This window comes from Schistosoma mansoni, chromosome 4 (genome assembly GCF_000237925.1).
Source record: "Schistosoma mansoni strain Puerto Rico chromosome 4, complete genome".
Lineage (NCBI taxonomy): Eukaryota > Metazoa > Platyhelminthes > Trematoda > Strigeidida > Schistosomatidae > Schistosoma > Schistosoma mansoni.
Window position 1 is genome coordinate 13,487,717 of NC_031498.1, and position 67,410 is coordinate 13,555,126.

Below are 67,410 nucleotides of genomic sequence, written 5' to 3' on the forward strand. Positions count from 1 at the left end.
CCTAACTTTTACCATATTCGTTTCTTCAACTGACAAATCATCTGCTCTAAATTGATAAGTTCATACAGGACAATTGTGGATAACTTCTACTGCATGAAATGAAATCTTTGATGGAACTTACACTCTCATATGCAGCACTCACGATTAACTTCATTATATAAAGTTTTGTTGACGGTTATAAATTTGATTCTAAAGGTATTTTCATTATTCTTAATTGCATGATGAGACCACTTAGGCTTGATACCACAGAATAAATAACATATAAAACTTGAAATATTACATTCCGATAAAGTGAATAAATACATATGTAGTCATATTACTGTGGAAATGTCTCCGATTTGCTCACTTGTAAAATTGGTAGTCTTCACTATTCGGTAGATCTAATGTGACAATGAAGAAGACTGATCAGTTATCTTTTTTCATCAATAGTTTCCTATCTGATGCCAATCCGTGGTGAGAACTATCATGAAACCGAACAATAGTCCTTGAATTCAATATACTACTATGTATAAGACTGAGGAAAATTTACGTTCTTTGAATGATGGGTCGCACTGATCCTTATTTATATGTACATTCCCAAATGTACTCTAAACATAATAGGACAATCTCGTGTAATTTTTATTTATTTGTTATCCTTATATAATAACATCGTAGAACCATCCGGTTTTGTATTAGCCTTGCTATAACTATAGATAAGAATATTACTAGTTGTTTGCATTTGAGCCCTTAAAAAATTCTAAAATAATTCCTAGAAACAACAGACAAGTAATGTTTTCGTACAGAAAACATACATGACTAATTTACTCACTTAAAATGGATAAAGTTCACCTTTACTAATATTAACTGTGGTGATAAAAATTTAGGGCAAATGTAAGTCGGATGGTATTACTTTATTTTTCGTTTCAACTTTATTAATTCTGCTTGATGGTTTTTTTAATTCAAAATAAAATTGGATTCCATTAAATACTAAATTATGTTTTGAAAGATATCGTTGCACTCTAAGTTCGACATAATAAGATCATCAAAAAGAAATGTTAACCACACTTTTGAAGTATGTATACGTTTTCAGAAATAAGTTGGTTGGAATGTACGTTGTTAGAAAACTGGTATCACCTCGTTTGTTTGTTTGCAAATTTTATTGTCGTATATGAAAACTTGACAGAAAACATAACTATGTATCAGAAGTGATACTGTATTTTAAGAAACGGCTTCATTTCAACTGTTTTTCGGGATCATAGTGTTTGCTGTAATACAGTAGAGACTGAACAATCCAAATCTCATCAGTAACACTACTGTTCTTACATATCTTTCGTAAAAGTTTGTTTAAGTTTGGAAGAAACTGGTAACCTTGATTCTGTTCGAATTCTCGTGAAATATTGCATAATTATTACAAGTAAGAGGTAAAAAATGCTTTGGACCCACCATGTATGACATTTAGACTGAAAACTTTAGTGAATTTCAATATAGTTGCCCGTCAACTGAGATGCTTATGGTATCTTTCATTGATGGGGCTCCTTCATGTTTTGATTAAAGACGTTGCAAGTGAAATAAGAGAGTTCAAACATAAATATGATACCCAGTTGCAACTGTATCGTTTGTTGCTCCTAATTGTTTAAGGCTATGAATATTTCCTAGTTTGAGTCAATTTGAGTAATCTATTTCAACGAACATGAATGCGCATCCACGATCCCGTCTCGCGAGATTCGAACATAGGACCTAGCAGTCTCGCGCGTGAGCACTCAGCCAGCATCCAACGGTGTTAATGTCTTACTTCAACCAGTCCACAAAATTGAGCATCGATTCTTCTTCCCAACAGACCTGGTTGAACTCCACTGGTTACTGCTTCTCACTAGAACTCCAGGAAATACCTCATGGAGCCAGTCACTAGTGAGCATATGATCATTATCAGAAGGGGGTTTTGTGAAGATTTTAGCGGTTTTATTTAGTTGAGATCATGCACTACAATCAAGTTAAAGGTATATTATTCAAAAACCTTTCATTCCTTGATTTGTGAAACACTGATATCAGAAGTAAAATGCCATTCGATAACGAAAAAAATAACTCCTCTGTATTTAATAAATATCAGAAAGTTTAGATTATCAGATGGATATTTTGTTAAGATTTCTAACTAAAACGAAACAATAGGACGAAACGGCCGTCCAGTGCTTCCAGGTTTTCCATGGTGATCTAGCTTCAATTGAATCATGATCTCAACTATATAAAATTACTAAAATCTCCACAAAACCCCCTTCTTATTATGGCAGCGGTTAATACACTCTTACTCAATCAAGTAAATGCTCATAATAAACAAATGTAATTATTTAATATTATAGGATAAAAATGGATTTTTTAAGGTCAGTGTTATGTGTTGTTTAATACCAACCTTTAAATTATTAATCTTATAAACCACGATCAAGTAAATGTAATCTCATAGATTCTAATCACTTATTAGAAATTTCTTTGCTTCCAAAACATTACGGTTGTTTAATTGATTTGGTTTCATTAGCGTATTTTCACAACAAGAAAGGATATGTATATGTTGAAAGGGTAGCTTGTAAAAACTTTAAACCGTCATATAAAAAAGCATTAATCTATTTATCCTTAAAACCCACATAACTATTTATAAGAAAGTAAACCTTGAGAGAATATAATTAAAAATAATGTCTGCTTATACAACTCCCTATAATAAATGTTCATGTCATGTTTAACAAGTAAACTGAACATATGATTACAATATGATAAGTAGTACATTATTTTTATGACTAGGTCTTGTCACTAATAATCATGTGTTGAATTTAATGTCTATTTATTGGGTCAACAATTATTCTGGTTCTAGATTGTGTTTTATGTTCTGAAGATTTTTATAAAATGCAATATACCGCTCACTTTCTTAGAATGCTCTAAAATACAATCCCTTGGTCAATATCGGTTTCTTTATTAAGAATATTACAGCTTTGATGAAGTGACCATTCAATATGCTAAAACATGTGTAATATGTTTTAGAAACCTATCTCCTTGTAACTTGGGCCTTCTCAGTTGACTACATTTCCCACTACTACTCGAAATTATTCCGAAATCTTCGAGTAAGGAGTCTGTTACTGCAAAGTCATCTAGTTAAGATCCAATATTTTGTATCTTTTGCTAAATACAACCAGTTTTTAGTTTACTACGACATTATTTTTGTATTTCAAATGAAACTAAATAGCTTAAAAATCCTAAACAGAACACCAAAACAATACGAATTGCTTCTTCAAAACAGATTATTAATGTAGGATGGATTCTTATTTTTCCATTTTGTACTCGGCGTATTTTTATAAGAAAGGATGTAATAAACATCAAAATAACATCCAAGTACTTCAGTCCATAGATATTACTTTTGAATTCCAACAGTAAAATAAATGTCTGTAGAAATAATAAACACTCAGTAATTCGCTGTTAAATAAGAAGTAAAGAATTTATATTGACCGTGACATTAATATTGTCAGTCTTTTCTAAATTTCGATTTCATAAAAAAATGAATCTATAAATGTAAATGTTAAATAATAGAATTGTTATATCCCCCGGTGAATTACGAATGGTAACTTTTAGGTCTATTTATGGATCAATGTAATATGCCTATTTCTTATTGTACAATTATTACGTAACTGAACTATTCATATTCGTATTTCTCTTATCATTAGCTTTATTTTGACCTTGACTTATTATCATACGATTCTTGAGTTATAATCAGTTTATTGATTACTTTGGTTTGTATAAAAACCCAGTGTGTTTGTAAATAATGATTCATATTGCCGAGGCTGTTATTTGTGTTCTGGACTCAACTGGCTGGGCTAGGCAGATAGGAAGGACCGAATAGCACTCAAGACTGCTCGTACGTATTTTATGTATCATTGGACGTTTATGTATTAAGAGGGCATACGTTATAACAAGAATGTCATTCGCACTTAACTGATTCCCTAAACAGTTTTTCTGCGACGTCCTAATCTTCCTTTATTTTACAAATTCTGATCAAATAATAGAATAAATGAAAAATCGGTTGTTATGGGAAAGAACCTTGTGCAAAATGAACATTGGAATAAATTTATTGAAAAATATAGAAAAGAACATCTTGAAAATCATAAATAACCTTATGTTTTCAGGATACCTGTCCTCATCCTTCTTTTGTTAAAGGTGGATGGCATTTCAAGAAGAACCTATGGAAGGATCATGGTAGCATTCAGTAGATTTACTGTGGCTCGAATAGTTTCATTATATAACACTAATTGTTCGTTATACCACTGAAGGTAGGTCAATACCTTTTCGAAATCATCTCCAACTGCACCTATGAATTTACATGTACCTGAGGTAGAAAATATATAGGAAGGATAAGGAGAACGGTTTCTAAGCACGTTCCTAAGAACCTATATACGAAAGTCTGTAAAGTCTTCTCAGGCATTTTTTGGCATGGTGGACACAAAGTAGATATAAGTGATGCACTTAAAATAACTAGAAAACAGCCAATAAAAGTTTTACTCCGTTTAGAAAAGGCAATCGATAACTAACATTCCTAATCTGGCCTATGTATACGGAAGGAAAACGTGATTAGCTTTTTTCTGACATAGTGGCTGAGAGCTAATCAAATAATCTTCTGATTTTTTAAAAAACTTTTATTCGTCTTCCAATTTTTATCTCTTACACAATCACATCCGTATTCGCAAGTTAATCATCTACTAATTTCATTACGCTTACATAATCCTTTTGTGTTTTCCTTCTGATTATTCGTAACTATAACATATATTCTACTCTAAATTACTACTTTTCAACATATAAATACGCGTCAACCTCAACCATATTCAGTCATGTATCCTATGTAGTATTCTTATTATAACTTTTTGTTTTCATTTCGGACAGTTATGTAAACTTTACTAAAGTATGTTAAACCTTTGCGCATGATCAGATAAATGATTGTAACTTTAGGCTATTCGCAGCTAACGCGAAGCTGTGAAATACAATAAATTAATTTTGTTCTGCCAACCTTATTCTTGTTCGATATACAATAAGAACAAATTGCTCTAATGGCAACAAATAAAATTTTACGTACAAAGAACTTCGTACTGATGAAAGAACAACAGAGATATTGTTTATTTAGCAATTATCTCTCGAATTCCGGTACTTTTCTGAAGAATACATGGTTGTTTTCATTAGACTAACTTTTTTGATTACACTTCAAGTACATCTAATAGCCATTGTCATCTTGAGCACAATTTAGACACTAATATCTATTCGATACATCAAGAATTTATAGTTTTAATCAAAATGACATTTAGCTGATTCCAAAAACATCCCTAAATCACTTAATGATAAATAACTACTTGTTTCTCATCTTTAGGGTATGTTAGCATGATTAATATTAGTCATTAGAAAGACAAAGATTACAAATTGAACACCAAGGTATTTCAATAATACATTGATAATCATGCACTCGTACAATACAAATTCTCATAAAATATTAATCCCTGTGCAATTCTTTTCATAAATTAAAATAGAAGTACATACTAGGATTAGGATTTAGGTGTAAATTTCCATGAACATGCACCAGTCACCAATACCAAGTCTAATCCAATGAGATGCATAGTCGAATTCTTGCGTTGATAAAGCACTAGCTATATCTAGCTAGAAGTGTGATAAGAGTCTATACAATTGTAGTCCTCACCATAGCCCTAATTTTTCATATTTCTTTACTGTTTATCTACTCATTATCTTTCTTACTTTGACTTATTTGCCTTTGTATAGACAAGCAACCACAACATAACTTAACCTTCCTATCTATAGAAAGTGCAACCTTGACACAAATTAAGAACTATAATCGACTTTCAGTAACAACAGAGCAGAATCCCGTTTATCAGAAATGAGACTACTGATGAACTGAAAATATCTCAACTCGTGTGAAGAACATATATTTAGAATAACTGACACGAATAAGTTACACTTGATTTAGATAACTTAAGAGATACTATGCACGACTTAAATATATACCCATCTTGTGATGAGTATTCAAGGAATTATATTCTGCTATGCGACTGATGGGTTGCTGTATAATGTAGTAAACATATGATAAGCTTTTAACCTCGACAGTTGGGAATATTGATCATATTTATCAAAAATACAAAGTAAGTATCGTTATGGTCAAGCGTGACTGTAAACAAGTAGATATATTCAGCGAGTTTCTTAAACGGAACTAAATGTAACCATTAGAAATAATGTTATAGTTGATATCGAGATTTTATGTTGATTGCATGAAGACGTTGAGTTAACTGACTTGCAGTCGAGTTCTGTGTGAATTAAAATGTATGAAAGAATAAGGAGTCCAGGTGTTGGAACTGATACAAAAATTGTTTAGTGAATTTTTTATGCTACCCCAACCAAAGCCTATATATAATCACGTTGTCATGAACGAGTAACAAACATCAAATGCATTAATGATTAGAACATTTTTATTTAGCACGAGATTAACAAAAAAAGATGAAAGGGACTTGATTGCACAGTAAAATGGAACTTTCCAAAAACATCCCTAAACCATCTGGTAACAAATAACTACCTGTTACTCATCTTTGGGGTATGTTAGAGTGATTACTATTAGTTACTAGGAAGCATTAGATAAGCATAATCATACATCAATTAGTTCATCAAATAATAAGGAACCTGAGTCACACTTCAAGACGTTATTCTGTCAGGCAATTTATACAAGTCAAACCAGTATTTATAAGACAATACATATCGACAAAAGAAGCACATTAGTTTCGTACATATCACACATACATCACGATAAGTATTTATTACTGTTCATTATAAAAACAACAACGACAGTGAATATCAAGCGATTTGAGAATACATTATCAATTGGATTGTTCACAGCTGCATGTCGGCGCAATTTTAAACAAAGGACGATCAGTACGGTGAATGTTTGTTTCATAAACAATGAAAGAAATAACTATATATAGATATTTAATTGTACAAGTTCCAGTTGTCGCTGGTATTTTGTGATATACCAGCTTAGGTGAACAGTTCCCATCAAGATAGTGACAATACTCAGTAAAAATCATACACATACCAGTCCACTAATCAAACATAATCATCATTATGAAAAGAGGAAGCATTGTTATGTAATCTCTCCTAAAAGTCAATAAAGTAGGAATATAATGAGTAAACCACCAGTATGAAGAAACTTTAAAAACAAAGACAAAAAGGAGCAGTAAAAAATCCGTTTCTGCAATAAAAAAAAGAGATAATCATCATAGAAACAATATAATGACGAAGAGGTAATTTAATTAATCTCTAGAATAGTTAAACAAATAAGCAAATGATCCCATTATTAATGATCTCTTTTAAAAGAATATTCATAAATAATAGTGAAGATGATAAAATATGACCAAAAAGAATGTCTGCATATATTAGAAAAACAAATTAACAATAATGATAATAACAATAGTGCGCAAAAATATTCAAATTTCTCTGACATAAATAGAAAAAAAACGTTCATTTTTAAGTCAATGAAAAATATAAAATATTGATAATGACCACAGAAAAAAGAGAATGTGAAAGTAGTTAAGTCCGTGGATACATTGAATACACCCAACTTTTAATAGATTATTGATAATTAGAAGGTATATTTAGTATGCAAAATAAAAGAACCACAAATGTGTATACAAATGTATATGTGCGATTTAGTTTGGAGTTAATAATGAGGAAATGATATTTATAATATGGTTAAAGGCCAAAGACACCAATAATAATAATCACAATGTTAAACATATATGGCAAAAAAGAAATGGTAATTAAGAGGAGGATAAAAAGAAACCAGCAGAAAACCTATTTCACCTTTAATATGCATGTGAATGTATAAACTGATGAATGAATTTTATAGTAAAAAATATTTTTTTTGATTGATCAAATCGAGTGATTTAATCCAAAGGTATGTTCAACACTTTTGTGAACCTTGCACGTTTTCGGATGAATAAAAGCATGCTGTGAATAAAAAAATAAACATAACATTGATAAATCTTGATTATTATCTGAGAATAAATAGTTTGAGGTAGAAATTTTGGAGAATCATGTTGTATACAAACAAAAAGAAACAGATAAACGTTTCTCGAAAGAACTTTTTATTTTAAACATTCGTGAGCTCTATTTACTGCCCAATAGTTGTTTACAAATACAGACAGAAATCTAAAAACACTAACCCGTTATTCTAAACACAGGAAAACGACGATATACTGAATTAAACCTAAAGATTACAGTGAGAAAAAAGGAGGAACATTTTCGACGAACAAATTTCCGATATGAGAAAATGTCCTAGTTTGTAGGTTACTAGTCCTACTGCCATCTCGTTGGGGGGGGTGTTGTTTACGAAATTGTTGAGAGGACGAAAAGCGAATGTCCCATGCTTTAAGTGGGTTGGTGGGTACAAAGGATCCGCCTGGGGGGAGGAGAAGTGGAAAAAACCCAGTGATGATTACTAATCATGGTGCACATGGGCTTCAGTATCCTGAACGAACAAATGGCGTATGAACCAATCACTGGTCACCGGCTACTATGGGACTGCATCTCCTTACGATGCTCCACTGCCTTGTGGATCAGATCTTACGGTCAAAGGCTCCGAGTGTGGCCTCCTAAGAAAACCACCTGTTTCGGTTTGGGCACCCGGGCAGTATCACAGCCCTCACACAAATCGAATGAGATTTGTGTGGCGCATATATATTTGGTGCTTCCTTGTACCAATATTTATATGTTTAGATAAATAAAATAAATAAGTTTCGACACAAGATAAAAGATAAGTATGATGTTTAGGTTTAGTATAACTTTATGGATGATAAATTAATTACTATATAACTGGAACTATCAATTTTGTTATTTTTAGATAGTTCTTACAGATAAAGGTTAAAATATCCCAAGATAGTACTACAATTTGTGAATCTAACTGATAGCAAAGCTGTGGATCTGAACAGAACTTGTATCTTTGTATCATAAAGCGGGTTTCTCGCTTACGATGAATGGAAATTAGTTCAGATCCACAAGTATAATACACGACGAACCAAATATATACATTTAGAAAATGATCTAAAACTCTACCAAACTTACGTAATTGCTCCCAACAGGAATGTAGTCGCATGGCTTAATATATTTGGAATATGATCAAGCAACCAACCAATGAAACGCGATTTCATAAAAGCCGAGTTGCGCAGACGCCACGAGCCCTTAATTGGAGACGAGCAATTAAGATGACCGGATAAGCTTTCTTTAGAATCATTTGTCTGACATACCAGTGCAGTATACCTTGAAAGTTCGAAAAATACCAATCATTGATGATCAATTCACAATTATTAGCATGTAACTCAATAACAACGAAGGATTTGGATGTTAAGCGTACTTAATGTGTAGTGGTTAAGGATAAGGATTAGATTTTAAAACTAATCATTAAGTAAGATTCGAATTTCTGTTTTCTCAATCCGGAATCCAGTGCTAAGAACAATGAGTTAGTTCAGTAACTTGAAAGAACTTGTGATTATTAATTAGAAAACAAAAGGACATTGAAAACTAAGTTAATGAGAAGACCAACTTTGAAAAGAGTATCTTACATTTTAATGACATTTTTTTCTATCGAGATTAAGCAACACGTTTCAATAATACACTTTTTGATATCAAAATGGTCACCGTAAATAATGCATAAATCGAAAGCGTGATTGTGACGGAAGTTTGGGTGTTCTCATCTATTTTTTTAATGAATAACAACGATCTAAAAAGTATAACCAGCAAATCCAATCACACGTAAACCTAGGCCTATGTATTTACGAGCAACAGGATGAAACAATAACATATATTTGTGTGCATTTCTTATGTATGTATATGAATCGATTACTTATGCATATCTTCGCAAGAAGTATTATTGATATATCACTCCAAAGTAAAACAACAGTTCGTCGACCATAGAAAGTGTTATGGTTAAAGACTAATTGGATTCGCATATAAGCTTTAATCAGTAGTAGTTACTAGTACATATATGGATACCACAATGCAATGACTATAAGTCAACATCATAAATTGACAACTTGCATATTTTATTTATCATGTCTATAATATGTATTAACTATAGTATCCAGAGCTGTGAAATGGTTGTAGTGATGGAAATATAGTCTTTACTTGATTCCAGTACAACGTTAGATCGTAAACTTTAATTACATTTAAAATTGGATGACTAGAATGTGACCGACACAAAGATAAACGGTGAAAAGTATTCTAAAATGTCGTAGGGCATATATCACATTAATTGGTACTAAATGCGTCAATGGACTGAAAACACGACCGTTTACCAAGAAGCACTTGACAGCAATGACAATGTAGACTAAAACAATTAGTTTTGGTTCGCTTAACACAATGTCCTTGGCTACGCCAAATCCCACTTACAAAAATACGAATTGGTTAATTACTTTATAAATGACAAGTATCGCGTAGACAGTATGTAATAAGTTGATTCTTTTGGAGCTTTACAAGGTGGGGTAAAACGTTAAAACCACGGAATATATTGACTTACGCTCCAACTTCAGGTCGACTAGCCCATTCTCCCGAGCTTGTAACTGGAAAATCAGTTGGAAAACTCGCAGTGGAGGACTTGGTCATACTTATATTTTGATAAGTAGAGTGAGACTGTTCGGATGTATCACCACTGTGAAGTTCGTCGTGTGATAATGGGCTAGGCAGAGAACCATCGCTTGTTTTATCTGAATGTTCTTGAGCTTCTGAGAGGAAGAGAGTCAGTAATCTTTCTTCAACTATGGTATGGAGACCGCCAGGTTCCTGGAAACCTAGTGTCCGTGATTTAATACTGAGAACATGAATACCTGAATAGCTAGAACCATTTTGGTTGTAACCCAGACTTTGTGGAGTGACTTCTATCCAGGAATCTATCCAAAACACAGAGATAAGTACGTAGTTAACATTGCTTATTATTAGTAGTACTTGGTAAACCTTATGAAAAATACTGAATTTCCTTGGTACTTCCAATGTGTCAGTAAACAGAATTAATTAGGGTGAAAAATCTATAAAGAAACACACCAATCTTGTTAGTATTAACACATCAATAAGCAGTAACGACTTTTGCGGAAGCAAACTGAAATGTTATCACTGACCATCTACTTACTAACTATATCTCAGTAAAACTAGAGTACTATGATAAAGTTTGGATTGTCTACTCCGTTGATGCAAGTGAATTTGGCAAGAAAATAATGTGTAAAAATAGACATCCAAAGGTAGGATAGGCTTTTATTAACTTGTGTTTTACCATACTTTCCACTCTAAATTAAAATGATACCTTGAATTGTTTCGTGACCGGAAACAGGAAAAGAATTTGATTATTTACTATTGACATATTGTACTAAAAATCAGTAAGACATCAGGTACTTGGGTATAAGCTACAATCCTAGTGGGAGAGTTAATGATACTACCCGGTTTCCTAAACCGAAGTAGGTGGAACAGGGTTTAAACTTCGGACATAGTAGCTGAAGTCCAAAGGCTTTAACCACTAAGCAGCCGCTTAATAAGCATATATATTATGAAAGAGCATGTTTTGAGTTTCATTCCACTTTACAATGAGATACAGTGGGGTTGAGGAAAGATTATAAACCTTTTTCAAATTCGTTTGTTTACATGATACATCATATATTTCGGTGAGGAACAACGGATGCAGCTACAATATTATTACAATCTTGCATCTGTGAAACAAATATGGATTAGTTCAGGTTACTGCTATTAAATAAACTGGTACAAAAAAGTGATGGGAATTCATTTGTTTCGAAAGTCCATTTTAACAGTTGAGTGCCTATAACCCTTTCCGAAGAACTTATTCACTGGTTTGATGTGGCGATAGTTTTCATAAAAAACGAACCTAGAAGGGTTACTTAGTTGACAGATTGATTATAAATAACTCATGCACACAACCAACTAGAAACCTAAATGGTTTCATTCCTATTTGTTTGTAGTACATATAAGTTCTGCTACAATAAGTTATCATCAACTAAGTAATGACTTTGTGAAGGGTCGTAGAGTCAATGAGCGAACAATAATAATATTACGAGATTCTTCTCAGTCAAAAAACAGCCGGGACTAATCACTTAACTTGATCGCACTTTTAGGAAGAACTTCATTTGAGAAACTCTTCGGAAACAATGATGCAAAAACCGAGTTGCGGAATATCCTTAATCAATAACCCATAGAAAAAAACTGACTACTACGATGGGTCGTATATCCGATTAGCACCATGAAGGCGCCTGAAATGGTCCGAATTGTCATTAACCACTTTGGCTTTTTCTGTAAGTAGATTGATTTTATCTCCAACGCAATCACAGGCACTTAAACTACCCGAATATAACTTCAGTTATTTATGAATATAGCGGCTCCCTAAAATCAAAAAGTTCAGACAGGCTCTTGAAATCTTGAGGAAGTACCTTATGGTCACCAAATACTGGCTGAATATATCGAGTTCGGACAGTCTACATATCACCCCACAGTAGGACAAAGTTACCCACTTATTTGAGATAGAAAATTCTTTCTCCAGGTAACATCTTCACCACATACTTTCGGTGATGCCTCCAGAATGTCATGAACAACAGCTGGAGTGCGATAAGAATAAAAAGAACCTGGCTACAAAGATTAGTGGTTAGTTGCCAGGATGATCTAATGAGGCTATTTATTATGAACGAACATATTTCTCACCCCTTATAGTTGTTTACTACCTTTCTTTTCATGATTTTCCTTATTACTCAGTGATTTTTGTTTTCTGGTCGCTCTATTTAGTGTACACAGCTTACAGCTGCTGAATGTCTCCTTAATATACACAAGATAAATAAGCTACTCAATCAGTCATTAAAGCAAATTTCGGGACAAATATGTTCTGATACAGGTTGTTTTACTCTACCATACACAAAACCAACAAAGCAGAATGGGGGGAGGGTTTACATAATGCTTTTCAAGGCTATGGTAAACAGGTACACAGAACAGAATGTAGCGGTTTAATATAATCAGTCAGTTGACTGATCACTACATTCGCCTTCTAGTTAAAAGACAGCTATCTCACCTGCCCCAAAATGGATGCAGGTTCGACTAGGCCAACCATGACTTCAAACTTTCGATCCTAACCTTGACTCCTCACACTAAGCTGCAACCCTCTTTTGACCATAGTAGGGTGAATTTTTTTAGGATCAACGTAGCGTCGCTTTAAGGTCGTTCATGAGTTATATGCTTACTAAATTTATCAGTCAGCAACTCACTAGGTTGATGGAAGTGATTGGTGGGTTTAACTGCTACACTATCACAGAAATGCGTTTCCTGCTAAAAGGTTTGTGAAATAATGTTGGCGAGCGTAAGTTATTACGCTTATCAAGCAGCTGGTCACAACATAAACTGGATGGATATGAAGAAAGGTAATTCAGACACAACTAACACTGCGAACTATGTCATTTATTGTCTCTAATAACCCTCAGAAATAAAGCCTTACAACACCAAAATGATTAACAAAGAAAGAGATCTAGACCATAAAAACATACCCCCAAGATCAAGGGAGTCCGAAGGAACCATTAGAACCCAGATTCCAAATACCGCCGAAAATGGTGATACACAATTCAAGGTCTTTTGTATACGTTTCAAAATTCAAAAGTTGTCAGCCGAAATAATCAACTTCTTTTCTGTTACCTGCGTCTTGGTGTTAAAGGAGCTTTCTTGATTACGCAAATGTTGTGGTGTCCTTAAATACTTATAGTATTGTGAATACAATAAAATGTCTGATCATCCCTCTGATTATGAGATATTTTTGTAAATATTTCTTCCTTCCATGAATAGTATTCAAATGCATCAGTAGTGAATACATTCCGCTTGTCACTTAATTGATACTTTCGTTGTTCATTGGTTTATAAGGTCATGTTTCTTCTGTTCTGAGCTACGGAGGTAAACACATCCCCGAAATAAACAGCACTGTAAGTGTTCTACAATAATGTTGACCTGATTAGTTTTAGTAGACACACCTTGCCTGAAGGAACTCGGTCATTCATCCACACTAGATCAAGAGTTGTTACGCTGTGCTCCGCATCTTTTGTAACTGTTAGCCAGCTGAGACCAAATGCGTCTCGACATATCGATAGCTTTCCAAACACATCTTCGAACCCCTCCATTTCTGTGCTCTGATTTGATTGAGTTGTTATTCTTTGTTGATAAGGGTATTACGTGTGAAGACGTTGTCAGAATCCAAACACTTTGGGCACATTCATGTTTAACTGGTAAGTCTTCGATAGAAGAATAATAACATTGTCTTGTACATTCTAGGCCACTGAGCCCTGCCTTTGGTTGCTGGCTGATATCTTTTTGGAATACACCGTAGGAATTACACTCAGTTTGGACGCTAAATATATAAAACGATATCCACTATTTGTGTGGACACCCTTCATATTGTATGGTTTATCAATAACTGACTTGGTCGTGTTTCAATTAATCATTGCACTTCAGTGGTAGCCACAATAGCTATGATTTTGGTATATACTGGTTAATTCACTAAACTGACTATCGCTTAAGAATGGATACAGTACTTCCCGTTTTTTATGAGGCGAATGCTGTTGAAAAGTCTGACCACTGATCTTTTTGGGTGAATTGGGGAGTGACCTTCTGTAGGATTCTTGGGTTTTCGTACAGTTGTTATATTGTAGTTCACTGCACACATTTAGAGCAAATTGGACTTATTTAATATATATTTTTGGGCTCCTATCGACTGTATACACCTAGTTTGAAGCTATCTAAGTGTTGTGTATTCGCACCTTCATTTTCATAAGGATCACTTGATTACCGAGTTGTTGAGTTTCAGATTTTTCAGGTCAGTGTGTGCTTAGCCGTTGATCCAGTGTCTACGCAGAAGCTTGATACAAAGCTATAAAGGTTCTCGGCGCTATACTTTTGTTCTTGATTATATAAATAACGTTTTGGGTGTTATTTCTGAGTTTTCATCTACATGTAATTTCATGCCTAACTATCATTATATTTTGACTAAGACTCCCGGTTAGGTCAGTATGAAACTGGTGAGCCATATAATATTCATAAAATCAAAATTCTAAGTCCACCCACAGGTAGTTTGTTACCTAGTTTTTGATAACTATTATTTTTTGTGAATTCTATTGTGGATATATCAGATTAAACGAACTAGTTCGGCGAGTTTAATGAGTTAGCAAATTTGAATTCATTGAACTCTATGACTATGCCTTTATTTAGTAAGATTAACTTTCAAGTATGGTTTGTTTAGGCTGGAGTAAAATTTCGTTGTCGAAATACTTGTATGGGGTTTTAAAGTATTTTCTGCTGTTGAAGTTATTACCTGCTGAGGTAGCCTCCAAATTGTCGGATATCAAAGGCAAAGCTAATTGTCAGAGCCCCAAAACAAATTATAACCGACGATTGTTCATTTACTACATATGGCTCTGACTACTTGTATTAAGATAGATTGATATACTTTAAGACGTTTCTACCATGCGATGGTACATTTTCGTGTGCATGAGGTGACTCGTTGATGAATGAATATGAATGAAAGATTACTACTGATCTTCTGTTCAAGCCCGTGTACTATACTTAAGCTAGCTGGGTTTAGGCAACAGTGTCAATAAAAGTCATGTGAAAATTGAATTAAAAGACCTTAACTCTGACACTCATTTGTGAAAAAAGCGATGAAATACGCAGCATGGATAAAGGCTTCTAATAAGCAGTGGTGTAGACTAAAATAAGTAAAACTGGCTTACTGAGTTTTAAATGATGATTTTGGCGTTAGCATATCCTATCTTTTTCTTCTAACTAAGACTGATCACTTAAAAATACAATCTCAGAAACTTCGAGAACTTAGATCGCTTAGATTATTCACATTCTTATGCACATAAATTTATTCCTGTTTCTATGACTATCGTGTCTTTTGACGTATCAATCTTACAAAGTAACTTATTACAGTAAATCTTGAAGGGATCGTGAACATGAAGGTATGATCATACTCCTGTTTATCATCAGGTTATACGAATGTTTTGAATGTGTCTGACCGATTAGTTTTAAATAATGCAGGAACTAGGTCAAGCAAAGTCTTGGAGAATAACAATACGACTTAAGAATGTCGTGGTGGTTGAAGAATCTCGATTGATAGACATGTCCAGAGTGTCACACAAAGTAATATGCACGCCTTTTTCGACGGCCGAAGGTATGACCTTCCAGTCTCTTAGAGATTTAAGGGACAATGCACTTATCAGCATCTTGCACTTGACGGTATCATGAAGGATCAGGTTTCTATCGATTCACTCTTTTATTTTGTTTAAACCCTGAATCATAAAGGTACCAGCGAATCGCTCGACCTCAAAGTTATCAGCACACAGAAGTCTGAGAATGAGGGGTGCTCGATAAATATATATCAGCCCGAATGACCAGGATTCAAGCAGTCCAATCAGTCTCCGGTCCCCTCCAAATTGCTAGTCGAACTAAAACTGTATTCGCACTAGAGTTATATCGAACATGTTTTGCCATTGTTATGTCTAGATTATGTCACATATTTCTACATTGGTTTGGTGAATAAATCAGCTGGTTTAGTGGTAACTAACTGATGATCTTCCAGTTTATTCGTATTAGTGGTTGACATTTGTGTACTTTATCACACATATTGAGCTAAACCACAAGACACATCCCCAACATATGATCTCTGCGATTAGCTAAAGGATGAATAAAGCCGTTCCCTGATATGTCTTGTATACTTTGAAGACAGTATAAGAAAGTATTAAGAAATATTTTCCCGTGGTGCCTACACGTTTGAAAGATCTATCTGTAGTGGTATTGGCTCCTATTCACACAATCTTAGAAGTTGAAGATATAATAACTGGGAAGACCCACATTGAACATTTAACATAGTAGAAGGTCAGAGGTGGTGAACACGAGAACAATTAGCACTGCTCATCCATTCAGGCGTAGTCACCCTATGTATCCCCATGATTTTTGTGTTGATAATATTTCTGTCTTCCCGAACTAAATGTGTTCTTCAGAAATCTTAGACGTCATGCTGCTTGTTGTCACAATAGGACGAGTCAGTGTAGATAGTGGTGTGACTTCCACTTAAGAACTTATACATTAGGTAGTCCCATCATGACGAATCTACAATTTCGATATCAGGTAAATATATACTGGTTTCAAAGTAGACCATAATTTAACGGATTTATCTAAGTAGCACTATGTACAATCTTCGCAGAAATATGTAGAATATACTTGAGCACAATGTATGGTTTCGAACGAATATTTTCCTATGTTGCTACTGTATTAAGCATGGCTCCAGAAGCATCCATAAGTCCAAGGTCGTGTATATCTTCATAAATATCCTCCCCTATTGTACACTAACCCAACTCTGGAGTTGAGACCATGTGTAACTTCGATCACCGAGCATTCATGTATCAAGCTTTCCGTCGTCCTGTACACTACACTCATCTGTGGAAGCGAATGGATTACTGAGCTTATATATGTGCTGATAAAAGTGTTCCTAGAACAATAACAACGCAGCTAGTTTCTCGACTTAGTAGCGTTTCACCACGCTCACCGAAATATTCGTTTTGATTACCCCAAACAACATACCATAGAAACATTTTAAGTGAAGGCAGCAGAGATGAGTCCATGCACCGGCAGCTTAACACAGTATAAACTCATCTTAAGGCGAATAATCTTGTGAAATTTGCTGTGACTCAACTTGTCGTTCAGTTTACGGAATTGTGCGTCCATGACACTACATTTGAGTCTCTAGACTACCAACTTCGTACAATCCGAATTCTCAATGCCATAGTTATTTCTAATGTTATCAGTGGTCATTAAATCTTCACAGTTTATACTAAGAACTGATCCTAACTGGACGGTCATTACAAACAGACGGGTACTTATCATTTGCTTTGATCTGCCGTGAAAATCCTAGGCAGTTCTTACTCATGGTACCACCAGGGGATGGACTCTGTATCTACAGGTCTCTCTGTCAGCCCGTAGCTTTAAAACATATGAGCTGACCATAATCACATGCGAAACTACTGGAGCTCACGAAACTTGATTCAGATGTCTCAACAATATTATTAAACACAATAATTAGTAAATGCCACTCGGCCTATCCTTACAACTGAAGATTCGCATTATTGCTTCAACATTTGGCAGGAATCATCATTTTGTATCAATTAGCAAGGTTTATCTAGTTTTTCTACATCTATCTCATCAACGATTGAAGAAGTACTGGGTTTTGTATTTGTGTTGATAAAGTTTTTGATTTCAAGGTTGACCCGAACGCGGTAAACTGATTGTAATATGCCGGTAAGACATTTTCTCGACTTTTTTTCGATTGGTTAGAGGCAGCGTTCATACACGTCAACCGATCAGGACAAGGCAAAGTCAGTCAATAAAGAATTTTTCAACAAGCAATACAAATCATTGAAGACGTATATTCGAAGTAGCCCTTATTGACAGCGCGATATTATATTACAGGTGCTGGCTCCAATCCTGTTCTCCACTCAGGAATATGCTCATCACAAAGTCCTGGGATACCTGGATCTCCCGCTTCATCAGCCACAAAGAAAGGTGTCTTTTATCAAGATGACAGTGGGAAAATCATCAGCTTAACTAAATCAAGGAAATCTAATCATTCCGTTAGTTTTCGATTGAAAATCATGAAAACTGTTCCAGGATGGCAGTAAGCTGATTTCTGACTCGAAAAGTAGATTGATACTGGATTTGTCTTCTTTGGGGCTTGACAGCGTTTCTCCGGACATTGGGAGTCTCAGTCATTTAATAGAGCTCTTTCTGTATGATAATAAGTTAACATGTCTTCCTTTGCAGATTGGACTTCTGAAAAACCTTCAGAGAGTATGCCGTAATCTGTTTTACCTTTTTTTCCACAGTTATGGCTACAGGAAAACTCCCTCACATTTCTACCAGATGAGCTTGGTTATTGTTCAAAACTAACTCACCTTGATATCAGGCACAACAGACTTGAAGGTTGCATACCTGTTGTTCTAACAAAGTTTGCTTTAATGAAACAACTCTACCTGACCTACAATAAATTAACGGATATTTCTGCTATTGGTAATTTACGTGTAGGTCTAGTCATGTTATTTTTACTTCTCGTGTATGATATTTTTCTTGGGTTTTCTTTGTTTGTCTTCCTCATCAACTCTTTTAAAATCTAGCGTTTATTTCAGATAACGACGTAATACATTTGGACAGACAATTGCGTTTCACTTTCAGTCCAGAAATTACAGAAAGCTGTAAGACCTGTGGTAATTACGAAGATGGAAGGTCTCTCAGTTAACACAAGTTTCTGTTCATTGTTCATGAAGGCGAAGCTATAAACATATGTTGAGTTTTGTAGTTAGCTAGTGGGTCATTTGTTTTGTGCTTTTAAACGGTCTTGGAGTTTCTTGGTAAATTCTCTGATTTAGAAGGTAAATGATGGGATATCTCATGCGAAACTAACGTTTGGTAGGTTGAGATGTCCTTTGATCATTGTGTCCCATATGTGGACGAGGTTTAGTTCAGCAAATCTGTCACCATATGCCAGCCCTAAAATTTATGAATTTAGCCTATTTGAAATTTTCTCACCTTTTCCAGTTGCTCACTACCATTTTCTGACAAATTAACCGCTTGTATGCAATACAGGAGTTCCGGTTGGAAGGACGGTGTATATGATGTAAAGGGTTACTGAAATTTCTACATGTTGACTATGAAGTTCTGAAACATTTGAGAGTAAATGAACGTATACAATGGTTTTTAATTTTTGATTGATACTAACCTCTAGATTGCTATGTGTATAGAAAACAGATGACTCAACAGTTTTCGCTATTTAATTGTGTAATAATTACCAATATGCGCCATAATCCACTTAGATCCATTCAATACTAGTTGCTGGGTACCATGACAATATTCTGACTCTTTCTGATCTTCTCAAAGCTCTATACTATCCCCTTCGTTTCATATCTTTCATCACATCCCGATACATTTATTAAGAGTCATCAGTCACAAGACTGACGATGAAGAAAAACCGGGAAGATCATTGACATAAGGGGGGATTAATGTTAGCACCCTACATTACTCCACTGAGCACCATTTTTAAGCTAGACAGTCAGTGACTTTATTCGGGTCCAATTAAAAGTTTATTTATCCACAGAAATAATCTTCTCCTGCTTTGATACTGCCCTACTTTGGTAACAGTCTGGTGTATAGAACTTTATCAAGGACTTGAAGTCAGTGGAGGGTAAACCAACAGGTAGTTCGTAATCTCACAAGGCAATAACAGGTTGATACTTTAAGGACTTTCGTACGAAATCTACTGTAGACGTCCTGAGAGACGTTTCTACTTTTACGTCGCAAGCAAATCTTCATTGCATAATGGATTTTCTTGAATGTGTTTGGCACTATAGTGAATTAAGTCCCTGCCTATTAAGTCATCTATTGCTGCACTGGGTGTACTACATAGTTTCAGCATAATAAAAATGTACTTGAAATTACCAGGTTAGCGGAAAATTGATTAAATGATTTCATACTGAAGTGCCATTATTTGATAATCATAAAACATGCCGAACTAAAGTGGCAGCTGGGATAAAAGTTGGCGTAATGTGTCTTGTGCATAGCTTCTTCGTGTTTTGGCTATTAATATTCTCTTTCTGTCGGTATCAAGAGGAGCAAATTTAAAATCATGTTACAAATATTATGGGTTTGTTATGTGTACATTTGAGTCATGTTATATTTTGATCAGGTCATATGCAATACAACCTAGCAGAGTGGCTGAAAAATGCACTGTTATATCTAATGCACTCTTCTACTTTAAGTTTCAGGCACTAATGTATCGTTATGAATTATTACACCTGTCGTTAAAACTTTAAGCGTTAGTATTAAGTGCTGTTTATTCAAAGCCTATCAATAGATTTTTCCGATTAACACTATTCACAATTGGATTTAAAATACCTTGACAAATCGTTGATCTTAATTGAAACCTATTTCCGTTTGCAAGTGTAACTGAATTGTCAGCTGTTTTTTAAATTCATGAACATGTTCTTACATTCTAGAACTATAGTTTCTGCCTTTTTTTAAAAAAAACCGACTTCGTTACTTTGAAGAATGTTTAAACATCATTGCAGCTCTTCAGATAATTAAAATAACCCATTGTTCCATTGAATATGAACGAAAAGAATTCAGCGAGGAAAATTTTCTTCTCGACTAACTCATTTACTTAAGCCGTACATTCGTGCGTTTTAGGTCTTTTTTATTTTTATTAATCTTTGTTTTTTTTAAACTAGTGTTTTATAATTTTAAAACAGTCAGTTATTATTATCCTTAAATGATTTGTCATGGTTATTATTCAGTTTCTATTATGATGACCTTTGTGTTTTTCGTTTTTCTTCATATATGTCAAGTGGACAATTATTTTTCATAATTCTGACCCGTAAATCATTTCCAGACTCTTACCCCTTGATTATTGAGTTGCCTCATTTGATAATAAGTCTTGAACCAATTTATGATGCAGTCTTTTATATTTTTCTATAAATATATACTTACCAAACATCTATAGATACGAATCTACAGTTTAAGTAAATGATTTCGTCGAAAAGAAAGTTTCCTTTGCTGGATTCTCTTTATTTTTGTTTAAATGTCCATTGCTTGTAACAGTTAAGGATCCTGAAATGATGCAAAAGACATGCAGCTCAAGTGTATGGTTTTTGTGGCGTTGTATAACCTGAGATAGATGGTTTAATGACTCAGCTTTCATTGTAATTCTGAAAATCATCAACTCCTGCTTCATGTGGCAGTATGTGCTGACTGTCTATATCTCAGTTAGGTTTAGTAGACGATTGTTGATGATCATCATTTCCATGGGGAAAGCCTATCGATTGGCTATTGTTTGTGATACGTATGTTTTTTCTACAAAGAAAGTTTTATTGCTGAACAAAAGTTCCGAAAACAGTTAATCAAATAGAAATCAAATTTTTGACGCTTGTGGCTGTAGTAATTGTCTACATTATAAAATTAACCATAACCGGTATAATTTTACCCGCAAAATACATTTTCTTATTAAGTTTCTACAGACATTAGTGGTGAAAAGTAATCAATTACAAGGACCGATTCCAGATTGTATTGGAAATCTAACGCAATTAAAAACTCTGGATCTATCAAAGAATCGTTTAACCAAAATTACTGAAAGTAGTTATTCTTTTTGCATGTATTCCATTCACTATTTAATTTGTTTACATTTTGCAAGAAATATAACTGGGAACTATCTACTGAAAATGAGATATTTGTAGAAAACTGGAGATTTCATTTGACTCAACATGAAGATAGTTAAACGTGTATAATGACAGCTCATAACTAATTAGTTTGTCTGATGAAGCTTTTGGAATTACGCAGGTAAAATGTTTGCTTCGTATCCTTTAAATAGAAGGGACGTTACAATTACATATTATTTTTTATTTCAAATCTATTTAGAATAGTACAAAGAAGAACTTTTTTATAGATAATAGTCCATGTAATTTTCTGTAGTCCCATTTTCTTTAATCGATGTTGACGTTCTGTAATGCAAGTACCCACCCATTTTACTGACAAAAAATACCCTGAAGTTTTACATTGGATGCCAGTTTAGTGGTATGCAGGTTAAGCGTTTGCATGCGAGACCAAAGGTCCTGGGTTAGAGTCCCAGTTGCAGGGTTGTAGACGCGCATCGCTGATGAGTCCCATACTAGGACGAAAGGGTTGTACAGTGCTTAAGGACTTTTATTAGTGGTCTAGCTAAGATCAGTTCATGAGTTGAGCTATGGAAATTTTACAATCGGCATAAATATCTATAAAGTAAAACTAACGCTTCCCTCACAAGAACGTGCAGTCCCCTTGTAGTTGTTAATACATATCTATCTGTTTAATGAAAAAAGATGTTTTTTTAAGTGTTTCTAGCCTATCTGGATTAGTTGCTTCACTTTTATAAAAATTTAATTTTTTGATGATAAAACTATTGAAATTCGACAAAATTTTGCCACTTTAGATTTTCTGAATGTATAATGAGCTGGTAAATTTAGAAAGTTCAGTAACTAAATAATACTTGAAAAAACATTAATTGATTTATTATTTACGCAACGTTATATTGATTGTTTTCAGTCATTCCATAATAACTTTTCAAAGTTATATGTAGGTAGATATTTTATACTTTAGTCACGTACTTGAAATCTTTCTTCAGTTTAATGACGGATGGATTGATGATGGATTCATACATTAAATGTGATAGCTGCACAACAACGTCATCTTAACCATAACACAACTCGATGAGGGATGTTAATTGGTGTAGGAGTGAACTGGAAAAAAATTAGGGGCGGTCAGACTTAAAACTGGCATCTTCCTCTGGGTTTTGAATTCCAGTATTTTTTCATATATGTTTTTTCAATAACCCTCTGAACCATATTTTAAATCTCCATTCTTTCTTGTTATCAACCGTATTATGATATTTTGATTCTTTTGCTACCACTCCTAACTTTATCTCGTCAAGCTCATGTGTCATGGAAACTTGAGCCATCTTGTATATTTACCAGGCTCTGAGTTGATCATAACTGACTAATTGGCTGACTAGCAGTCGAAGAAACTCTGTACCCTGAGCTTCATTTTAAAGGTGACATAGTGTGTAAAATTCACATCCGCCTAGCCAATAGATCCAACAAAATGACTTTCAATACTGCCATTTTGCTCGTAACATTTTCAGCTAAGGCAATACTGTTTCACCAAACCAACCAAAAAATACCGATGATAGTCTCGTCTTTGTGTTCTTATCAATTTAACTTGTCCAATGACTCTAGTTACGTAGATGGTACTCAAAATGCCTTATCCTTGCATGTGACTTTTATGGTCCGTCACTTTAGTGAATTTTGGTAGGTAGTTCGGAAATTTCGCCTTTTATGTTCATTTGAATGACTAAAATGCAAAATGAACTCATTGTCAGATTTTCCCATTTTCTTCAATATTAAACATTCTGTCAAGATGTTAGTGATATGTAAAATAATTCGCTAATTCAAAAGACATTTAGTTTCACAGAGGGTTTCGTTTTTCATGATCCTTTAAAATACATGTCTATTATTAATACTGTTAAATGATTATAACGACCATAATTTTTGTTGTCTAAGCGTTTCAATGTCAAAAGTTTTGACAATTTCATTATTGTTTTCTCACTGATTTTCACTAAGGTCACAGATAATTATGGTCAAATAATCATCCAATTGATTAACTGAACCATTTAAATTCTTCATCAGCAGTTATTGATTACATTAAGTTTAATAAGGTCGATATATTGTGTGAACTAATGCATTTCCGGAAAACTGAATTTATTTTCCCCCTCTTCAAACACTGTTCATACAGTTTAGTTTTGTTTAAGCATATTGACTTCTATTCTAATTGACCACTGGTTAGAAAACCGTAGTCACTTTCAAATCGTGAGTGTAAATAAGTATTAAATCATGGCATTTGACATTGTATTGCTTATCCTATTCAATGTTTTATGAATGCAAGCGACGTGCGTAACTCTATGTAGTATTGGTCAAGGTTAGATAGAATATCAAGTTAAGCATATGCAACTAAGTATTAAATGCAAACAGCTTTCCACCCATTACATTTGGTAATCTAAAGCATTAGAAACACAGTAAATCAAGCTCAGAGTTTCAAGTGTCATGTAATGATGGGTATCTGAGTGATATCTTTAAGTGTATTTCTTTATTTTACTTATAAAATTTGCCTTTAAACTTCCGAGTTGAAAAAAATATTGTTTTGCATAACATGTGGAGTAATAAAGAGTAATCGTAGTGATAATACTGCATTTTGTATTGATCAAATCTCAGCCTTTTGCATAAAGGAAACATTAATTTGAAGATAGTTATAGTTACAAATTGACACTTAATGGGGAATAATTGCTAAGTGAAGGCAATCAATGCTTGTCCCATTCTTATATAGAACTCCTCAACAGTGGTAATAAACGATCTTACATGGAGTTAAACATGCGACCATTAAATCTTGTACAGGACATAACACCTTTAGCCTACATTTTCAACAGTCATTTTACAATATACCTTTAGTCACGATTATCGCTTGATAATTGTCACGCTGTTGAGTTTATTCAACTTAAGCAGTTCACCGCTCTTTGGTTTACAGTGGTTCTTTAGCTGATTTCAGTCTTTGACATAAAGTGTCCTAAAATTGGCACAGTCGACCTAAATCACGCAAATAAAAAATTATATTAGTTTGGATCTTACATGTGAAATTTTCTGTAGAAATGGTCAGTCATGTGGTAAGTAGTAAGTTATCTAGGTAAACGGTCTTTAAATATGACTTGGATTTTATTAATGTATGAAATAACATATTACTTTAGATGTTGTTTTATTATCATGAAATTTAAATTATATCAATTCAGTCATAGTTTTTATTGAGTGTACATTTTATTCTTATTCATGGACTGATGATAAATAACATATAGGCCCTAAAAAATTGAAAGCCTAAGATTGAAAGAAAATTAAGAGGTTGGGACTTGAATGAATGTGAAATGAATAACAGATTTAGTAACAGGGTTAAATCGACTATCACACTAGTTGAACTCAAGACAGAATCCTAACGTTTATTGTCTCCAGTTTAATTTCATTTTATATATATATTCTGTAGCAAAACAGACTAAATCTAAAGTTGATGAACTGAAATACATACGGTTACGTAAGCAAGTGATTTGAAGGTTTATTAATTTACATATTTCATTTCATTGTTAAAAAAATAATAATTTTATAGAATATAACTGACGTGATTTTTTATTTTATTATAGACAAGCAAATATCGTAAGAATATTGTTCCAAATCACCATTTCACTATTAAATAGACTTGATCAATCTATGATATTTTTCAATAGCATCTAGATTTTCTAATGATTTTAAGCAATAAATTACTGTAATCTTAGTACAATACTTTTCATTCCCCTAGATAAGGGATCATTTTTAACTAAGGTCATAAATTATTTGAGTAAAAACTGTTCTCATTCAATGTAACAACTTCATATAAATATAAATATGTTAATTATTTTAAACGTTGACCTGAAATGTTTTCCGAACAGTTAAGAAATTCTACATATCAAAAATTCCTTATCGTTGTATTACGATTAAAAGGGACATTTCAAAAATACCGATAACTGAACTTGGTAATTTTAAATAGTTTGATGAGTTCTCTTGTTTAATTATTCACTTTTTTTTTAAAATAAACCGAATACTGATGTTTACTTAATTATGCTTCCGTTGTTTCGTTGTAGTTACGTGTAAACTTAGTAAAATTACAGGTCATCAGAAATATTATGACTGTTTATTGATCTATCTAGAAAAAAAAGACTACAAATTATCACATGGATGTGTTATTTTCCATGAAATAAGTTTATGTGTATACAAGTATAATGTAGTTTCATAGTTGAAAGCATGAGTCAATTGAAGCTAGACCACCATCGGATGCCGGCTCAGTGGTCTATCGGTTAAGTGCTGTGGCACGAGACTAGTAGGTCCTCGGGTTCGAACCTTGCGAGGATGTGCACTGCTGAGGAGTCCCACAATAGGACGAAGCGGTCGTCCAGTGCTCCCAGGTTTTCCTTGGTGGTCTAGCTTCAATTGACTCATGCTTTCAACTATGAAAATACTGAAATCTCCACAAAAACCCCTTCTAAATATAATGTAAACAATTTGTTATTACATACGTATAACAGATTGAATAGAGAAATTATCAATAAGTCAGAAATTTTCTCTCTATAATTTTCTTTCTAGTTTTATGTTGGTTATTTATGCAATCTTCTCAAAACTGTTTCTTCTAGTGTAATATATATATTTTTTGTTATACACTTTTAGGGAATATGTAAGTTATTCATCCAAATAATTTATATAAGACAGCTACTGGAGCAAATCACTTTGATATTAAAATGATATTCAGTATAATAATTACATGTTAGATAGTTGTACTTGCATTACTAACATGATATTAGTCAATAATAAAAAATACTTGATAATTGTTTGAATAATCCTTCCAAATTAGAAAAATATATATATGACTATTCTATGCTTTAATCAAGCAGAATGCTAAATCTTTTTGGGTGGTGTTTAGAGGTACCATGAATGTCTATCACATTATGTCGTCTACATGAACGGATTTATAAATGGTAGAAGTTAGAAGATGAGTAAAACGTAGGCTATTGCTGAGTAATTAATTTGATAGTGATTTTTGATTTAACTCTTTATCCATAGCTTATTAAATTGATATGGAAATTATGTAGATAATTTAAAAATATTAACATATAGAGTGATAACCACTATGATTTCAATTAACCGCACATAATAATACTACTTATATAATATTATTACTTTTCAATATAAGATTGAAAACATATGAAAACAACCCACGAAATAAAAATCTACTTTCTTGGCGTCCTTGTTTTTATTAAAAAATGAATAGTTTGAAATTTGATGACTTATGAAAGTTGACCTTATTTCTCTTACTTTGTTTTGCTTTGCCTTGAACTAAATAGATATCCCATAACTAACTTACTCTGCAGTACTTTTATACTAGATTAGTGTATCTAGTTTATAAAAAACAGAGAGGTTACATTTAATAATTTCTGTTCCAACCATTATTTAGAAGAAACTATCATTCTATTCCGATTTTGTATACAGGATAGGCTATTAGGGAATTTTACTTATTATTTACTATGATTATTTCAACATAATTTACAGTGTAAAAATCTCATTTTATTGTTTAACAGTTTAGTTCAATTTAGCAACTGATTATTTTGCTTCCTATATATTTGTACCTTTATTGATGACATAGTGGTGTGTGTGTAAGTGTAGATTTTCAACTTTGAATAGATTTCATGTTGGATTAATAAAATCATCTTAGTGAAATTGTTGCATTCACTTAATTTTAATTACCTTGATATATTTACAGATTGTGTGGAATATTTTTAGATGCATATTGTGTACAGATTATCTCCGATAAAGTCAAATCAATTGATTTATATATATATATATATATATATATATATATATATATATATAGTTATATCTAGAGCTTTGATTCTTACTATGCCGCGTACTACTAGACTACTTGAACGATAGAACCCGCAACGCCGCAAAGAAAAGACAAAAGACTAGTAAGTAGGAACTTTTATTCCCCAAAACAGTGTCAAAATATAGTACAGAAATCTCATGTATTTATAATTATTGGCTGAATGTAAATCATCATTTCGGTTAACCAATAGGCACATAGGGGTCATTCTTATCCATCCAATGGGGAAGCTACACGTCGACATTCTAGAATATTCCCTTAGCAGTGATTGGATGGAAAGTCTGCGGCTCTTTCTGGGCTTCTTAAGGCTTTCTAGAGTTTACCAACGAGCTGTCCTTATATATATATATACTATGCATTGTACCGTTAAAGGCAGTCAGTAAGAAGTTTTAAGCTAAGATTTTCCGTTTATTGATAGGTTTTTTTATGGATAAATATCAGAAGTTTAAAAATCTACTCAAGCCTCCTTGCTGAATACTGTGAGCAAGTAGACCTGAAATGGTGTTCCAAGTATTGTAAGCTATCCAAGACTAAACAGTTTAACAATGATTTTTCCCATTTGGCCTATTGCAAAAATCAAGGAAATAATTAAGTGCTAGACATTTTTTTTTCACTTTTGGATCATATTTCCTTATTTCATTGATGAGCATTACTCAAACATATTAAAACGTCATTTTTTGGTTGGTTATTAAGAGTTCTAGTTCCATGTTTTCAACATTCATAAATAAGGTACATAGGAAACCATGCCATATGGAGATTTTACCATTAAGCTTTCTGAATTTTAATTCTTTAATGTTAGGTCTGAACTATCAAAGTAATTTGATTGGTGAAGGATTCAAGATTTCATTAATTGACTGTAGATGTGTAGCTTACCGAACAACGTGATGTCTTGCCGATCTCTAATTAGTACGTTTAACTGGGATATGTCATTGGTTGTCGTCCAACAACTAGTTGGCAGACAGTTTATATAATCTAAATGTTTGAGCTGATCCTCTACAGTTGTAGAGAGATAGCATTGCTGTTTATGAAACTTTAAGGTCAATAGTGAGATTTTTATTGACGTCTGGAAGATATGTGGAAAGTACTAATTATTGAGAGACGTTTATAAAATTATTTTTCTGAACAATTACGGTCTGAATATACATTAAAGAGAAATTTGTTGCCATAACATAATTTGTACCGAGAATTATTTAGTTTTACTGAATAAAGAAAATATTGGTATTCAGAGTGTACATGGTTGTATAAGCTTTTAACATTTCTTATGATTACCGGAGGTATTTAGTTCAACATAAGATCATACTTTGCTTATATTCACCTGTAAATGGAATTATTTATTTTTGTTAATTATTGCTATACTACAAATTGATGTTAGTTCAGTTTTTATCTCGATTCTACTTATGTTTTTATCTGAATGACTAGTTACGTTATACTTGTGTTTGCAAATCATTCCATTTGTCTTGGTTTTCTTAGAGGAAAGTAGATCAAACGCTTGTTTTAGATAGACTAAAAGACATATTCTGAAATCTGACTATTAACTAATCTGGATAATTGATATTACTGGATGTTCACGAGTACTTAAACCATGTGAACGTGAAATTGTTGAAACATTATTTCTCAGTATGGAACATACAATGTGAAATAATCCAGTCTAATAGTTTAAAGAATGATTCCCACTATTAAGAACTGGTGGTATTCGAGTTATCGATTTCGTGATCCATCAACTGAATTGTAAGAATCAGTTGTAAACCTGAGAACATTTTTATTTAAATCATTAGGTATAACGATTTGTTGTCATATCAATGAAAAATATTTGAACTTCACGAGCTAGACTTCGTTTAATAAGGAACATTGAAGAATGATAGACTGGTTATTACTCGTAATGTATTAGATAGTTGCTATGGGTTTCGTAGATTAAACAGTTTTTGCAGTCTATTTCTTGCACTTATGTCAACAAAGGTTGGAGCAATCAATTTTCGAATATTATCTGTAAGCTGAAATGCTTTGGATAAATTTTGCCCCCGATAGTTGTACAATATTGCCATAAGTCATAAAACACATTCTGCATATGACAACCTTTAAAATTTAATTTTCATTCAAGATTATTAATTGCCTCACAGTGATTGAACCATTTTATACTTTTTTAACGGTTAACTAATTCATTCTGTTATTTGTTAGTAATATATGTTCAACAAGAACAAACAAAGAATAAATGTTACTTCTTAGAACACTTTAAACGTCATGCAAATATGTGACATAGATGTATGACGATTACTGAAAAGAAAAATCAATCTCATAAGTTCTTCCATTCAAGTTGCAATATGACTTATTTCCCTGAATCAAGCACTACAATCAAGTTAAAAGTATATTATTCAAAAACGTTTCATCCTTTGATTAGTGAAACACTGATATTAATAGTAGAATGCCATTCGATAACGAAAAAAGTAAACTCTTTGTATTTAATAAATATCAGAACGTTTAGATTATCAGATGGATATTTTGTTAAGATTTTTAAGTAAAATGAAACAGTTAATTTGCATATTGGAAACAGAATGATGTTGTTTATATAGTTGAATTGTAATGCGTCAACATCTGAACTAAGGATAGGGAGTGAAGTAGTCAAACGCGTCGACAACTTCACTTATCTTGAAAGTCTTATCAGCCTTAATGGGTTAGTGTCTGACGAAATCTCAGCACGAATTCAAAAAGCTCGTTTGGCTTTTGCCAACTTACGTCAACTATGGCGAAGTCAAGATATCTGTCTGTCAATTAAAGTACTAGTATACTGCGCAGCAGTCCACTCTGTTCTACTTTACGGCTGCGAAACGTGGCCATTAAGAGTAGAAGATACTCGTAAGTTACTAGTATTTGACCACAGATTCCTTAGAAATATTGCTCGCATCTGCTGGGATCACCGGCTAAGTAATTGTTAGGTTAGGCACAGGGTATCAAAGAATGATGGTAAATCAGTTGATGAAGATTCACATCCTCATCAACTGAGATAGTTGGGCCACGTGGACCGATGGATATAAGTGCCTGGTTCTACGTTGTAGCTGACTGGCTGACTCAGTTGAGTTGTAATGTTCTTATTTAATATTTTGGTACTGGAAAACTGTATTTTACTAACATAATTATTCCATTGTCATTATATCAAAATTTGTGTGACCCTGTTTCAATAAGTAAATAATTACTTATCTAGTCATTGGATACACTAGTTTCTTGACTTATGTATGGATTTAAAATATGAAATTATGTATATCACTGGATTTATAGTAGTTGTTAACGGATATTTTATCAAAGTTGTAGGTTGGTTGAATGAATCCCTGGCATAAGGTTTTGTTCTAGTTGGGAAGTGACATCAATCGTATTATTGAAACTCAGGTTACTCAGCGATACAATCGGAAAAGATATAACTGAGCTTTACTTATTCCCTTTAAAATTGAGATAGTCACGTGAAATATCACTAAGTAGTACCCGTTTTTACAATTAGTTCTTGACGATAATTGAATTTGTGTACATTTAAGAAAATCTACCCCTTCAAATTTACAAATGTACCATGTTCATGGGTACCAATTAACATGAAACGTATGTTTCAAACTGCCTATTACTTGCCGTCCATCCACTAAAATCACGAAAATCTTTATCACGATCTGAAATCATTGAGCATTTTGGTCACATTTCAACCTTATTGATGGGATTTAATAGATACTAAAAACTGAACCATATGATGTTGATTACTATCAAATTTCCAGTTGGTTTAAAGATTTACAAGCATCGAGTAAAGTAATTCGTCTTCGTTTTGTAAGTCAGTAAATTCGAATCATCCAGTTGTCATAATAACTACGTTTCAGTCGTGTCAGGATTCATTTAATCAAAGCCTTCATTTCATACTTAAAATTTATAATTTCTTCAGTGTTTTGCGTGTATGAACACTAAAATGTTTCATTGTTTCTTCGATGGGGGGTCATTGTATTATGTATTGTAATGTTTTAAGTGATCAATAAATTCATAATAGTTCATGCCAAAATTTATCTTTAAACTTCTATCATATAATGCATTTGAGTCAATTAACAACGAACAATAGTCATAAATACTATTCTACTTACTACTTAACCTAATTCTTATAGTTGTAACTTTATAATTATATGTTGAAGTGCCATGAAACAATATGAGACTTCAGATTCATCCGTAATACCAAATGGCTACTCACTTGGAAGTTTATTTGTACCATTTCTCATGGGATGAAATTCATCCTGAAATTATCAACTGATATTAATCGAATTTTTAAACATTCTCCTGTTTGTTATTAAATTTTCTATACTTCTAAAAGTTTATATGTTAGTTTATTGTTTCTAACTATGCTACGAGTTCTGAGAAAAAATTAGATAGGTTTAATCTCGAATTGATTCTTGAGTTTACTAACAGTCGTCATGTAGATTAATTGTTTAAAAAAACCATTGTATTTATATAACTTAAGTGGATATGCATCATGTTCTTTTATTTTAATAATTCCTTTGATATTGTACTACGATTTCTGTTCAAAGGAAAAAACACAGCCGTATGGTTGCAAACATTTGACTATAGTAACGTCAGGTCTTTATAGATTACGTGATCGATTCAAATAATCGTTAAGTTATAAATTAATATGATTTATAAGACGTCTACCCAGTTGTTCAATAAATATTTACTCATATTAAGGAGGATAATTACATCTCCAAAAGATCTCAGTGATTGAACTTTGAGTAAATCCAACGTTTTGCTCAGGAATCTGGATCAAGCTTTTCCAAGGAAAGGTAATCAAACATTTAAATCATCGAATAAAAATAAATAAATGGTTTTCCAGTTAACTATACTAAACAGTTTATCCAGTGATGTTAGCAATGTTGAAAGTAAGAATTTGTTGTAATACGTATGGACATTCAGTGTGAAAAGTGAAGAAAAGTTTATTAAGATAACAGTTAGTGTATGTGTAAAGGGATCTATCCATGATCCAGATTACTGAGCGAGACTTTGGATTTACTTAAAGTTCATTCGCTGAGATTTTTAGAAACATGATTTTGTTCCTCAATTTCCTACATTAATTTGGCAGCCGACTACTGTACAATATTCGTTCAAATATAGACGAAAGGGCGAGACTGATTTATAGACAAACCAATCAGACTTAGGATAACAGGTTTTGGATTTTGGCGCGAAATTCTCTCACTAATTTGCCTAATAGCGTTTTTGCATTTTAGCTGATGTCAGTTCGTGATGAAAACCCTAAATCCAATTCCTAACCCTCACCATCAACTGTAAACCATAATCCTTATTCTTCACACTGCATTATAACTCTTATTTAGCCCTAGTAAGTACGTAGACATTCTCAAGGTCACTTCAGCGTCACTCAGAGGTCGTCCATAAATTATAGTCTTAACGACGAAAGTTCTTATAATTTGCTCTTATTATTTAGCTCAATATATGCAAAGAAGAACAGAAATTTAATGAATTACTGCTTGGATAGTCAACATTCCCTATGAAAATACCAATGAATGTAGAATGATGAAGATTAATTAATTCTTTGTCATAGAATCATGTTATCTGTCTAATGTTTTTAACTTTGATTGATACTGTTACTACTTTTTCTAATCTAGCACTTGTCTTGATAATTTAATCTCGTTCTGCTGGTTTATTATGAAATCTTGAATGATGGTCATATATTCTATGTTCTAGGTTGTGTTACTTTCCCTGAGCTAGATGACATAACCAAATTCAGTCTGATCTCGAGTGTGACAGTCATCATTACTGACATTGTATAGTCGTCGTACTATATCAAGAATTTACTGATTGAAAACACAATCCATTGCTTACTTACTACATTGTCTAAAAGTAACTTTTTCACTGTGAGACTTGAAGATTATGGATTTAGTCACACATCTGGTCATTGTTGTACACTACTGAGACGTCTAAAACCAGTGAAAAACAGTTGTCCAGAGCTTTCTGCTACAAAATTTTTGAACTGTAAACCTGATTTAAATGATATTAAAACGACAATAATAATAATATATTAATTTTAATGATGATTTTATCTAGTGAGGTACATTATTTTTTTAAGAAAAAACTAATTTGTATCGGATTTAATTCAATTTATTCAAAGGAAGTTCATTTTTGTATGTAAGTGTTTATCTTGTTTCCAATTACCTTAATATTTAAAAAATGATCTTTCCGGATTGTTGTATTATTTATGAGATTTTTTGTTCTTTGTAATTTATACAAGTTTATAAACATTAACTCACAGGTTTATTTTATATTTAAAGGTAATGTTACCATGTACATTTTTGATGAATGATCAAAGTTGATTGAAACTAAAAATAATAACGATTCAATGTCAAGTTTGTTTATTTGTTTAAAAGATTTACCATGTTTTTCATTAAACTTAAATGTTTCAGATTTCATTATACCCTGATCTTAAAAATGTTCGCTAATATAGTTAACTATATGAACACAATAGAATGAAAGACTTCACCGCATATTTAAAAAAAATTTTTTTTTACTATTCGTTCCACTGATACCAAAAAAAAAACTTAGAAAATCTATTCATATTAGCTGTTCTTAACCATTTCCATGGCTTGTAATTATACTTCAAAACATAATCACTATCAGTGCTCATTAACTCAAGTGTTCATTTGCCTAAATAGTCTTAAGTACATATCATGGCACTGAAATATAAAATGTATAACGAATAGTAGATTTTAAATATTTATATTTGAATAAACATTCAATGATGATATCGTGTTTTATTAGCTATGGTTATTATTATTATTATTATTATTATTACTGTTATTAGTGTACGAAGTTCATTTCGATCAATACACAAGTAAAATATCTCATATAAAACACTCAAGTAAATTTCCGAAAAATTGAGTTTTAAGTTCATTACCTTATGTTTCTTGTCAAATACAGAATAATACCGGTTTTTATTTATTCATAGATTTTAATGATATTTTTCCGTGTCGAGAGATTTTTCTAATGATAAGATTTGAGTAATATAATATTGAATATGAAAAGTAGATAAAAATATGTTATTGAATATCAGGTTTCTGTTCACTTTAAGTAACATATGAATAATGGAGTTCATCCTTAATTATAATATGTATATGTACAAGAAAGTATAGTTAATAGTCAAAAGAAATCAATAGTTGGAAGCTAAAGTTTGACTATTAGTAATAATGTGTCATTCAGGTCACGTTCTATCATCTTTCTAGTTAACCCTTAAAAAAATCTATTAATAATTTGTTGTATGAAAAGTAATCCGTTGTTTGTTTCTTACATGATGGTCTGGGTTTAGCTAGACAATCATGAGAAACAGAAAAGGACTACATTGCTGTTTCTTTGATGTATAGGATTTCTCAAGAGTGAGTATTCATCAGTCTGCCAGTAATCGATCTGCAGATAACAATCAGTCTGTAATATAATTGTTAAATTGAATTTCGAAAGACCTGTTGTACTGATAAGGTATTGTTGAGTATTAAAAAAATTCTGCGGTTAATTTTTATCCTACGTTTTATATGTTTCACCAGTCTGGTGATAGTTTTCAGATGACAGAACAGCAAAGTATTAATTAAATATCTTCTGTGCTCCATATTTTTGATATAATACGCATTAGTGTAAAGTGTACTGTGTTGACGACTTTGAGTAAACTAATCAGAATTGAGACAGCACCTCGTACATTTTTGCGTGAAAGCAAAGTGCAGTGCTGGACAGCTTGTATGTTGTTATGACATAAGTAAAAATTGGCAAGATTTTGTTGGTAAAATGCTTCAAAACGATAAAAATATGTACTATGCAATCGAACAGTGAACAAAACCTGATGCCTAGCCAAACCACATGAAATACCATCTTCTGATGCAGATTCTGTGTTAATTAATTAATATGATTCAGTAGTATTCTTCTAACTACTGTATTTACATCTCACCATCAAGTTTCCTAAGTTTGTAAATAAAAGGTTGGTAAAAAATCATTGTACTGTAGCTAAAATCGGTTCGTGATGAATAATTATCCATAATATATAACCTCAACATACATTTCTATTTCCACTCTTATTACCTGACGCCAACCATTTGGTAATATAGCTGTTGTCAGTTATGAATGAAAACCCTAAAGGGTTAAAACCTTAACACACAACCCTAGCCCAACTCCTAATATACAGATTTAACTTTATTGCCCTAGCATAATGAATAATTTGACATGTAAAGGATAATTGGTCATATCAAGACCCCTATTCCACTGTTGTTTTATTGCTTTTTATTGTTAATCATCTTATTGCAAGGTAGTGTTTCCTGATTGGTTGATAAGTCGCTAAAGTTCATCAGTGTAATATGCTTTTGTCCTCGAATGCTAATTTATATGTATATACTTTAGTTAGCAGTGTGTATTGAACTGGCTTATGACCAGCCACGAAGCTCATTTTGTTATCTGGCTCTGTTTTATACACTATGCTTTTTAACTCTACCATATTATCTTTCAAAGTTTCTATACATTGTTTGGGACATCATTTCCGATTTTGAACTGTCAGTCGGAGTTGACTCAAAATACGACCTTAATCAGTATGGTACTTTTGGGTATACTAACATAAGTTATTGAACTTATTTAGCACTTATATGCATTTCTTGTTTGGGTCAATTTAAAATTCTTCTTTTATTATTAACTTGTAAAAGTAACGCGGGTGCTTTTTATTGCAAAACATCAACGTTTCCTGTAAATTACATTTTTCCGTCAAAATATCTTCATATTATGTAACTTAATAATAAAAAGTTAGTAAACAGTTTGTTTGAAAAATGTAAGTCAAATGTTTTGATACATAGAGACCCCAAGAAAATACTTATTTAGAAAAAATTCAGAAGCTGGTGTTTTCCACTCTGAGTTTTTGAAAGAGATAAAAAGGCAATTAATTTTCCAACTTGAAGTTTTACATAAATTTCAAGATGATTGAGTTCAAATGAATTAATGACTCTAAATAATATTGAAACTTTTGTAGAGGTATGCTTGAGCGGTTTTAGGGAATTAATTACATTCGTAATGGGTTAACTTTAAAAAAACTGAGAATACACCATAATGATAGTTAAAATAAATCCTATCATTACTTCATCAATGTACAATTATATTTAGATAGACGAATAGAATAATTATTGCAACAATTTTTTTTCTTGTGTTTATTTTTGCTCAATATGATTTACAAAAGTGTGATAAACCAAAATGGAACACATGTATTGTAAACAAAGATGGATGTACATATGCCAATAAGAGACTGATCAGATGCAGCCCTGAACATCAATGAGATGATGCAAACAGCCAATCAATTAATTAATAGGTTCATCAATATTTTATCTAAATAAATTTATTTAGTTTAATTGTGAACAACATATTTCTTATTTTCTTTCATTAGATATAGGCAATTGTAAATTGCTATCCCGTTTTCTTGTGGATTATAATCAAATAGATGAATTGCCAAAATCAATTGGGCAACTTTCAGAACTTACGGTATTAGGAATTAAGTAGGTTTTCTACTGATAATTCTTCTATTCTTAGTTTGTTACTTAATTCTTTGAGTATTCAAGGGTTCAGCTTTCACAAGTTACATGTTATTGAATAATTTTTATAACACATCGGTATGCTGCTACTACTACTGTTGTGAACAAGAACACAGGTAAGGGCGACCGGTTGTATTTAGATACAAAAATACAGAATCTCTTGGTAAAATATGAGAACCACACACTGTGTACTTCATTTGTAAATTTTCATCATTTTTTCTTCACATTCTGTTTGATTCTTCCCCTTCACAATTCCTTTATGTTTGCTCTTCTATTTTGTTCAACTCAATCTTCATAGCCTTCTGATGCCAGGTTCTTCACTTCCGACTGACGTTACATACTAATTATGTTAGTCGACATAAATAGCATACAATACGCCACTAATACTCCTCAAGGGGATTGAACTCATCACTTTTCTTCAGTCTTAACAATTAGCAGATTCACTTTTTATCATTAAGTCAGAATCAGACGAAGCACATATTAAACTTTGATCAATTCGTTACTTGTTCTGTTTTGAATGAAAACATTTCTGACATGTGTTTTGCGATATCATTTGAAGATGTTATATTCTCCAAGTAAACTTATTAAACTCAGAGGAAATAATACATTCAATATTTTAATCCTGGGCTAAAAATATTCTTTATAACACTTCAAGTTTTTGGATGTCATACCTTTACAGTGAAGATAAAGTTATCGGCAATATAGAAGATTAATTAAAATTTTTTTACAAAATTCAATATGAAATCTGTTAATTTAAATTTACACTTCTCACAAATGTGTTTTGTTCATTAAATACCTATTCTGTTTCTTGTAGTTATTGTAAAAGCAGTATAACCTACATTAAAGCTTATAATTGTGAATTAATACTGGCATAGTTTTCGTTTCGGGAAGATGACACTTTTTTATTATATAAAAGATATTTTTTAACTGTTAAGTGATAAAAAATTTGTCATTTTGTTCATTTGAATAAATACTATCGTCTTGTTAAGTGGTTTGAAGTTCTCGGCAGAAAACTCTGAATCTAGATTTTGTGCCAGTTGACACTAGTCATTGAGATGTACCTGCTATCTTGAAGGAACTGATATTCCCTGTGAGATTTGAAACCACTTCGACAAGCTTTACTTAGACTATTGACTTCATTACAATTAAATTGATGGAATTCCATCATTACTTAAAGGGTTAAATAATTATAACAATAATCACTGTTCAATAATCAGTCAATTGTATAGTTGCCGAATCTGTAACAATAACAACTCTCAATCATTACTAGAGTTTTTAGTTTTAGCTAAAATAGCATGATCACATAACCTTTGATAAACATTCCGCTGTTACAAGATGTAGCTCTAAATGTTTTTATTTGAAACCAAAGTTAGTACGAGGACTCCAACTCTAAGTAACTGTTTTTTGTTGAGATGTCAAGTTAGTGTCATGACAACTTAGCTAGTATTTAGAAAATTTTCCATTAACGGTACATAGATTTGTTAAACACACAAATACAACAGATAAGTACTTGAATCGTACAATTTCTTCATCTTGAAGTCAAGATCTATGTGCATGTGTGTGTGTAGGTGACTACCATTTACTGGTTCTATTGAATACATAAAAGTAGTTGGTAATTCATAATTTCTGATTATTTAAATAAAAATTAGTCTTATGTTTATTATTAAACTTCATTATCTCTGATCGACAAACATGTATTTTTGTATTTCAGATATAACTGCTTAAGTGAACTCCCAGTTACGATATGTAATTGTGAAAAATTGACCGAACTGAATATTGAGGGCAATCATATAACTCAGCTACCGGTTAGTTTGCTTGTTTTCTTCTGTACTGTCCTGAAACGCATTCTTGTATAGCATATATGTAAGCAGAAATGCAGAGAAAGTCATAAAATATTCGTTTGGAATTGTTGTCAATAGTAAATTACATCATGAGATATTTAAAGGTAGTATTGACATTATGATTATACGATAGATATCGAACATGAAAGCCCTGAATTTGAGTCTCACGGGTTGGATCGTGGATCAACACTGCTGTAGTGCCCCAGAATAAGACGAACTGTCTGTCCAGTGCTTCCAGGTTTTCAGTGGTGGTCTAACATTGATCGGTGCCTTATCTCAATAAAAACTCACCAACCTCCATAATCATATACTGATAGTTATTCGAATAGCTTTGTCAACAAATCTTTCCATATGCTACTGGTTGCTTCCGCAACAATCAGTCACTTGGATTATTGCATTTTAATGGATTATTGATAAGTAGAAAATTAATTGTCATTGTTGCTTGAGTACATTATATCAATTTTTTGATTACTTGGTATTAGTGATTAATTTCATTGAACACAACGATTATAATAGATATCTCCGATTTAAATTATAAAGTAGATAGTTCTGTAAAAAATAATATAATTATACGGTTGCAGAAGAAAACCATTTTGCTGAAATATTTCATGTTTTATTCTTTATGTTAAAGAATCCTATATTATGAAGAGACAACTTTCCAATGCTTCCAAGTTACCATTGTCTGTTTCATTGAGATCACACTGCGACGTTGACTATAAGACATGCACTGTAGTTAATCTATATTCACTTATTAATTCTATTATCTAAGTATTATTATTTTTTCTTTGGTTTGTTTACGGTTAGAACCTACTTATCTATCTTTCTCTGTGTGTTTAATTGAATAGGAAAATCTATTGTGTCATTTAAAAGACTCACTTTCCGTAGTACTATCTCATAATGATTTCAATTCTTTTCCAATCGGTGATAAAACTCAGTATAAAAATGTCAAAGTAAGTACAAACATACTTTTATTTTGTTGTTTTCACATTGATAATACATTTCCGATGATTTTTATCAGAATATTTTTCAATTACTTAATTATATTTTCTTAGAAATAATTCCATGAAATCTAACTGTTTTTCTTGAATTTCGAAATTAGTAGTTAATGTGAAAGTAAATACAATAATTATCATAGTTTATGTTGGGATGATCCTGAAAATTTCTCGCAATCGGCATGACAAGCTCAGGAAACATCAAGGAGCATTTTATTCAATCAGCGTTTGATTAGAAGTTTTGTTAGAAATATCGCGAAAATGAAAAGTCACATGTAGAGGTTCTGATTGACTGATTACTAAATTGCTGTTATATTTAATAGTATTCTAGGATTTTCAGGAAAACCCAAAGACTCCTAGAGTATTATAAAAACCCTATATTTTCTGTACATGAATGAACCTTTGGAGTAAAGTGCTTCTCGTACATTTTGCGCCTTTTCTCTCATGTTCAAGTTGCTGTGTAGTTCTAGCTTGGGGGTTGCGAGACTAGCTTAGGATCCGAGTATAGAGTTCAATCAACAAGACATATCAGTTTATGATAGATTGATATTTCATATAGTAAATCATTTATAGCATCGCAACCTAAATTATTTTTTACAGAATAAGTTTTATTGTCTGGAATTATTTAGACAATATCTTTAAGTTAGTAACTATTAACTTCACTAGCCTTAGTTACTTGATCAGAGTTTATATGACAGAAAATTTCAGGTGTTACGGAAAGCTTTATTTCCAGTATTTTAAATGTCTTATTATACAGCTGATACATTTACTTTCAAAGTAATTAATCCCTTTGATAAGTTTTGATAATGTAGTAGGAAGACAAAGATTATTAGAATTATGTAATATATCAACGCAGTACATTTCTAATAATATGATGACAAATATACTCGGTAGGAACATATACATATGAAAAATAAAAGGCCAAATATAAAACAAGGAATGTAAGAGGAAAAAAAATTAACAATAACAATAATTTGAGGAACACTGTAAAACTCCTCATCCTGGATAATAAATCAATATGACCACAATAGAATCAGGGTGAGAACAAACTGCTTCCTAATACATAAATGAGGTTTGAATTTTCGTATGGCCATGTATACATATATAGGAGTAATCGGTATTTGTAAGTTTTAGTCTCTGAACAATAATCAAAATAACTGCTGAAGCAAACAAAATCAAATTATCGAGTAAGAAGAGATGATAAGCATCCATCTTCCTGTACCGCTAAACACGTTGTTGTAACAGGTCATAAGACTGATATTAACTTAGGCTTTGTGGTTTTGCACAAGAGTTATCTAGGGCGTACACTAAAGTTTATTGAAGCCCTGGATGTATGAAAATTTAAACCATCCTTGTGTGTTTAAAAACATTTTTTATCGTTCTAAATCAATTCTGATGATGTTGATTTATTATTCACCGTTATGAGTTTCACATTGTTTTTCAAACAGCATTTACTTTCTAAACAGAAATAGATAATAGGTAGCAGTGGAATCCAAGACAGCGTAAAATCGTCACTTTGTTACGATTTGTTTTTTGAAACATCTTTCCTGGATTAACTTTTGTTTCATACATAATTTTTAATCTATATTCTTATTTCGGCTTTTTTTTTAAAGCATTTCAGATTGGATTATAATCGTTTAGAGTTATTCGAAGCAGTCCAACTGTCAGAAAACACTCAACTAACCACACTAAACTTATGCAACAATAATATTATCACTTTAGATTTTACAGGTAAACGTTTTACTTGTTAACTACTTTAAAAAATGCTATGAATTTATTTATGATGCTGTCACAGAGGTTACGTCGTAGCGTAATTTTTCAAATTTCATGGATACAACTAATTAAGTTACTTGTTATTTTGCTACATGTTAGCGATAGTTCCCAGAATTCATGCTTTACATTTTTAATTATCCACTTCCTAGGTTATGTCAATGCACATTATCGTTTCTATATAACTGTAGTTTATTGTCCATGTTGTTTGCAATAGGCTGATTCCAAATCGCGATCACGTGATTCATTACATTTACGACTTGAACAGTCAACTCTTTTTCCAAAAAGTACTTCTGTTACTGAAAAGACGGATGGCGAACTCTAACTAAGGATCTGAATGATTACCTTGGGTGCTAGAACTTTGAAGGAGAGTCCAAAAAACATGTACATTTCCATTTATTTGACAAATAGAACATGAAATATGAACTTTAGACTTGATTATGGCTGACCACTTAGGAACGATGTCTTGCCATGATAAACAGTAATTCACTAGAAATCATTAGAAAAGCTTTTATGGCGACAGTTGCTGATCACTTGTGCCCAGTAGTTAAACGTGTATGCAATTACTGAAAATATGATTGTTTAGTTGTAACAACAAATCAAAAAGCGTTTTAATCGTTAATTTGTAATGGTTTGGATTATCCCGTTGTCAATGCAGGTACACTCGGTTGACGAGTCCCAAACAGAACGAAACCTGCGCCCCCGATTCCACTACTAGCCACATTCCATCTATTACAAAGCGAAAAGTGGTCATTTGTCATTTTATCTATTTCTTACAACTCACCAAGATATTTCAAGCTATACGTTCCGTACAAAAGTTCCTTCTGCTTTTTAATTATCTTTTAAATTCGACATTTATTAACATACAGTTTCATTGTTGATCATATTTTACGAACCCAAACTCGTTTAAAATGAACCTTTACATCTGCGAAGTCCATATGGATGAGCATCACGTCATTAAAGTTTCGAAAGACAATAACTTTGTTTCATTATTGACTCAACACTGATCAAAAGTAGCCAATAAAGAAAGGAAAATATTTGTTTGAAAACAATTGTTTGTTCACAGTAATATTACGTTATTCAAACGAAAGCACGACACAATCCATGAAATCAATGTGATAAATGTTACTGCAGATATTTCTTTCTATTTGAAATATTTCCTACATTGGTTTTGTCGCATTATCATGAACAGAGTTGAGTATTTGACGCACTAACCACTATCAGACTCTTGATAAGTACCTACAAAATATGTTGTTCTGTATACAACAACAACAACAGTAATATTAAAATTTTATGCTTTTGTAAGGTTTTAAATTCTATTTAATCGACTTTGGTAACTTCAGTTGAAACTTTATTGTTAATACAACTTTGCATATTTATATTATTAATTACATGATAACTTTAGCGAACTGTTCTTTGATAGATTAATGTAAATCAGACTTCAGTCAACTGGTTGCCGAAATTAATAATCAATCACGTATATTACCATGGTTTTACTTGTAATCCCAGTTAATCATCTGAAGTAATATTAGCTGATAAATTTTTATTTGTTTTTCAGTAGTTTCAATATTTATCTCTTGTTTTATCAATAAATTTATCATGAAATTAACTTTTTTTTGTATTGAACGTACTAAAGGCGGTAAATAAATTGATTTTATAGTCTGTCGTTATAAAGTAACTGATAACTTTTATATCCAACAAAAAACAGTATTTGTTCTAATAAGAGAAGTGTTTGGTTGATTTAATTACTTAATATAAACTTGGTATCTGAAAATATAAATTAAGATAATGAATACTATTGCACACTTAACGGGAGGATAATGACTGATGGAAGTCTTTAACTGTATACCAACTGTTTGTTATTCACTTTCATATACTATTCGATGTTCAATAGCTAAAAATTTCTTCAGTGTATTGATATTCTGTTCTTTCCTCATTTCAAGATAGCATTCTTTATCAAACTACAAATGCATAACAATATTTGGTGAAGTTTTGTCATGAGTTATTACTCTTGTACATTTTCATCAAAGATCAGTGATATACTTTGAAGTATATTCAAATTTATGAATTGTGGAAAAATTTTAATATCACTAATGTATGATCTTGTAATAATAATTTCATTTCATCTAAACGTCGTATTTAAATGTGACTTATTTCCTAATTTTAATTATAGTACTTTAAATGATTATATTTATGGTATTTACTTATTTAGCAATTTTACTGACTTGATGAATTGTTTGCTATTTTCCACTTACATCAGTTCATTTTTGTTATACTCTGTCTTTCTGAAGGAATAGAAACATTGAAACATCTTGTTGAATTAGACCTTTCCTATAACCAAATTGGTCAATTACCTGATTCCATTGGCGAGTTAGTATCTTTAGAAGTATTAGATTTGACCAGTAATCGCTTAGAGGTAATATTATATAGTATAATGTTCACTTTGTTTATTTATGTCCAACTCTTCTGTGCATATTAGTTGATCACTATCAAGCATATAATCTGTTAAACGTACATATTCGTTATAAACATAAGTACTTGACAAATCCTATGATTAGTAGCTCTGTTTTGATGTTAATTTGATTGTTTTTAATGATTTCTTTTATAACACCTGATAAGACTTAACTAACATTTGTAATTAAGTGTGGTGTGTGCTACTGATGTCGATAGATATAAGTAGTATGTATAATTAGTTGAAAGTGAAATGCCTGGCGGTAGAGGATTAAGATGATTGAAGAGAAGAGGATGAGAACGGAGAATGATTGATGTGGAAACGAAAGAACAATGAAGTTTGAGATGACTGATTGACATCTTATAAATGAAGTATTTACTGTACGGTCCTCAGATTTTATCAAGACATTCTGTAATTTTGTATTCACATTCATTCGGTTCTCCTCACTAGTGTTCTTGTTCACAACATAAGAAGTTCATCTGACTGTTATTTCTTATTGACCATACGCTTAAACAAATGTTGGATAAACATAACTGTAACAAATATGACCATGTAAATTTTTAGTTTGTATTGAAAGTAATGAAAATTCATTTGATAATTAGCCATTAAATGTGGAAAGAGTACAAAAAATACCTATTAACTTACTTTTAGTGTATATAAAACCAACCTAATTCTGTATTTTCATTGTACTATTTAAGATCTAGCACTTTTGCAAATTTCCTTTGTGAAAACCCATAAAATATGAAAATATTTGAAACACTCCCACTGTTACATTTGTATGAGCGACAATTCTTAATTTTTATTTATAAATTTTTCGAGTTATCGAAACTAATAAACTTCAAAGGAATAAAATCGTTGCTCCTTTAAGTTATATCAAAAATAAATTATTACTTACAAGTGAATTTCTAAGCGGTGACATATTTCATTCTCAAATTATCATTGGAGACAGAAGTCAAATTGTTTCTTCCGATTAATCAAATAGACAGAAAAGCATCCCAATATTAAGCAAACCAAGAGAGAAAACAAACAAAAACCAAGTTGGAGTTTTACAGCATTTTCTACCTTATAATATCTTCAATACTGAAAACAATGTGTTCTTCCAGCAAGATGTTTCTTGACTTTTTCTACAGAATTGAAGACAGATATGTTGCCTACTAACATTCATGGTGTTTAATTATTATACAAATGTAGAAAATCTAACAGAATAACACGTAGTGTAGTGAACGAGAACATAAGCGGGGACAATGGAATGTATTTGAAGACATAAATTACAGAAGATTTCAGTAAAATCTGAGAACCATACAGTAAATACTTAATTTGCAAAATATCCATCAATTGTCTCAAACTTGACTGTTCCTCTTGCGAATGTCATTTAATCGTCTCAGACTTCGCTGCTCCTTCACTTCCACAGCAATCATTTACTGTTCTCGTTCTCTTTTCTTATATCTTCTTAATCTTCTGCTGCCAGGTATTTCTTTTTGACTGATGGTACATACTACTTATATCTATCGACATCAGTAGCACACACTACACTGGGTCTGTGACAGATTTTGATATTTCGCTCTCCAGTCTCTATGAAAAAATTTTGCAATAGTCAGTATAGATTGTGGCGAATACTGAAGTTCGTGAAGATCATAAATCGAGATAAACTAGATAACCACTGGAAACTTGAAGGCTTCAAACGGCCGTTACTCCATATTTCAGTCTTCTCATTAGTTTACTTCCAATACTCCGCAACCAAGAATCGAAGTCAGAACCCTCGGATTCGTGCGAAAGCACTTGACCTCTAGTCACTGGTCCGGGATCTGATGGTGTGCGAGTCTAACTTTAAACAATCCATAATGTTGCGCGACTATATTCCATTGTCCTTGGTTAGGGACCTTTGGTTACGCACTCCTGAGAGGAAGAAACGACCGTCAGGTGCTTGAAGGCTTGAAATGAATAGGAGTGACACGGGATCGAATCCGTCAGGGAGCACCAGTTCCCTCAAGATTACAGGTACACGTTGCTGACGAGTGCCAAATAGCATGAAACTCGGGTCCAAGGTTTCCTGTTGATTACCTCCAACCACCATCTTATCTCAATATAGTGCACGCAGTGTCGAGCTACCTAGACTAGTGGCCACATTGCAACTTGATCGATAGCATTCGATCATCATTTAAGAAGGACTTGACACGCATGACAGTGATCACCACCCAGTGATCAATCAATTGTGAGTCTTTCAATCTACTCAATAATACTCTGTTGAAGGAGTTTCCTGATACTGATAGTAATGTGATGCCTCTATAATTAACACACTTACTAAGATCTTTCTGTGGCATCTTTATGAAGTATCCCTGCTTTCAATCTGTCAGCACATAACAGAGACCCATTTTTAGTAACAGTGCTTCTTGGGACCCAGCGCCACCTTGGCTTTTAAAATTATTGCTTCTTTAATACCTTTACAGTTATTCTCCAAGGCGGTCTCGTCTTCTTTGGATAGATCCTGCATGGCTCGGAACGTTTAGCTGCGAGCTACCTTGAGTTTTTCGATCATGTTAGTATCTCGGAAGAAGGCTGTACCAAACCTCTGTAGTGCTATTTCTCCAGTTTTCCAGTACTTCTTTAGCTCTAGTCTCATCTTGGCCATAACCAAGTAGTGATTTGAAGGTATTTCGGCTCCTATCTTTTTTCATACTTCTTCCATAGATCTTCTGAAGATCTTATTGTTGCAAATATGGTCGATCTGTTTCTCTATAGTGTGATACAGTGAAACCCATGCAGCTTTGTGCATACATTTGTGAGGGAACATAGTGCCACTTATAACTATTTTGTCCAAACGATATAAATTTGTTATTCTCTGACCATTTTCGTTCCCTTCTCCTATTCCATGTCGTCGCATGATATCTTCATACCATGTGTCGTCCACTTCTATCTTGGCATTTAGGTCTCCCATCAGGATGGCCAGGTCCCTTTCTGGGCACTTATCCACGATTGCCTACTGCCACACATGAAACTGATCTTTAAGATCTTTGCTGTTATCATTGATAGGTGCGTGGCACTGATTAGCATTTATTGTGATCCCCTCCTTCTTTGTTTTCGAAGAATGCATTGACGATCCTGGATCCATGTGATTCCTATCTTAAGTGCTTTTCGTGCTTGTTTGGACAGCATTAGGCAACTGATTTCTTTTGCAAAGTATATTCTTCTTCATGACCAGAGTATAATAACATCTCTGCGGATGCTGATCTTTTTTCTCCATCGTGCGTCCAACGGGTTTCAATTATTTGAAGCTCCGCCGGGCTGTAATTTCTCTCATTTTTACAGCTACTTGAATGGTCCTACTGGTCTCCCACATTGTCCGAACTTTCCATGTACCTTTATAAATTGTTACTCTAATTGTCAGAAGGGGCATCGACCTCATGACTTCCGAAGCATCTTGGCTTTCACTATGAATCGTTATAATTCTTCTAAATGAAGATCCTTAAACTCTCAGGGCAGAGTTTAAATGGTCTAAATCGACTTTTTCCGTTAGCATTTTTTAGCAAGGTCAGTTTCCACGGGTTTGGATTGGGAACTTCTTGTTCAACCCTTCTTCTCCATCCGGGCATGGGACTGGTAGCAACCGTAGAAGGGCTCCGGTTGGGGTTAAAACATGTAGTAAATAAATACATTGTATAACAATCAGATTAAGAAAACAACAGTTAACACAAATTATAAAGAAATATAGAGCTGAGCCTTCTATTCATTTAATGAAAAGACAATATGAGGCCAATTCGTTACGATGGATTACTTATGTATACTGTAAATATCACTTTCTCATCAAAATAGAATAAGATTCATTCACTGTCACTAATTTTTTATATAGTCATGTGATGATTACGGAACTTTATGACTAAGTAAATAAAAATAACAAGCAGGTAGGTAAGCATCGAATTTTTTCAATTTCACACGGGCTTATGATTAAAACATTGGTAATACATTGTAATTTTATTATTTACATATGTAACTACTCTTACGTCAATCATTTGAATAAAGCAACCTATACGTAACTCATCAATAAACCATATGCTTAAAAATTCAATTTTTGGTCAGCTTGTTTTTATCTAAGTTCAACTGCAATTTGTACCGTCGATTAACATTGAAATAAACATGATGGTCCGAATGTTATTTTTTCCGGTTTGCAGTACACAATGGAATAGCATTATTTTATATGATATACAAATGTTATCTGAATTTATGTCTGACATAATTTACATAATTTAAATATATTCCAATAATTTGATAATCATTCCCGTATACATTTAACACAGTACAAACACGGTTATTTACGTTTTATTCCATCGATCAGGGATTACCGAATAGAATTGGTGAATTGGTTAGATTAGTACAATTAGAATTAGAATCCAATCAAATTACATCAATCCCTTTAAATATTGGACAACTATGTCAATTACAAACACTCAATTTAGATGTAAACAAGTTATCCAGACTTCCATCAACTATTGGGTGAGTTATCAATATAAACTTTTGATGAATTTGTCTTGTTTTCATAACTTCACTTTGTTCGTCTATGAAATATGAACACATATAAGGGAACTTAATATGTGACTTATCTTTTCTCAACACATTCACAGATTCTAAAGTTTAAAGATATAAATGAAAGCTTAATTTGATCTACAGTTTGAATAACTTGTTTCATACCCGAAGTTATTCTTGTCTAGATTGCAAAAATGAAGGTAACTTTACTGTAAATTAATGATTCTTAAAGTTATTCCTTGATTTATGACTTTGATGGAAATCTGAAATTTTCTGTATGGCTTAATGAAGATTGTTGAAATTCATTGAAATAACAAACTGATTTAAGTTACACTGATTAAACTTAGATTGCTTCGTATTCCCTAAAATTTATTGAAATAATCATTGAATTTCACTTACCTGGGAAACATCATCAATGGACAATGGAGGATCGGATGCAGATGTAAAGACAAGAATTGGAAAAGCAAGGATAGAATTCTCACTGTTGAAAAACATATTGGACTCAAAACAACTATCTGTAAGTCAACATCAAAGTCACAAACTTCAATACGAACGTCAAGACAATTCTACTGTACGCAGCTGAAACGTGGAGAACTACCACAACCATCATCGAAACTGTACAGGTATTTATAAACCATTGTCTAACTAAGATACTGAATATCTGTTGACCGTATACTATCAGCAACAGCCTACTGTGGGAGAGAACGTAGCAGAAAAAAAGACGCTGGAGATGGGTGGGATATACATTGCAGAAATCATTAAACTGCATCACGAAGTAAGCCCTAACTTGGAACTCTGAAGTCACGGGGAGAAGAAGAAGACCAGAGGACACACTGTGTTGGGAATCAAAGTAGACATCAAAAGAATAACTAGTACATGGGAACAACCTGAAATGAGAGCCCAGGACAGAGTCGGTTGGAGGGTCTACGCTCCTTCGCGAAGGATAAAAGACTTAAGTAAGTAAATAAGTCATTGAATTATTTACAAATAACCAGGGTAACAAGCTACGACCAACTACACAATGAATCAAGTTTCATTTGCGAATATTAATAATCTTAGTAGATTTATAATCAATCAGACATCTAAATATGAATCCACTGTAGAATATTTACTGTTGGAGAAATTTTGCTTCTTATCTGTTAGGTTATATTTTGAATTTTATAGTTCAATAATTCCGTTTGTTTTTCCTATATACTTGACTTTAAAATATGTTTCGGATATATTGAGGAGGTATGATATAATTCACCTACTAGAGCTGAAGTAGATGAACCGGGATCGTTTTTTTGCTTTTTCCATATTGAGATGTTCAAGTAAATTACATAATTTTACTTTCAATTATTTTTCTGGTGAATATATATCAATAATTGATCAAAAGGGTTAACTTTTACTTGAGTTGTCTACCTTCAGAAGAGTTATCAATGACATATACTAACTTCTAAAGCATACAATAAAAATTGTTTACATAAGAACTTTCGTCTAAATTAGAGCGAATAGTTTCACAGTATTTGGGCGTCGAGTTGATGTAAGACTTTAAATAGGAATAATATTATTTACTTATTATTTATTTATGTATAGTTAATGGTTACAAAATTATTCTCAGAAATGTTCAAGACTTTGCTATTACTTTTTTTTTCAAGTCTCATTCCTAGTTTAATTGACCTACAGCTTTGTTGAATAATATTTCCAAATGTTGAAAATTGACAATTTAGAATTAATATTCTATTATAATACTCAACAGAGTAAATTTCCTTCTATCAATATTATATTGTTTCATGTATCTGATAAGTCTTGCTATGTGAATGCTATACTCAGATCCTAAGCTAGTCTCGTAAACGCCAAGCTAGAAATACACAGTGACTTTAACATAAGAGAAAAGGCGCAAAATATGCGAGAAGCACTTTACTCCAAAGGTTCATTCATGTACAGAAAATATAGGGTTTTTATAATACTCTAGGAGTCTTTGAGTTTTCCTGAAAATTCTAGAATACTACTAAACATAGTAGCAGTGTAGTAATCAGTCAATCAGAACCTCTACATATGACTTTTCATTTTCGCGATATTTCTAACAAAACTTCTAATCAAACGCTGATTGAATAAAATGCTTCTTAATGTTTCCTGAACCTTTCTTGTCTATTGCGAGAAATCTTCTGGATCACCCCAATAGTATCACTTCTAAACTAACTAATATCTCAATGTTTTTTTGATTAGTTAATCGATCAGTCATTTACTTTTTTCTATTTGATCCCAAATAGATGAAGTTTTTTTCTTTTGTAAACTAAAATTTAAATTATTTTTTCAACTATTTAATTGTCATTGTTAGGATAGTTTATTCAATTTGTATTAGTTTATTTCTAATAATCAATAAATAAAACGGAAATATATTTAATTGTATTAAAATTCCAAAATTTGTAATTTAAATTATGTATTTAAGTTATTGTATTTTCAGGAATTGACATCTAAATGATGTACATTCTTTTCGATGTATATAGTCAATAATGTACATCATTTATATGTCCATTCCTGAACTGCTAACAACTAATTAGTGATCATTCAATATTTGTCGTCAGGATCGATCACGAAGTAAGAAACGGAAACTTATTGCATTTTATATTATTTGTTTTAATAAACATTCATTTATTTATGATAAGTATGCAAATGTATTTAAACTATTGTTTCCTTTCATTGTATACAAAACTGTTAAACATCTGTTGTAATATGTTAAAATTAAAATTTTTTTCTTATCTTATTCGCTAATTCATGTTGTTGTTTTGTTTTTTGCTTTTTAAGTAAAATAATAGTAGTGGTATATACATTGAGTTTTGTACTGAAAAGATTTTAAAGTGTCTAGCTACCTTTATAACAATTAAATTCTATAACTTTTTTATAGAACTTCTGCTTTACACTATGAAGTTGGCAGAATTTAATGAGTGCACTTTCATGTTATACAAATTTTTCAGATAATAAATGAATCTATTATGAGCTCATTATCTATTAGGTTTCTAGAAGTATTAGGTCGAAAAGATATGACTTTTAGAGTTACAAACGTAAGGAGTGAGATAATAATTAACTATAAAAGAATAGTGTTATATTTAAAGTTAACTAACGCTAGTGATATTAAACTATGGATATCTAATTTATGACTTACAGTTACCCTAGACAACAAATGACGTCATAGTTTAGGGTCCAATCCCGTTAGGACTGAGATAACTTAAACTAGAGCAAAATAGCTCTTTATCTTTTTTTCGTTCTTATCGGTTATTTGGCTGGTGTTATTTTTTGCTGGAAATTGCCCCAGTAGGGAAAACCGATCAAAATTGAGATAGTTTTTATCGAGTTACCCATTAAAAGTTTTGAAAATTTCAGAAAACTCAGAATATGGTCCATTTGCCAGTTTAGGGATCTGGAGATTGTTGAATTGGGTTAAGATCATAAACCCAACTAATTTAGACAACCACTGGAAATTCTTGAGCACCTAATTACTGTAACTTCCTAATGTGGGATTTCTCATCAGTTAATATTCAATACTCTATAACCTGGAATCGAACCCGGAACCTATGAGTTCTCATGAAAATGCCTAATATTTAAATCAATGCATCGAATGTCTTGAGTTCGGCTCTCGGTTGTGAAGTCGATGATGTGCACTCTTGAACAGTTGTACGCTAGGACGTAGTAGCTATTCAATATCTTCAGGCTCTCAATAGTTGTCTAATTTGGATCAGTTCGTGATCTCAATGGCCTTTTTTATATATATATATATATATATATATATATATATACAACAATTACAAGCATAGAAAAATATGCAAATTGTATTATCTTTTGTTTATGATAGTTTACTTAATTTAATTTACCTAAACACATCAATAATAAATTATTTAAGGAAATATATTCTGTGCCGAGTTACGAAACTGTTATAGTATCTTACTGAATAAAAAGTTGCATTTTACTATTTATGTTCTGTTGAGTATCTCAATAAAAATTAGTTACATTTTCTATTTTTCTGTAAAAACATGTATAATTAGTACTAATTTGTAAACAGTGAGACAGAAATTCTGTCAACTTACTATGTTAAAACATTTTCGTCAATTAATTAATTATTAATCAAAAAGATAAAGTGTAGGGACAATTATTCTTCTTCGTTTAATTGTCTGTTGCGAGTAAAAAGGTATGCCTATGTGAGTTCATCTTGAAAACGTCACTTGATCAGAGGTCGACTGAACAAAATGATTAAATGGATCTAACGGAAGCTTGAAGTTAGTAAAATTTGTGAAGACAATAAAATAAAGAGACCACCAGAATACATTGACTTTATCATTGTGGGATAATCAAATAGGTCACTGCTATATGATAACGTTGTGTAAAATGGCAACAGAAACTCTGCATTCATTACGGAGAACGAACATTACTACCAGTTTAACCTTTTCGTTAAACTATAATGAGTGTAGAGGTTACTCAGCTTTATTTACAAAATGTTTATATATATATATATATATATATATATATATCGACAATAAGTACAGAATGTACATCACCTTCCAGGCACAATCTGGTTGTTACAAATTGTGTACAAAATTTAGAACATAAAAGTACATTATTTGAAGTAACATATTTCATAAATTACTTGGACTGGGCATTAATGACGAAGATGTCAATAGTGTGCGGAATTTGATTTAGATAAAATGTATTATCAGGGGCAATAGCATTTTCGATTGCAACGTTGGTATCAAAGCACACGCAATAAAAGTCATCAATCTTATAAGCAAAGAGTTATTTGTGATAATTAGTGCAAGAACATAAGTACGCTGCGAAAGTCAAATCATTACCACTTTTTACCATGTCATATAAGACTCTTTAGTTGGAACCCGGTATTTCCTTAGTTTAGGAACTGAGGTGTAATGCATGCGAATAAATGGTATAGCGAAGCACGATTTCAATCTCTCTGACGCCGGACTGGAATTAGCATCGTTTTATGTCAACGTTCATTTTGGAAAGCACTCAAATATAAGCAAGAATTCTGTTGGTTTGCTTATGTTAGCGGTTTGAAGTTGATCTGTTGTTCATTCGTTTCACTCTCTTCAAATTAAGAATGAACTGTATTTGCACAACATCTTCCCTAATATATACCGATTAATTACGTACAAAGCCTAGTAAGTCATAAAATTCACTACCAGGAATATCTTAAGTACCACTTAATTAAGCACTTTTAATCAATTTAATAGCCTTATCATTTCATTCTTTCCCACTTTTATAGTTTATTTAATGTGTGTTTTTTCGATTTTTAAGAAATCTGAACAATTTAAAGAAACTAAGAGTGAAAGAGAATCTGCTTCAACGTTTACCACCTGAAATCGGTAAGTAATAAACTTATGTCAACTGGAAAATTTTATTAACACAAACTAAAAGTCATGTGAGCAATAATGGTAAAAATAAGAATGTTGTTTCAAGGGCTAACACTTCCTGAATACTGGAGCTGGAAAATATCATTTTGGTGGTATTTATCTCCATAAATTCGTCAGCCACATTATTTTCAAACGATTTCGCCAAACCGAATGCTTACAAATGATGCGAAAATTGTACACTACTTATGATCTGTTAAGTAGTTAAAGTATAACTGAAATAAAGATTCGTAGTGCATGAGAATCTGTCTGTATGTTGTGCAGTGTTATTTCATCTTCGATCCCACTTATTTCTTTTCCACATTATCTGTTCTAATCACTTTTCAGGTAAACTGGAGAATTTAACACATTTGTATTTATCAAATAATAAGCCATTAGATTTGCTTCCTATCGAATTAGGAATGCTGTCTTCTCTACGATTTCTGGGTATTGATGGTTGTAGTCTTAGACAGATGCCTGTTGATATAACAAAAAATGGATCAGCCTCTGTCATTAAGGTGGGTAATTCTCTATTCAGTTCATTAACTCTAGTGGTTGTTTTTTACTTGTTTCTTCATTGAGAAACACAATTTTTGCTACAGATTAGATATTTTATGTTTGAAAGAATTGTTTGTGATGAATCTAAAGCTGGTAAGCAATTGTTACATTCATCGTTACCTGTTGTCAGATGACACAAACTTTTGCTTGAGATGAATTTTTTGTTATTTAGTTGTTGTATAAAATATTACTTGTTTTGTTTTTGTGTTAAGTATTTCCAATATAATAACTTACAATAAAATATCTCGAGCGTGAATAAACACTGAAAGAAAAGACAGAACTTGTTTATGATTTTACAGAATCGTTGGTCTAGAATGTTTGTTTTTTTCAATATTAGGAAGTTACAGAATCTATTAAATACTTAAAGTTCTCATTATGAATTGATGAAGTCGAGTAGGGATTTCCTAGTTTTTGACCAATTTTTGAGTTCTTGTACGTTTCGTAGCCTTTAGAAGTGACTTTTTTGAGAGTTTAGAAAATTCACTGTGAGACCTCTCACTAATATTAAAAGCTAATCTGTACACATAAGATACACTTGTTCTGATGCTTCAAACCATAGTTTGTAGAGAACGTGGTTTTTTGTGCCTCTTTCCTTGACTTCCATGAACAAGTTACCAATCAATTAGAACTAATAACATGGATAGAATTGGTAAAGTACGTGAAGCACTTTGCTTATTATGAAAGTTTCATCAGCCTTAACGAGTTGGTTACTAATAAAGTATCGGCATGAATTCGTAAAGTTCAATCATCCTTTCACAAGTTTTGTCGCTTGCGGCGTAGGCAAGATGCCTGTTTGATAACCAAAGATAGTGTATATCAATCAATAATCCCCACTATATTACTTCATGTATTTGATGGAGTTTTGGCGCGACCAAACCATCCAGCTCAGAGAACAAAATACCATCAAAATCATGCATCTGAGCTACAAATCTTCTTCATCATTTTGAAATCATATGAGTGTAATACTTTATGTCTGTGAAACACAGTCCTTGAAAGTGGAAGAGATGCTTACACTGTATGTTTTTGATCATAAATGTTTTCGAAGCATTGTTTGCTTTTCGTCTAACGATTGAGTTAGTAGTGTTAAAGTTATACATCAGGAACTTGGATATCCACTTTGATATTAACGGAATTTGTCGTCAGAATATTCATGATGAAAGTTGGATACATATTTCGTCTACATCATTAACGATTCCATTATAATGAATTCAGACAATGGGCACTAAGTTATGAATCCTCATCTATTGAGGTTGGTAGGATATATGCTGCTACCACCTACCTCGATAGTTGCTATTTTCTGGTTTAGGAATAAGTCCGAAAAAAGCTAGGATCAGTCAATCCAGGATATTGTATTAGTCTATGTAGTCATTGACTGTCGATCTGGACCATGTTGGTAGATGTAGAGTATCTGATTGGGATCCATACGATAATGACCATTATTGTCTGAAGACTTTAAGTGACATTGCTTTTAATCGTTCACAACGGTGCAGATGCATTCCTTCTTCTTATTTTTCCCTCAAGCCTGATTTTCAGCATTCAGTATTGCATACCTTTTCATTATGCCTTTTCAAACAAGATTTCTTATTACTCAGTCTTTTCCATTTTCGTTTCTACTGCATTTTTTCAATGTCTCTTTCCATTCATCTTACTACGCTAATTTAGTACAGTAACTTGGGCCAATACAGATCTATCCCAGTCTCTACATTGATAATTACTGATTGACCTAACTAAGCTATAATGTTGTATGTACAGTTTTGATAATGGACTATTAATAATAAAAGTAAACCAGTATTCTTTGTAGACTGTTAAGTATAGAGTATCTGTATATTTTTGTGTTACACTATAAACGATAGATGTAGTAACAAACATCACATAAATCTCGTTTTTTTATTCAAAACTTCGAAAATGTTTTGTATCTTTTACTTGGTTATTGAACCGTCTAATTTTCGTTCTCCTTAAATAAACTTGTAAATAACTGATCTTTATATTGATTTCTTTTAAGTGAACTGGTTGATATATGTTCTATTAAAGTGATAAATAAATATATTAACTTTCTAAAATACTTATTTTACCAACAATCATCAATCATTGATCTGGAACTATAGTGATTCACGTGGGTTTTTTTAACTTTTGGACAGACAAATTATGATCTTTTTGAGTTGTTATTTGCATATATATTTGTCTTTGTCAACTATTCACTTATGATCTTGATGGTCCTTATATGTAGCTACGCCAATTGATCACTTAATTTATTAGTTACCTAACTTTAGCTTCCTTTTTCCTGTTTAACCATTAATTCTGATTCATACTTATTCAGATTGAATAGGAATAAAAAAAACCTTTTTCTGCACTTCATATCTAATTGTTTGCATGAAATATAGATTGTGTCGAACGTATGTATCCGAAACACTCGTTTTGGTCTATAGTGGCTGGTACTATGTCAAGTCGAGATAGGCTATTCTAGCTTTTGGACAGATCAGTTTATTTATTCCTCTCAAGCCTTATGTTGACCTTATCAATTATTCTCTTGTTAACTCTAACTGCTTACGTACGATCGTATGTGTGTTAATTGCTTGTCCTATTCATTACGTGTCCATAACTTATTTTTATCTGGATATAAATATTGAGTCATGCTTGATGAAATCGAGTTGGCTCTTTCGCCTTTCCGATGCGCGTCACTTTGTTTCGCTGGCTATTTATCATGGTCAACGACTGTATGAAATATACGTATTCGAAATTCATTCTGGTGCTTGGTTTATTTAATTCCTCTATTCCCTAACGCGATTTAATTTGATAATTACATACGAGGGTAGCCGTAATTTATATTTCCATAACAATCATCATACGATTTAAATGGAGTTAGATAGAGGGTCACTGAAAGTTTACAAAATATGAACGAACAGAATTTAGATATATATGTTTCATTATTATCATTATTGTCCGACCATAACCGATTCAAATGATCACCTAAAAATCTTCACGGTAAATAATATCACAGTGTTTTGTTTCTGTGCTTGTATTTTTTTCCACATTTTTTCTATATTCATATTTATTTTATAGTATTTAATAGTTTATCGTTTATAAATAAATATATATTTGTAATATCCCAATGAGTAGAAAAGTTAGATTTTCTGACGTCTCACGACTCAGTCTAAGCCACTTCTTCAGAGAATAAATAACCAAATTAACATTAATCCAAGTTTAATTAGTACAACGGAACAACACGAATATTAGGTGGTCAATCAAAAACAGGTCTGAATAAGTCAATGTCATGTCATTTCATTTCGGTCAAGGTGATTCATAAGCGACTTGTATGTAATTTTGTGTGTATGTGTGCACTGTAAATGATGAAAATGTGTGACCTTTATAATGACAAATGATGGAGTTTGATTTGTAATGTAATGGTGTGAAATTGTAAATAATATCAGACTAGGTGACTAGGATAGATAGTCCAAATGGGGTGTATGGTAAGGCCTTCCTTTCTATTGAGAGCAGTAGGATTAAGCATTATATGGAACGCTTCAGCTACTCTCCTTTCTTTGTAATTGGAAAAATCTTTCTGTGGTATTTTTATATTTTTGTAACCAATTTGATGATTAAATAGGAATAATATATATTTGTAAAATCTCAGAGAATGAATTTGTAGTAAATCCAACGTTTCGCCTGGCAATCTATTCCAAGCTTTTTCAAGGAATTATAATCAAACATCAAAATTATCGAATACAAATAGGTACATGGTTCTTCGTTTCATTGTACACTGAATAGGTCATCCAATCAACGCTAACAATGTCTGAACTAGGTATGTGTATTAGTGTGTAAGAGATGTGTGATGTGAAATTTGATGATTGTTGAAAATGGCGTGAACTGCTATTGCCCATTTAATTTGAAGTCTATCCGGTTCCACAGGGTTATTAGGAAGTTTCTTTGTGTATCTAATATGTTCTTTAGCGCGAGTCAAGATTTCGCGAGATCTCTCTCCAATACACTGAGTCACGAAACGTCAGAAAATCTAATTTTTCTACTCATTGGGATATTACAAATATATTATTTATTTATTTATAACAATCTACCCAATGCTCAATTTATTCAAAAATAGTTTGTCGTTTAGTTGTATACAATAACTCTTACTTCTGAAAACTAACTTATTAATACTTGATCGGTGATACATCGTATTTACATCAGTATAAATTTGGTTATTAAATTAATTCATAATTACTTCTCAATACTAAATATCTATGATTTGTTAAATTCTCGTGGATTGGTTGAAGTTAGACATTAACACCGTTGGATGCCGACTCAGTTATTTATCGGTTAAGGGCTCCGGCTCGAGACTGGTAGGTCCTGGGTTCGAATCTCGCGAGTGTGGGATCGTGGATGCGCACTGCTGAGGAGTCCCATAATAGGACGAGTTGACCGTCCAGTGCTTCCAGATTTTCGATGGTGGTCTAGCTTCAATTGACCCATGATTTCAACTATGAAAATTTTCATTTGTTTGTGTATTGCTTGTGAATAATTAATAATAATCAATAATAATAATCAATTAACTTTGTTTAAGAATTTTTTTACTCAACATGAGAACAATTAAAAATAAAATTTTATTGATTTTTTGAAAAAAATTTCTTTTAGTATCTACGCGATCTGTTGTGTATTCATAATCGAATTTGTCAAACTCCTGTCACATAAATAACTTCAAATATTATTGAAAATCAAGAAATCATATGTATGTTACCAACTGATTCTATTGTAAATGTATTTTTTTTCCCTAATTATATATTTTTCTGTTTCTAACCAATCATGTTGATGATGATGAGATGAATATTTTTTTCTTTTTTTGAATTCATAATTTTTTTCTTTTTTTATTAATTAAAATCGATCATTTTGTTTAAAAAAGAAAATCAATCTTCAGTAAAATATTTTTTTCGTTTTTATCACACTTATTCATGATTTGTTGTCATAGTTATTTTAGTAATACATTAAAGATAGTCAGTCTGTAATGTTTTCCTTTTTTATTTTCAATGACAATTACATAAATTACTGATATTTATATCAGTAGTTTCTTATTATTTCTTACAATTATAGTATAATGATATGATTATTTCATTGAAAATTTTTATTTTTATTTTTTGCTACCTAAGCCATGTAGATTAATTATTTATTTTCAAGTATTCTTTTCATCAATTTAAGACATGTTTTGTTTTCATTGTTATTTTCAAATTTCATCTTTGTTAAATCTAGTGAAACGTATCGGGAAGTTATTACAATTTCAGTTTTTCTTATTTGCTTGTAATTGATTATATTCATTCTATAAATACAACAAGTGATGGAGTTGGGTTTTTGAAAAACTGCTGTATATATGTCATTGATAAGATATAATTTGGTAATATAATAAGTAGCATCACAAATAATATAAAGGGCTTTGTTTTGGGTGGATGATTTATTATTTGTATTATTAAGTTATACTTACTTACTTACTTACGCCTGTTACCCCTCGTCGAGGAGCATAGGCCGCTCACCAGCATTCTCCATCCAACTCTGTCCTGAGCCTTCCTTTCCAGTTCTTTCCAGTTGCTATTCAGCCTTTTCATATCGGCTTCTATTTCCCGGCGTAGTGAGTTCTTTGACCTTCCTCTTTTCCGCTTCCCTTCAGGATTCCAAGTTAGGGATTGAGTCGTGATGCACATTAGTGATTTCCTTAATGTATGTCCGATCCACTTCCAACGTCTTTTCCTAATTTCCTCTTCAGCTGGAATCTGGTTTGTCCTCTCCCATAAAACGCTGTTTCTGATAGTATCCGGCCAATGGATGTTGAGTATTTTGCGTAAACAACTGTTTATAAATACTTCTACCTTCCTGATGATGGCCGTAGTAGTTCTCCACGTTTCAGCTCCATACAGTAGGACTGTCTTGACGTTCGTATTAAAGATTCTGACCTTGAAATTGGTTGAGAGTTGTTTTGAGTTTCATATGTTCTTCAATTGTAGGAATGCTGCCCTTGCTTTGCCAATCCTCGCCTTTACATCTGCATCCGATCCTCCTTGTTTATCAACGATGCTTCCCAGGTACTTGAATGTTTCCACCTCTTCCAGGGTTTCGCCATCTAGTGTGATTGGGTTGGTGTTCTCCGTGTTGCATCCGCCTGTAGCTCTTCTAGAGTTACTGCCGGTCCCAAGCCCGGGTAAAGGAGGAGGGTTGGGCATGGGGTTAGCGACCCCATCCCGTAGAAAAGCTAACTCGCTAAAAAAACGCTAACCAGAAAAAAAATAATTATTAAGTTATACTATGGTAAAATCATTGTGCAGACTAAGTAGGGCGTTAAACATGAATAGCATCATGCTGTTTATCACGAAAGTGTTTATCAATCGGAGAAACCATAGATCTGATAACTTTTTATTCTAGATTGTTTGATGTACATAAATGAACATTGAGCTTGGAAACAATGAATTATGTTATAAACTGTAAACATACTATGAAACATGTTCACAGGCGTATTTTGCCTACGATTAAGAATTACTGAATATATAGTAATATAATGATTATCATATAGTATGTAAATAATTATTAGTTCACCTAATCTTCATGTGCTACCAATCATTTGTTTTGAGGTTTATTGAGTTTCAAACATAGACATTGTGCTCTTAACAAAAATCCTCACGACTGTGAGTTCAGTTGAATATCCTTACCATAATAACGAGTGTTACTTATAAGTAAATAGTGTGTTAAAGGAATAATTTTAGCTGTTGAATTGAAGAATTCTTTATACATGGATATTTATCTCATTTTTCACGAAGAATGAAAAAACATAGTTTTCATGTTTATCTACAAAGGAGAAGACTACGGTTGCCTCGTTGGTTAAATTAAACTTATGCAGTAAAATCAGGTTAAATATATATGCAATAAACATGTAATCATTCTCTAACATTCAGATCAACTACTAATACTGATATAATTACTAAGATAATTTTTTCCAGTGCAAGCAACTGCATGATAAATAAAACTTGAAATTAACAATTTATTGCAACTCTAAAATCAACCAATTAAACTACAAGGAATTTTTTGAAAAAAAATCATTCTTATTTGTCGTTTCTTACCAACTCGTAAAATTTCATCAATAAACAAAATGGTAGAGCTATCATAAAAGCTAACTGTCATCTATTTATTCATGTCTCTTTTTACACTAATCTGAATTAGGAATTCGGGTACCAGATCGGATTTGGAATAAAGCGAGTAGTGTTCCAGTTGTCTTGTCTTCTCTCTCGCGCGTGCTTGTCAGCCAATCAGGGGTAGAATAGTATCCATCTCATTACCTCCTTCTTCGAACTCACGCATACTAGCCTCAAGGTTAAGCCAGTCAGCCTATCGCGTCAAGGTCTTAATCTACATTATACAAGTTATCCTCGGCACGAAAGTGGGTAGACAGATCAAGGACGTAACAGTTTTGACCACCGTCGCCAATAGTCATAAATGTAGGATACTAGTTATAACGCTAGGGTTTCTTGTTATAACAGTCCTTTCACTATAAACACGTATGTGGGACGCTAATTTACCTTAGACGAGTATCTGCACTAGATTCTCTTCCAGTGTCTATTCTACAGGACTTCAACAAAACTCAAATCAAGAACACGAGATTAGCCTGACTAGAACGTCAATATATTTCCACACCGAAATCCGACACAATCCAACAACCAAGAACAGTCAATCAATAATAATAATAAGGATAGGGGAATATATAACACATATAACACCTGTCACATTATCTACATTTCTGACTCAACAAAACAACCAATCATTATAATTTTCGCCCACATATCACTAACAAAACAATTATGTTTTTAAAAGATTTCACTGGAAATTTTTTAAGAATACTCAAATTTTATTTTTTGGTCAATAACTGTTATCATTTGGAGATGTTTTTTACTATGTAGCTAGTTGACATCATCAATCTATTTCTAATCTTTCAATCCCATGCTCGAATGAAAAAACGAATCGTTCATCATTTTATGAATCCCATGTTTTTTTACAGCTGTTTTTGATTAGCATCAATCAATTTTTTTTAGGTGAAATTACATTAATATAGATTAGAAATCTATTTTAGCTGAAGAAAAAAAATTTACTTTTATTTGTCTTAGTTACATAAGCATATCGAATAATGGACAATTATCTCATGGGGAATAAACGCTTTTAAATTTTTTAATGTCCCATTTGTTTTTATCCCATTAACTTTGTATAGTCCCTTAAGTACCATGACTCTTTTGTAAGATGAAATTGGAGATCTCTCACGTAAAATCTGGAAGATATTTAAAGAAAAAAATTTCCCTTCTTCGCCTTGGAGACGAATGAACCTTTATTCATCTAATGTTTATTTAAAAGTTGTCGATATAATCCATTTGGTAAAATGTTTTTTTATTTATACATTGATAGTAGCTAATGAAATAATTATATATAATCTCTGTGAAGTGTTTTGTTTAGCTGCTAAATAAATGAATACATTCTAATCTGAATAATGACTTTTTTCGAAAAACATTTTCCTACCTACAACTATACCTTAATGCTTAATTCCTACAACGTTCAGGTGATTGGTTTCAAATAACCATTTCTTAATAGTAGGTATTTTAAGAAAACTTTTAATAAAAGCGTTTACCTGAAAGGTTTACGAATTCTTAGTATGAAGATACAAAAGTCAGTATGAAGTAACCAAACTTTATATCAGGAATAATAAACACTTTCTGACCGAACAATACTAAGTACCACTGTTAATATCCTCAAATAACTTTGCTAAAGAAGCTTCAATAGTGTTATATGACTAGAAACATTGTAAAAACGAATCAAAACTTCAAATGTATTTGTTAATATCTATTCACTCATACGACTTGATATTCCCATTTAATTCAGGTCGTATGGTAAGTCGACTGCATTCCGCTTCAAAAATATGTTGGTATTGGTATAAATTATCTGTTAAGATAATTTATTTTATCGTATTCAGTATGCTGTTAATGGTAAAAAATGGTTCCTTTCAAAGAAAAACGATAATAAATTCTTCTACAGACAAAGGTTTTAAGTACGTTGATAAAACTAGATTTTCATTGTAGTCCATTTAAGGATAAGGTTATTGAATGAGACATTTTGATTCCAGTATGGTTTAAATACTGGCCATGATTTTCTTAACGTAACGGGAAAAGATTTCAAATTTAATTTGTGAAGTAACTATCCAAATGTTTATCAGATGTTTAATTAAAGCAATTTTTTCATAGATGTTCACGATAGTTGATTACATTTATCATAAATATCAGTGTTAGATATCAGGTAATATGTCCATTTTACCGGTTATTTGCAATACATACATTTATTTCTTACACTAAACACTGTGCGGTTACGTGGTGGGGCAAAATAACTAACAATTAACTTATTTATTTTTACAGGCTACATATCGAGTAGTAAAAGAAGGTTATTTCATTGACTGAACGGTGAAATTATTTAATCGGACAAAACTACTTCTATATTATCATACTACAAATCTCTTGAGTAGTAGAAATGGAGTTGTCAAATTTGTTGTATTGTGGTGTGGGTTGCTTATATACACATAAGTAGTATATGACGATGGTCAGGCAGAGAATGTATTTCACTAGAAGATTGATAAGGAAAGAACGGAAACAAAACGCAATTGGTATGAAAATACATGAACAATAATAATCGGAGACTATGGACTGATATTTGCATAAGGAACGGTCAAGATTGAGACAATTGATTGATAGTTTACAAATTAACTGTTTACTGTATGGTTGTCAGATTTTAGTGAGATAGTCTGTAATTTTCGTGTCAAATACATTCGATTGTCCCCACTCGTCTTCTAGTTCACTACAGTATCTGTAAGAACAGGTTCTTGAAACAGAAAAATAATAAGATTTTTGAGGCCCAAAGCAGAAGGTAAAAACTGAGGGTAGATGACGATTTCATCCACTATTTAAAAACATCGATTTAACTGAAATTCGATGATTAGTTAGTAAGTATGATGTATAACCAAAATATGCGAAGTATAAGATTACATTTTACATAGAATTCATATGAAATGCACATTAGATGTTTACTGAAAAAAAAATCATACTAAATTAATACGAATGACAGTTATATTAAATCATTATCATACTGAATTACAAAAAAATTACCCGGCAACTGACTGTTGTAGTGTGGAAGTGCCGGGCATAAAAATTATGCTGAATTAAAATCATATACAATGCTGAACAAAGAATATGAGACTGGGATAAAAACGTGTATTGCATTCAACGGTTATTATACTTAATCAAAAACATAAGTAATACAATGTAAAAAATAACACTGAGTTAGATAATAGTCTTGTGTTTCTCTCCGTTCCCAATAAAAACTGATTAACAAGCGTAAATAATCGGATTTTATTTCCAAATCAATGTAAAAGGTGTAATGAGTTAGATCACAGTAATGGATATTTCGCATTACATTAACTTCGCGTTGATAAAAGGTATGTAGCCATCAAGGTATGATCAATGACTATCAGAACACTCGATGTTTATAAGAAAATAAGTTGATAAACTGATTTTAATGAGAAAACCTTTGATTTCATCGTCACTATCCAATCGTTTTAGTCTATTCTAAAGGTATATAGATTAAAGCTGTAATAAACTGACGATTAGTGGCATCAAGTGATTAAGCAACACTATCTACTTAAGTTAACCTATTCATAGTGCAGAGTGTATGACAATTAAACTTGAAGCTTGTTGAAGTTGACTCAAACATGGCACTAATTGTTGAGGTATTAACCGAAAAACATAATTTATATTTCGGTTTCCTGAAATCAACCGATCTTTTTTAAACTCACTATAGAATTCATTTAACGAGGTTAATTATAGGCTGACCAAACCGGGAGATAGTTGAACTGTTATCGAAAGTTCCAGAAGAAAACATGGAATGGTAGGAAGGAAATAACCCGGAATAAAATTATTGACCTATCCAGACAGTATTTTCTGATATATCTTCATGATATTTAGGGCACACAAGTCAGTAAAAAATAAGCTCTTGGAATTTTACCTAACAAAACGATCAAGACACTTTTTTCATCTATCCCCTTTAACGTTTTCGTTCTTATTGAATGATTTTCTACTTAGCATGAAGTTTAAGCCTTTTACCTACTGTTTTAAAGTCTTTAGATCTAAATTCGCAATAATATAACGGGATACCATAGATATTCGGTATTGAATCCTTTTTTTTCCGCTTATGCAATGTAAGTTAATTAATGAAAAAATCTTTGAAGCAACTACAGTGACATTCGAATTTTCTTGGAACCAACATTATTTCGTTTATTATATTGTGGTGTTTGCATAAACTAATGATTCCTTTATACTTGATGACTACTTGATTCCTAATTCCAAACAAAATACATTCGTTCGTGCTTATATAGTTCTTCTTAGTTAAATTGCTTTATTTCTGAGATTCCTTAATTCGTACAATAATTCAAATAATCCTAATCATCACACATATTCTATATTTTATATATCATCCTTTTATAATCCAGATTCATTAATTCTGTTTTTTATGAACAGAAGAAACATACCCCATTTTAACTCTAGTAATCGTGAAAAACAAAAAACAAGTTTACATATGCTCACATGGTGTTGTTTACTTGAATCTAGGACTGCAATTGATCAGTCTCTTATTGACCATATATGCATCCTGTGCGGACTTCCTCGATATTGCCTGAAGTCACAAACTTTATAAGCAAAGATAGATAGTGGCTAGCAGTGGAATCCAGGACGTGTATCTCATCCTATTTCGGACTAGTTGGCTGGATGTACCTGAATCTCAGAATTGATGTTCACTCTGGGACTCGAACCCAGTATTTTTCGCTTCAAGCGCCATCGCATTACCCACTTAGCTACTGAGTCCTGATAGCCACCTGCTTGTGCAATTGGGTGAAGTTTAAATTCACATGTTGTTGTTTACTTGAATCTTCCCGTTGTTGTTTAGGTCTGCGTACGTATTTCAAAAGTATTTCATTTTAAATTTGTTACAAAAAAGACAAAAAATGTGAGTAACAAAAATATTCAAACGTATGTTCAGTGTTAAAATTAGGTAGTCTAAGATTTTAATCAGAAGGGGTTTTGTGGAGATTTCAGTATTTTCATACTTAAAAGCATGAGTCAATTGAAGCTAGACCACCAAGGGAAACCT

The 67,410-nt window shown here is 32.3% G+C and overlaps 2 protein-coding genes across 2 annotated transcripts; one reads left to right on the forward strand and one right to left on the reverse strand.

Moving 5' to 3' along the window:
* Positions 1-6,457: 6,457 nt before the first annotated feature.
* Positions 6,458-13,635, reverse strand: Smp_043220 (hypothetical protein). Its single transcript, XM_018796888.1, has 5 exons — positions 13,575-13,635; positions 10,875-10,937; positions 10,568-10,838; positions 9,118-9,312; positions 6,458-8,004 (listed from the first exon to the last, which is right to left on the reverse strand). Exons 1-5 carry the CDS (start codon positions 13,603-13,605, stop codon positions 7,941-7,943), a joined length of 624 nt encoding a protein of 207 aa, XP_018651984.1. The 5' UTR covers positions 13,606-13,635; the 3' UTR covers positions 6,458-7,940.
* A 4,975-nt stretch (positions 13,636-18,610) lies between these two features.
* Smp_145510 (putative shoc2) lies at positions 18,611-60,543 on the forward strand. The gene is made up of 13 exons (XM_018796889.1): positions 18,611-18,698; positions 18,736-18,915; positions 18,951-19,145; positions 22,122-22,245; positions 37,565-37,673; positions 39,421-39,514; positions 40,396-40,500; positions 42,156-42,273; positions 44,604-44,728; positions 49,095-49,252; positions 54,566-54,633; positions 55,006-55,175; positions 59,842-60,543. The coding sequence occupies exons 3-13, from the start codon at positions 19,083-19,085 to the stop codon at positions 59,896-59,898; spliced, it is 1,191 nt and encodes a 396-aa protein (XP_018651985.1). The 5' UTR covers positions 18,611-18,698; positions 18,736-18,915; positions 18,951-19,082; the 3' UTR covers positions 59,899-60,543.
* The last annotated feature ends 6,867 nt before the right edge of the window (positions 60,544-67,410 follow it).

Coding starts and splice junctions, on each gene's coding strand:
- Smp_043220 (XM_018796888.1), bottom strand. CDS start 13,605: ATGGTTCCTTCGGACTCCCTTGATCTTGGGG. Junction 10,938..13,574: donor GGACTCCCTTGATCTTGGGG/GTATGTTTTTAT, acceptor TGTTTTGGATAG/ATTCCTGGATAGAAGTCACT. Junction 9,313..10,567: donor AGTCGACCTGAAGTTGGAGC/GTAAGTCAATAT, acceptor CGAACTTTCAAG/GTATACTGCACTGGTATGTC.
- Smp_145510 (XM_018796889.1), top strand. CDS start 19,083: ATGAAACAACTCTACCTGACCTACAATAAATTAACGGATATTTCTGCT. Junction 40,501..42,155: donor CTCAGTATAAAAATGTCAAA/GTAAGTACAAAC, acceptor TTTTTTTTAAAG/CATTTCAGATTGGATTATAA. Junction 49,253..54,565: donor AGACTTCCATCAACTATTGG/GTGAGTTATCAA, acceptor TCGATTTTTAAG/AAATCTGAACAATTTAAAGA.